This window comes from Piliocolobus tephrosceles, chromosome 1 (genome assembly GCF_002776525.5).
Source record: "Piliocolobus tephrosceles isolate RC106 chromosome 1, ASM277652v3, whole genome shotgun sequence".
NCBI lineage: Eukaryota > Metazoa > Chordata > Mammalia > Primates > Cercopithecidae > Piliocolobus > Piliocolobus tephrosceles.
In genome coordinates this window covers 65,743,484-65,815,572 of record NC_045434.1, presented here as the reverse complement: position 1 = coordinate 65,815,572, position 72,089 = coordinate 65,743,484, and the positions used below count along the sequence as shown (strand labels likewise).

The window sequence follows — 72,089 nt, the reverse complement described above, 5'->3', positions numbered from 1 at the left end:
GTTTTGTAGCTTTAAGATTTAATGACTGCCATGCTGGGTTTTGGATTTGCATGGAGCCTGTATCCCATTCCTTTTGGCTGATTTCTCCCTTTTGGAATGGGAGTGTTTACCTGATGCCAGTACCTCCATTGTATCTTGGAAGTAACTAACTTGTTTTTGATTTATAGGCTCATAGGTGGATGGGACTTACCTTGTCTCAGATGAAACTTTGAACTTGGACATTTGAGTTAATGCTAGAATGAGTTAAGGTGTTGAGGGGTTGTTGGAAAGGCATGATTTTATTGTGCAGTGGGAGGAGGACATGAGATTTGTAGGGTACCAGGGTGAAATGATATGGTTTGCCTCTGTATCTCCAGCAAACGTGTATAATTGTAATTACCAGGGTTGGAGGTGGGGCCTAGTGGGAAGTGATTGGATCATGGAGGTGGATTTTCCTTAATGGTTTATTACCATCCCCTTGGTGATATTCTTGTGATAGTGAGTGAGTTATCACAAGATCTTGTCTTTTGGCGGGGCACGGTGGCTCACGCTTGTAATCCCAGCACTTTGGGAGGCCAAGGCAAGCGGATCACGAGGTCAGGAGATGGAGACCATCCTGGTTAACATGGTGAAACCCCGTCTCTACTAAACAAAATACAAAAAATTAGCTGGACGTGGTGGCGGGCGCCTGTAGTCCCAGCTACTCCGGAGACTGAGGCAGGAGAATGGTGTGAACCCAGGAGGCGGAGCTTGCCATGAGCTGCAATCGCGCCACCGCACTCCAGCCTGGGCGACAGAGGGAGACTCTGTCTCAAAAAACAAACAAAAAAAAGATCTTGTCCTTTAAAGGTGTGTGGCACCTCCTCCTTCTCTCTCTCTCTTTCTCCTGTTCTCTCTCCCTGCTCTGTCCATGTGAAGTTCTCGCTCCTTCTTTGCCTTCCACCATGATTATGTTTCTTGAAGCCTTCCCAGTAGCGGAGCAGATGCCAGTACCATGCTTGCTGTACAGCTTGCAGAAGCATGAGCCAATTAAACCTCTTTTATTATGAATTACCCAATCTCAGGTATTCCTTCATAGCAGCAGGATAATGAACTAATACATGAGTCAACAATGATCTCATGGACAGCTGGTTAGCTCAGTTGGTTAGAGCTGATAACAATGGTGCTGATAACAATGACCTCATTTCTCAGCGCCCACAAACTGCTGGGATATAAGCTGTATCAATCCTCAACTGTCCCAGCCTCAGTCTGGTGCTTTTCAAGAAATCTGTCCTTGAAGCCTCAGTCCCACTTGGTCCTGGGCCATGCATTGAGAGCCATGCCCATGGGAGTAGCCTTCAGAAACAACTGGTATTTTAAGTCCATTTTTTCATTGTTTTGGGATGGATTTAGTTTTCTAGTCTAGTAGTAATTGCAACATTTCCTTTATGTATCTAACTCATTCTTATTTCAGTGACCTTTGGCTTTGGTCTCTGTCCCACCCGTCAGTGCCTATAGTGGCTTCTGAACAGACTGGGCCCCTGCTCATCTCTCTCCCTGAGGCATGGGTATACTTTTCTGGCCTCCACCCTCCTTTGCAGAGACCTGCACTCAGCCCCTTTCCTTGACTTATCTGCTTACTCCTCTTGTACCTGACCCCTTCCTGACTTCACCTGCCTCATTCCCTCTTCACCCAAGCCATGGCGTATGTTCCCTTGGAAGCACCATTCTGTTTCATCACTATCCCTTTGAGTATTTCATTACCCTGGAATGTACTTTCCAACTTGTCTACCTGATTACTTCTAATTGTCCTTGAAATTATCATCAAGGAAGTCTTCCTGTAGGAAGTCTTCTCATATTGGGGTGGATGTTCCTCCCCTCTGCCTCCACTGTAGTTTTATATTAGATCACACTTGTGTTTTTAGCATGTCTATCTTCCCTAGCAAGCTGTGAGCTTCTTCAGGTTGAGACAGTGTCTTTTCATACCATTGGTCTATAGCACAGTGCCTCAAGATATTAAGCGCTCAAAGAAGGACTGCTACTGAATGGCCCTTATGCTAAGAACCAGCATCTCTTTAAAGCCTTGAATTAGACCTGCTTTAACAGACAATGGGCCCCAGTTGGACTTTACCAGCACTAACTGAGGTTGTTTTAGAGATCCAAGATCCTCTCAAAGACCACCTCTGCCACTGTAGTCAATTGTTCTCTGATTTTGAGCAAAATCCCAACAGGCTCCCAACTCTATCCTCCTTCTTGGTGGAGGCTCTTAGGATATGCTGAAGTGGGTTCGTGATACATTTGACAAATTGAGACATTTAGGAAATGAAACTCCTTGATCTAGCTGAATGCACTCAGCTAACAATAAACTAATTCATTGTAATCTTCTAAACCCAGAAATGGGTCTTATTTTTATTGTTATTATTAGCAATAACAGTGCTTCATAGTTTCAAAAAGTACTTTCTCATTTATTATGTCAGTTAAGCATCACATTAACCCTGGTAGGGGGTTATTAGTATTATTCTATTCTCTCTCTCTTTTATTCCAGAAAAGTACCATGGTGAAAGATCATAGTACCACAATTAGAAGGGCTTAGGTTGGGATCTCACCTCTGTAAATTACCTGCTGTTTGTCTTTGGGCAAGTCAGTTAACTTCCTTGAGATGCAGAATTCTTAAGTAGCAGGATATTTAAACAACACCAAATTGAAACACTATTTGACTCCATCATTTAAACTTTAGGGATATTTCAAATCTTGCCATAAAATTGAAATGGAAAAGAAATAATGCTAATGAAAATGGGAAAAATTACAAATGATTAAATTGTGCAATATGGAACATTGATTAAGGAATTAAATTGGCTTAATGGAGTTCACTGTAAAAAATACTTTCTCCACAAAAATTTATTGATGTTAGCATAATTCTGATTAAAATATTTGTATTTGAAATATACTTGGGGGTCAACATGGGGTTGAAATGGTGAGCACAAATAGCCTGGTCCCTGTTGATCATAACAGGAACTATAATAACTCTTATTGAGCACTATTTCAAAAGCTTTGCATGCAGTATCATTTAATCACCAAAAAGGCCAGGGGGTAAGGCTCTCATATGGCCCCATTTTACAGAGATGGAGCCAGATCTGGCACTTACTGAATATTACATTCACCACGATCACTACCCTCATGCTTATCTCAATGCCTCCATGCTATGACATTTAATGGTTTCTCAACTCTGTCAGAATAAAATCCAAACTCTTGACCAGGGTCTATAAGGCTTCTTCTCTTCTGTCCTCTTGCTGCTTTATTATTTTTTTCTCACACTTCCTTATGTTCATGCACACTCATATCTCGTGGCTCCTGTACACAAGCATATATCTGCCTTATGCCCTTTTTAGATCTACCTATGGAATGTTCTTTTCCTAGATAAGTGCATAGTTACTTCTATCTTCAGTTCATTACTCAAGTGCCCCCTCCCAGGGAGGGATTTCTTGGCAACCATTTCTTAAATAACTGCCCCCACCTTGTCATTCTATATTTACTTATGCTGCTTTTTCCCTCTTCTTCAGACATAGGTAAAATTATGTTTTTATATTTATTTATTGTCTGTCTTCTCTACTGGACTATAATCACTACAAGGAAGGGAATGATCTTCATTTTATTCATTGTTTGATCTCTAATGTCTAGGACAGTGCCACATAGTAGGTGCTCAGTAAGTACTTAAAGGAATAAAGAGATAAATAAATGTGAGGTCTTTGTACACAAACACATTTCTAAGTGCTTAAGTTCTCTGCTTCCCATTTCAGTGACTTGCCCAAGAGCCCCAGTCAGGAGGTCCCTGAGGGGCAGGTACCAAAAAGCAAGTGTTCCTGTCCGCTCAGCTTTGTCTTTCATGGCACTTCCCATGCTCTCTGCCATCCATGAAGAGGCTCTTGACCCAAATCCTGTCCTCATGCCAGTCAGTATACTTCCCTTTAGCTCAAATCCTGCCATCCTGAAAGTGACACAGTATAATGCCTACAGACAAAACACCCGGTCACTCCTGTGAAAGTCCTTTCCAGTGCCATTGTGTTTTATTAGCAGATTTGTACGTTTAGATTATGGGCAATTTCTGAGGGTTTGAAGAATGTGTAAACAGCCTACACCTCTAGGGGGAAGACTGGGAAAGCAGCAGGTGAAGGCTGGCTCCCAGTGGGCCTGTGAGTAACCTTGGTCCACATGCTGGCTGTTTGCTGCTTTACAGATTGCCCATCTCACTCCTATTGACAGACGTGCAGCCTCATGAATGTAGTATGTTCAGTCTCCCAGGCAGAAATTGATCTCAGCTGAATAATCAGGAAATTGGATTTATATTACTGGCAAAAGAAGCCACCTTTTCTCTTCAGATTAAACAAAAAAAAAAAAAAAAGGAGACAACAAACAAGGTATGTCAATGTGCCAGGAGAGGCATGAGGGCACAAGAGAAGGGAAAAAAACAAAATCAAATATCGATTGAAAGCAAAGAAAAATGCTGAAAATGGTCAAAAAGCCTTTATTCTTCTGAGCAGCGCAAAACATAAGAATTTTTAGAAAATGAATAGCCTGGAGTTGAAGGGGAAACGGTATGGTGGAATTGAAATGTAGTCTAGTGATCTTTATTTTAGATTTTGTGACATTTATTTTACAAGTGAAATTCTAAAGGAGAGTATGGAGGAGATGATCTAAACAAAGATCTCCTAAATCAACACAAGACATGGAATCCATGCTTTGCATGGGATTTTGACTTTTAAGTTCATAGCCTCAGACAGTATCTTTAACAGGTCCCTTTAGACTTGGCTCAGAAGCTGTATTTTAAACATGGATTGGTTTCAGATTGATCATCTTCACATCTTTTGGAACAATTTTCAGTTTCTCAGGCATCCATCAATACTTTGTATCACAAACCAGCCACTGGGTGGGGTAAAGTGCAGAAAAACTAAAATGAAAGGAAAAGAGGAATAGTCTAAGGCAGTCCAGGAAGCAAGAATGGATATGAGGGAGTGACACCAGAGTTAACCAAAAGGGTATCAGGAAAGGAGGAACTAAAAATGCATTGGGCGGGAGTGTATTTAGAGACATGCATGAAAATCAAGGAAGGCAATCCTGCATGAGATAACGAGGTGACAGGAAGGAAAGACTTAAGGAGGAGTATTAGGTGGTCCATCTGAGTGGAATATGTACGGTCCTGCACATCTAGATTTCTTTTGGTATTTTGAAACTTTTGAAAATAAACAATGGGATACATGTAATCAGTTGTTTTTTTTCAGAGCTTCTTTTAAGAGGTTTTAAGGATATCATGCATATCTTCTATACATGATACAGTTCATTTTTAAAAACCTGATTCAATATGAAACCTTAGCTATCTCATGTAAATATATCATTTAATCATTTATTTTGTATATCTCCCCTTTAAATTAGAATATAAACATCAATGGGGGTGACTATTGTACATTTCTTATATGTGGCTTCACATATACAGAATTTCGTTCTTTTTTCTTTCTTGCTTTTTTTTTCCCCCCCTCTGAGACAGGGTGTGGCTATGTTACCCAGGCTGGAATGCAGTAGTGTGATCACGGCTCACTGCAACTTTGACCTCTCTGGCTCAGGTGATCCGCCCACCTCAGGCTCCTAGGTAGCTGGGACGATAGGCACACACCACTATGTCCAGCTAATTTTTTTTATTTTTAGGAGAGATAGGATTTTGTCATGTTGCCCAGGCTGGTCTTGAACTCCTGGGCTCAAGAAATCTGCCTGCCTTGGCCTCCCAAAGTGCTGGAATTACAGATATGAGCCACCACGTCTGAGATATTTAATTTATGTTTTTTTTTGTTGTTGTTGTTGAGACGGAGTCTCGCTCTGCCGCCCAGGCTGGAGTGCAGTGGCCGGATCTCAGCTTACTGCAAGCTCCGCCTCCCGGGTTCACGCCATTCTCCTGCCTCAGCCTCCCGAGTTGCTGGGACTACAGGCGCCCGCCACGTCGCCCGGCTAGTTTTTTTTTTTTTTTTTTTTTTTTTGTATTTTTAGTAGAGACGGGGTTTCACCATGTTAGCCAGGATGGTCTCGATCCTCTGACCTCGTGATCCGCCCGTCTCGGCCTCCCAAAGTGCTGGGATTACAGGCTTGAGCCACCGCGCCCGGCTAATTTATCTTTTAAAAAAATATTTAAATAAATTATTTAACTTATTTTTAAAGTTATTTTGAACCTAGATTTACCTGTCTTTTATTTTTAAACTATTCCATGTACCTAATACATTTAGTATTTAATATGTGCAGTCCGTGTCATATTTGTTGGGACATAAGATCTAGAACATTTCCTAACATGGTTAATGGTTCAGAGAAAATAATCCCCATGTGCCTCCATGAGGTTCTTATACATGTTAACACGCAGACCTTAAAGGAAAGAAAATCACAAAACACAGTACTTGTATTAGTCTGTCCTCGCACTGCTGATAAAGACATACCTGAGACTGGGTAGTTTACAAAAAAAAAAAGAGGTTTAATAGACTCATGGTTACACATCACTAGGGAGGCCTCATAATCATGGCAGAAGGCAAAAGGTGCGTCTTATATAGCAGCAGGCAAACAGAGAATGAGAACCCAGTGAAAGGGGTTTCCCCTTATGAAACTACCAGATCTCGTGAGACGTATTCACTACCACGAGAACGGTGTGGGGGAAACTGTCTCCATGATTCAATTATCTCCCACTGGGTTTCTCCCACAACACTTGGGAATTATGGGAGCTACAATTCAAGATAAGATTTGGGTAGGGACACAGCTAAACCATACCAGTATCCAACTTGGGTTCTGTGTGGCTGTGTGAATGTGTGTGGCAGGAAAGGTAACAGTCTTTTGAGGTTTGCATTGGACATGTCAACATTGTTTCTGCCCCTGATGTAAAACAAGTCATTAGGCTTTATTTAGGTCATGAAACAAATACTCTTCCTGCTATCCCAGAGCATAGCTGCTTTGACGTCAGGTAGTCTCTGACCCAAGGGTACCCAATACTCAGGATTGTCCAAGATCTATGGCATTTCTTTTCCAAGAGAGTGTTGGTGGGCCAATCAGATTTATTCCTTCCAGATTTTTGAATTGGGAAATACTAGAGGATCCAACAGATTCGATAATTAAAGGGATCAGGTGGAGCCTATACTATTAGGAAACAGAAACAATAAATACGGAGAAACTATGAGGTGAGAAAAAGTATAAAGAGTTGCATGAAAGAATAAGCAAGTGTCAGCCAGGCGCAGTGGCTCACACCTGTAATCCCAGCACTTTGGGAGGCTGAGGAGGGTGGATCACTTGAGGTCAGGAGTTCAAGACCAGCCTGGAAAACATGGTGAAACCTTGTCTCTACTAAAAATTCAGAAAATTAGCCAGGCATGCTGGCAGGTGCCTGGAATACCAGCTACTGGGGAGGCTGAGGCAGAAGAATCGCTTGAACCTGGGAGGCAGAGGTTTTAGTGAGCTGAGATTGTGCCACTGCACTTCAACCTGGGAGACAGAGCGAGGCTCCACCTCAAAAAAAAAAAAGTGTCAATAGGAGGAGATGGAGTAAATGCTCTTCATAAGAGTGCTCATGTGGCCCTTGAGGAAAAAAAACAATGAATTTCTGGAACTACATTGCTTCTGACAGAGTGAAGGAACCAGTTTCAGTTCCAGTCCATACATATAAAAATAACTAGCACAATCCCTTTTTATTATATTAGTATTAATAAATAATTTAAAAATCTTCTTTATTATCAATAATTTCAGTGAATTTCAGTTCCTTGCAACAACCTCCCACCTTCCCTTTCAAAAAAGCAAATGCTAAGTAAAACAGAGGTGATATGGGCAGAAGTTATTCGTTGTTACCTCCTGCAAAGCAGTAAATTTACGTCTCAAATTGTAGGCATGCTTTGTGATAGAGAAACAGTGATTTTCAGGGCAGTGGATCCCTGGTTATGACTCATAGAATTATGATTAGCTCAAAATTGTATTGGTTAGCATTCATGCAGGAAAGCAGAAACCAGTATAGATATTTCAAACAGAGGAAATTTAATTTAGAGATGTGGTTACAAAATTATGGGAAGGAATGAAGAAACAAAAAGGGTAAAAAAGAAATACATGTAATTGTAGGGAGCTATTATTATACCTTCAGCTGGAGGAATTTAATGAAAGATGGTGTTACATAGAGCCCAGGTTTGCTGGTCACTGAGGCTGCTGGAGCATGCTCTGCTACTGCAGCTGTTAGAAATTCTGGCACCATGTTTTAGAGCTTGCAAAGCATGACCATCACCCCAACTTGTATAAAGTTAAGAATCTATCTGTATGTTGAATTGTAAGCCAGCTGGGAAAGAAGTCTGGGAAACATAGTTTACAGGCATACTTCCCACTATTGTGTTGTAAAGGAACGCAAAGAAGGGGGAAAAAATGGAGCTGGGAGGCAAGAGACAAACAATTGACTCAAGAGATATACCAAAAAAAATTGTTTTTAATTACAAGATATTGAGGCCCAGTGCGGTGGCTCATGCCATAATCCCAGCTCTTTGGGAGGCCAAGGCAAGAGGATCGCTTGAGGTCAGGAGTTCAAGACCAGCCTGGGCAACATGGCGAAACTCCGTCTCTACTAAAAATACAAAAATTAGCCAGGCATGTTGGCTCATGCCTGTAATCCCAACTGCTTGGGAGGCTGAGGTGGGAAAATTGCTTGAAACCGGGAGGTGGAGGTTGCAGTGAGCCGAGATCATGCCACTGTGCTCCAGTCTGGGCGACAGAGTGAGACTGTCTCCAAAAAAAAAAAGACATTGAACTTTGAATATTTAGCTTTGTTACAAGAGTCTACTACATAATGTTGGTTGTCTACTTTTTACTTAAAACTCCAGTCTTGTATCAGTTACCCAATCATCCTCTGCTATGCATTGTATGTATGGGTCCCTCCAAAATGCATATGTTGAGACTTAATACCCATTGTGGTTGTATTAAGAGGTGAAGCCTTTTGTAAAGTGATTAAGTCATGAGGGCTCCATCCTTGTGAATGGTATTAATGCCCTTATGAAAGAGACTTCCGAGAGTTGTCTGGCCCTTTCATCTCTTTGCCATATGCAGACACATTGTTCTTCCCCTCTGGAGGATACTGCAACAAGGTACCATTTTGGAAGCAGAGAGAGAGCTCTCACCAGAGACTGAATCTGTTGAAACTTTGATCTTGGACTTCCCAGCCTCCAGAACTGTAATAAATAAATGTATATTATTTACTATATCATATGGTGTAATATATTACCATATTACTTAATCTAAAGTATTTTTTATAACAGCCCAAATGGACTCAGATACCCACCCTCATAGGAATCAGGGCAAAACCCCATCTCCAGCTCTGGGGGTGTTGGGGTGGACTCTGATGGGTCTTAGCTTGGTTCTTGGATCAGTTTCACCACTGATGTTTGTGAATAGGTATGTGACCCAATTCTGATTAGTGATACTACTTGAAAAATTTGCTGAAGAAAGTTTTTCCTAGTTCTTTGAGATAGCAAAGAGAAGCCAGTCTTTCCCTCCTGTCAGACATTTGAAGAAAGTGAATAGCCATCTTGCCACTGGCAGCTCTTCTATAAGCATGAAAGGAATCAGAATTAAAGTTAATAGTAGAGATGGCCAAGCAGAGATGTGGAAAGAACCAGATCCTTTATGACATTATTGCACCACCAAATTAACCAATACTGAAATCCCACCCCATTCCTACATTTTTTATTATGCAAGCTTATACATTTAAACAATTTTTAAACTGATTTGAGTTGGATTTTTTTTTATTTGTAGCTGAGATCACTATGATAAACATTCAAGGTTTTAATAATGCTACATTTTCCCCTTTCCAATAAACCTCTCTAGTGGGAGATAAAGGGGTCAAGTTGTGTCTAGGAGATTAGAAAGTATATGTAATACCAAGAACCTCTATGTGACCACAATTTATTATGTCCACTGTAGTGGTTTTTTTTTTTTAAAAAGGTAAGTGTTATTCTAACAAATTAGGAAAGGATACAAAACCATTCTCAGCTGAGAAAATGTTTAGCTGAGGAGCACCGAATAGATTTACGTAATAAATTATTTTGAGCCTTATTTGAAATATAGAAGAAAGATTCTACATTGTTTTAGAGGATGTAGCTAGGAGGAAACTGGCAAAACTCACACTGAAAAGTTTCAGTGCTTTAAAAAATAAAATTATAGTTTCAGAGCTGTCTAAAAATGGATGGGGCTTCTTGGAGACTAGGAAATGAATTCTTTATCGTTGGGGATATTTAAGCAGAGATCGAATGACCACTCTGGGAGTGTTAGAGAGGAGAGTCATGTTGTGGAAGAAAGATGACATCTGAGCATTTTCTAACTCTAAGAGTGTGATTATATTTCGGTTATAATGTGGTTATATTGACTTCGGTTGTATTTACCATAGAGCCTATGGAAGGGCACACCTAGTCAGTCTCTTGGAAGGTGAATTGCCAACGAGCAGCTCAGATGTTTTATCATGTCAAGTTTAGAGCTGCCAATATGTTGTTGTATTAATCCATTCTTACTCTGCTAACAAAGACATACTCAAGACTGGGTAATTTGTAAAAGAAAGAGGTTTAATTGACTCACAGTTCAGCCTGGCTGGGGAGCCTCAGGAAACTTACAATTACAGCAGAAGGGGAAGCAAACACTTCTTTACATGGCAGCAGCAAGGAGAAATGCCAAGCAAAAGGGAGAAAACCCCTTTATAAAATGATCAGATCTCGTAGAACTCACTATCATGAGAATAGCATGGAGGTAACCACCCCTATAATTCAATTACCTCCTACCAGGTTCCTCCCACAACACATGGTGATTATGGGAACTACAGTTTAAGGTGAGATTTGGGTGGGGACATGGCCAAACCATATCAGTCATGTACTTCAGAAATGATTAATTCCCTTGGGGGAAAGTTGAACCTATCAACTAAGATGAGATTTTTAGATTTTCCGTGTGCTATCCTTATACTCACCATCCTTGACTTACATCCCAGGAGTGACTGAAAGTAGGCACAAACTACACCACAAATATCAGAGAATATAGGCAAAGCCCAGACAAATTAGTGTCCATGCAGTTCACCCCATGAAGCATGCCTAGAAGTCAGTGCAAGAGAAACAATTAAAATATCACACGATGAGCTGTAGACCCCAGTAGTTAGAGCTTCTTTGTTTTATGACCTTTCTCCTAGTGTGATAGCAAATACAATAGGCTGGCCTCATAAATCATACCTCCAGAAAACATCCACAGGGCAGACTTTGACACTGTTTGCATATTCAAATGTCATCCTGTTCATAAGAGGAAAGACTAAACACTTTTTTTCCTCTCAAAAATGTCAGCATGGCTGGATTAGAAAAGATAATTCGGAAGTACTTCTAGACAATAATTACCTCTGGCACCTATCTGCAGTTACTTAATGAATGGGAAGAGAATTTTTTTTTAATTTTTAAAAATTATGATTATTGCAGTAATTAATCAGCTGCTCAGTGACAGCTTATCTTGAGGGGGAAAAAGTGCCTCAAAGGCCATCTTGCTTCTGTAGGGCACCTTGTTGATTTCACATTACATATGCAAAACATATCCTATTATTATTAGCAACAAAAATGCTTGTGGAAGTAGAATTAGCCTCAATTTCCTAATAGTCAGGAAACTCTCACATTTCACAAGTGAGAGAAAGAAAAAAAAAAAAAAAAAAGCCAAACCACCCCTAATCCCAAATGGTAGTTGGAAAAGAAAAAGTTTTAGACTTGCTCAGCTGTGATTGTTAAAACAATCTCTTACTCTTAATTACATGCAAAAGTTCCTGGTTCTAATTATGGACCCTGGGGAAATAGCCATCTTCCCAAACCAATAATGCCTCATGTTAACTCTAGTTCTTTTGTGTTTAATATCTTACTGCTGGATTTCAGCTTCCCTAGATGATCTGGAAATTTGGCTTTTTCTACTTTATTTTTCACAGTGCTTCTCAGAACAGGGGCTAGGAGACTTCACTTTTCCCAGTGATTCTTTTTATCACATTTCTTGCTACTTGAGTACAAAATCCTCTAACCTGAGAGACCCACATCAGAGGCAACTTCTTTCCTCCACGGTGTTCCTACCTGTTTTTCTGCAGCTCAAGGCTCTCAGTTACTGCATCAAAGGTACTTGGAGTGATGTAAGTGGAAGCATACTCATGAGGACTCACTGGCAAATATGGAGGTGAGGGTGTTTCTAGAGGTCAACTGGCCCAGGTGCCTTCCCAGCATTGGGCCCTGTACCTCTGAATATTCTGATGACTGAACAGAGCAAAATGCAGCACGAGCTGTCTGGGAGCTTAGAAACAGAGATGATTACCACTCAAGGGGCATTAGAGAATATCTGGTCCAAACCCCTCGTTTTTCAGACAAGACTGAGTTCTAGAAAAGGAAAGGAATTTGTTCATATCACAGAGGTAGTTAAAGACCAACCCAGCATCGTGCTTGGTCTACTATCCATACACACCAGGGCTGGTGCTTCGGAGTTGTCTAGATTCTATCTATTCTGTCTAGGCTAATCCAAAAGGTGGACTAGCATGAGTTACTTCAGCACTGTGGCCCTGGGTCCTCCTCTGTCCCTTCTGTTAAAGAAATTTTTGACTTCATAAATATCAGTTCCTTCACCAGTGAAACAGGGGTTTTACTACTCACTGTTTAATAATATTGTTAAGGGGAAAAAAAAGAAAAGGGGAACATGGACAAATTTGAGAAGGTCTCTTAAAGACTAAAACATTTAAAACATTCTCTAGGGTTTGCAAATATATGAGACAAAACCACCTGTAACATTTTAGAGGCTATGCTTGGATAAATCTCATTTTACATATTTCAGCAAACTATACTTTGAAAACATTAAAATAATGAGGAAATCTTGCAAAATGTGTCTCTGTGTGTGTACTTTCTACAGAGCTCAGGAGTTGTAACATTTTTGTATTTTACATGTAGCCAGTGTTTACTATTTTGCACATAATAGGTATTCAGTTCAATACAGTTTGGTGAAATGAGTGAATGATGCTCTTCCCACCTACTTTCCTTTTTCACTGCCCATCTAAATCCTACCCATTTCTCAAGGCTTAGCTCAAGATTCACTGCATGACCAGCCCTCACTGATTTGTCTCTTTTTTGAAATAATGACTATTGTGCTAGAGCCAGCGCTCTGGATTCTAGAGGCAAGCTCTTGATTATAGACAATTTTCTGTTGTAATCTATTTCTCTCATGTGTGTTTACTTTAGCTTTTTAAGAAGATTGTGAATTCCATAAGGGCAGGGGCTGTATGTTATAATTCTCTGATAGGACCCACAGTACCTGGCATGGAGCTTATTTTTAAGCAGGAAACTAATCATGCTAAAATTCAATGATTGTTGCTGACACTATGGTCTTCCGTAAAACATGTGCTTATATACATATATGGAATCTATTGACTATAATCTGTGTTAAGCATTGGTTTTGCTAACTCTTAGGTAGGTAGTAGGTGGCAGTTAACTGTTAAAGGATTTCTGTTCTTCCAGGAGACAGAATGTTTCTGAGTCACAAATAACATATTAAACAGAGCCAAGAAATCTGTTTAAGCAGAAATCTAAGGTTAGTTAGCAAACGAGAAATGGTTGGGTGAAAGTTTGTAGCCTAATAAACCTGCTCAGAGACTACCCAGGATAATTCTAATTTGTTTTTGTTTGAGTAGGAGAGGGATTTCAAGGACTAAATACAGGTTATTACTTCCTTGGATGATTAAACATGTTTAGTGTGAGAATTTAGCTTAGAATGGGAAAAGGAGCATAATTTAAGTTAATAAATATGTAATGAGTGAATAAAATTTCAGAGGTAACAAAAGGAAGGTACATTATTCCATTTTCATGCTGCTGATAAAGACATACCTGAGACTATGCAATTTACAAAAGAAAGAGGTTTAATGGACTTGCAGTTTCACATGTCTGGGGAAGCCTCACAATCATGGTGGAAGACAAGGAGGAGCAAGTCACATCTTACCATGGATGGCTGCAGGCAAAAAGTGAGAGGTTGTCCAGGGAAACTCTTGTTTTTAAGCCCATCACATCTCGTGAGATTCATTCACTATCACAAGAACAGCACAGGAAAGGCCCACCTCCATAATTCAATCACCTCCCACTAGGTCCCTCCCAAAGCACATGGGAATTGTGGGAGTTATAATTCAAGATGAGACTTGGGTAGGGACACAGCCAAACCATATCATTCTGCCCCTGGCCCCTCCCAAATCTCATGTCCTCACATTTCAAAACCTGTTAAAGAAATTTTTGACTTCATAAATATCAGTTCCTTCACCAGTGAAACAGGGGTTATACTACTCACTGACTTCCCAATAGTCCCCCAAAGTCTTAACTCGTTTCAGGATTAACTCAAAAGTCCACAGTCCAAATTCTCATCTGAGACAAGGCAAGCCTTTTCTGCCTATAAGCCTGTAAAATCAAAAGCAAATTAGTTACTTCCTAGATACAATGGGGATACAGGCATTGGGTAAATACAGCCACTCCAAATGGGAGAAATTGGTCAAACAAAGGGGCTACAGGCCCCATGCAAGTCCAAAATCTTAAAGTTCCAAAATGATCTCCTTTACCTCCATATCTCACATGCAGAGTACACTGATGCAACAGGTGGGCTCCCACAGTCTTGGGCAGCTCCACCCCTGTGGTTTTGCAGGTTATAGCCCTCTCCTGTCTGCTTTCACTGGCTGGTGTTAAGTGTCTGTGACTTTTCCAGGTATACAGTGGAAACTGTTGGTGAATCTCCCATTCTGGGGTCTGGAGAATGGTGGCCCTCTTCTCACAGCTCCACTAGATGGTGCCCCAGTAAGGACTCTGTATGGGGGTTCCGATCCCACATTTCCCTTCTGCACTGCCCTAGAAGAGGCTCTCCATGAGGGTCCCATCCCAACAGCAAACTTCTGCCTGGGCATTCAGGTATTTCCATACATCCTTTGAAATCTTGGAGGAGGTTCTGAAACCTCAATTCTTGACTTTTGGGCACTCACAGGCTCAACACCATGTGGAAGCTGCAAAGATTTAGGCCTTCCACCCTCTGAAGCAACAGCCCTAGCTGTACCTTGGCCCCTTTCAGACATGGCTGGAGCTATTGGGATGCAGGGCACCAAGTCCCTAGACTACACACAACAGACAGACCCTGGATCTAACCCACAAAATCATTATTTCCTCCTAAACCTCCTGGCTTGTGATAGGAGGGGCTGCTGCAAAGGTCTCTGACATGGCCTGGAGACATTTTCCAAATTGTCTTGGTGATTAACATTCAGCTTCTCATTACTTATACAAATTTTTGTAGCCATTTGGATTTCTTCCCAGAAAATGGAATTTTCTTTTCTATAGCATTGTCAGGCTGCAAATTTTCTGAACTTTTATGCTCTGTTTCCATTTCAAAACTGAATGCCTTTAACAGCACCCAGGTTACCTCTTGAATGCTTTGCTGCTTAGAAGTTTCTTCCACCAGATACCCTAAAGCATCTCTCTCAAGTTCAGAGTTCCACATATCTCTAGGGTGGGGGCAAAATGCTGCCAGTCTCTTTGCTAAAACACAGCAAAAGTCACCTTTGTTCCATTCCCAACAAGTTCCTTATCTCCATCTGAGACCACCTCAGCCTGGATTGCATTGTCCATATCATTATGAACATTTTGGTCAAAGCCATTCAACAAGACTCTAGGGAGTTCCAAATTTTCCCACATTTTCCTATCTTCTTCTGAGCCCCCCGAACTGCTCCAATTTCTGCTGGTTACCCAGTTCCGAAGGTGCTTCCACACTTTTGGGTATCTTTTCAGCAGCACCCCACTCTACTGGTACCAATTGATTGGATTAGTCCATGTTCACACTGCTGATAAAGACATACCCAAGATTGAACAATTTACACAATAAAGAGGTTTAATGGACTTAACAATACCACATGGCTGGGGAGGCCTCACAATCATGGTGGAAGGCAAGGAGGAGCAGGTCACATCTCACATGGAAGGCAGCAGGCAAAAAGAGAGAACTTGTGCAGGGAAACTCCCATTTTTAAAACCATCAGATCTCATGAGACTCACTTCACTATCGCAAGAACAGTGCAGGAAAGGCCTGTCCCCATAATTCAATCACCTTTCACCATATTCCTCCCATGGCATGTGGGAATTGTGGGAGTTACAATTCAAGATGAGATTTCAGTGGGGACAGAGCCATAACATATCAGAAGGAATAGTAAATCTGACTACCTAAAATTAAAAAAAAGTTTTATCATGAAAAATACCACAATTAAACTGACAGCTTGGACAAAAATATTCACAACATACATATACCACAGGCAAAGAGTTAATATCTCCAATAAAATGAAGAAATTTTAAAATTGAGGACCAAGGTACCCAAAACATGATAGTTTATAAATATAAAATTGAAATGTAAAAAGGACATAAACAATTCATAAAAATGTCCTCAAATAATCAAAAAATGTTCAAGATTGCTTACAATGAGTGATATACTAATTAAAATAGCTCAGAGATGCTATTTCTCACCTATCAAATTAAAAAACATTTAAAAATATGGCAACACAATGTGCTAGTGAGGCTGTAAGGAAACAAGCACTCTGGAGTAAAATTTGTCAATACCTAATAAAACTATATATGTAAGTAATTTTTGACCCATACCCCTTAGCTAGGAATGTGTTCTGAATATTTAAATCTAATAATATAAAAATTCATATGTACAAGCTTATTCATTGTAGCTTGTTTGTAATTGTAAAATATTGAAAATGACCCAAGTACCCTCTGAAATTGTATTCACTCTTTTATACCCATTGTATAAACTATGCTACATCCACACAATGGAGTCCTACACAGCCATTAAGAAAAACAATGAGAAATATATCTAGGAACTGATATAAAGTGGTTTCCAGAATATGCTATTAATGAAAAAGCAAAGTGCAAAATAGTATCTATGGCATATTACCCTTCATGTAAGAAAGAGTATAAGAAAATGCACATGTATCTGCTCATTTGTACAAAAAATGAATAAAAGATAAACCACAAATTAAGGAAACTGGTTACTTTCTGGAGTGGGAAGTCTGCGGGAAAGGAGTGAAATGAAGGTGAGTCGGAGTGCTTTGCAGGAATGGCGAAGGAGTTTCCTTCTCTGGGTGGAGCTTCTGGCTCTTGAAATCACAATAAGGTTTCACACATCCTTTGAATCCCACCAAAATAAACAAACCAATCAGATTTGGATGGGAGACCCAACACAAAATAGAAAAAGTAACAAATGAACTTAACTCTATAGCAGATGAATAACATAACCAGACTGAAGGGGACAGAGAAGGAAAGAACCAATGAAGTAACTTTGGAAAACATCATCTTGACTGGATACTTTAATAAGGCTATAGGCAAAAAGAATTGACCACAAGAGCTGAATCTAGTCATTTAATTTGTTTTCCACAGGAATGTGTTAATATACTTTTTCTGTATACCAGTATCAATCAAATATGTAAATATATTGTACAAATAAGGGCTAGTTTTTTTGCATCAGAGTGAAACTACAAACAAAGAATAGGGGAGGACTAAAATGAATTCTGCAGAGTCAGATTGGACTGAGAGGTATCAGTATAAACCTATGGTTTATGTACACACATACAATACATATATATGTGTGTGTGTGTGTGTATGTGTGTGTGTATTCCAACCCACATACACCATATACATGTGCTCATGCAAATATATATAAATATAAATATATATGTGTGTATATATATATACACACACACAAAGATAACAGAAATACAGATGTATGTGTATACATGGGTTAGCATATATAGATGTTTTTCCTTGCTATGTCCGCTGAAGTGTCTAAAAGTAATGACACACCAATTGCAATGAGCGTACTTAGTGTCCAGATTTTGGTTTCTAAACACCATTATCTGAGAAACGGTTGATATGAAATCTGAGACAGGAAAAAACAAGATGTGCTTGTAGCGTCTTATGTTGTCACAAAGTAAGGAAGTAAGGAAGTGCTTAAAAAAAAAAAAGGATCTAAAAATATCTCCTAATAGTTAAGATTGGAAATATTAATATTTGAGCCTAAAAATTATGACAGTCTGGATTCTAACCTACACAATAAATATCCATGAGTCATATGGATATAAATAGTTGAATAAATAAATAAATGGGGGAAAACGACAACTCTTTTTTTTTTTTTTTTTTTTGAGATGGAGTCTTGCTCTGTTGCCCAGGCTGGAGTGCAGAGGCGCAATCTCCGCTCACTGCAAATTCCACCTCCCGGGTTCATGCTATTCTTCTGCCTCAGCCTCTTGGGTAACTGAGACTACAGGTGCCTGCCACCACACCTGGCTAATCTTTTGTACTTTTAGTAGAGACAGGGTTTCAATGTGTTAGCCAGGACAGTCTCGATCTCTTGACCTCATAATCCATCTACCTCGGCCTCCCAGCTCTTTCTTACAGAAATAATCCAATGATAAAAGTAGAGGGAAAGAGGAAAATAGAAAAAAAGCACCATCAGGCAAACACCAAAGTAATGATTTTTGAAAGCAAGATCCACTGATGGATGTTGAAAATTGTAGGAGAAAATCTGAGAAGAAAGGATATTTGCATAGCCTCAAAGTATGTCCACACATATTTATTAATTACAAAGGGAAAAATGTAACATTACAGAGGACAAACCTACAGGCACCACAGTAACCAAGTGATCAAGGTTAATATCATCAGTTACAAGATATATTGATATAATGGGGCCCTTGAGAAATACACATCTTTCCATGTTATTCTTGCCAAAAAAGCATAATCTTATTCAAATCATGACAAACTATCAGATAAATCCACACTGAGATAGAGTCTATAAAATACCTGAGCAGTATTGTTCAAAAGTGTCAAGTTCATGAAAAACAAGGAAAGACTGAGGCAGTGTCATAGATTAGAGGAGACTAAGGAAGCACAACTAAATAAAATTGAATCTTGCAACAGAAAAAGGATAATGGAAAAACTGGTAAAACTTTTACAAAGCCTAAAGTTTAGTTAACAATTAACAGTTTTATTTCAAGGTTAACTTTATGGAGTTGATAATTATCCCATAATTATGTAAGTGGTTAACATGAGAAGCTTCATGAGGAATACACAGAGACGATCTGTATTATTTGGTAAATACTTTGTAAGTATGAATTTAGTTCAAAATAAAAATTTAAAATAATATGTAATTAGTGCCTACTTTTAGACACTCAACCTATTCCACCTTGTCCTCCAGCCTCGTGTTTCACCAAATTAGTTCCTTATCACCTCCTGTTCATAGTCCTGTTTGCTTGGCTTCCATGTTACAACACTCTCCTGGTTTTTTCTTCTCTATCTCCTTGGAAAATTCATTCTCTAACCAGATATGAAGTGTTAGAATTCCTTAACTATTTATCCTTTTTATCTTACTCTCTTACATTGTACTTAAGTAATCTTATTGATGCTCAGATCTTCTATTACCATGTAAATCTGCAAGACTTGCAATCTTCTGTCTCAAGACCCAGTTTCTTATCTGAGCTCCATATGTATGTATACTTGAGATTTGCATTTCTTAATGGACCCTCAACCTTAGCAAGTCAAAAACTAAGCTCATGATCTGGCACCCCATCCCACAGTGGTTTAAACTGTATCCACAGTTTAATCAACCTGCCTTTCAAAAGGTGGGGCCTAATTCCACCCTGAGTGTGGGTTGGACTTAGTAACTCACTTCTAGTGAATAGAATAAAAGCAGAAATGACAGTGTATGAATTTGGGGACTAGGTCATGAGAAGCATTTCATTTCTTGCAGCTTCTCTCTTGGATCACTCACTCTGGGGAAGCCAGATGCCATTTTCCCTTAAGAAGCCCATGTGATAAGGAAGGAAGGCCTCCAGCCAACAGCTACATGAGAAAGTTTGGAAATAGATTGTCTAGTCCCACTCAAGCCTTCAGGTGAATGCAACTCTGACTAACATCTTGATTACAACCTAATGGGACACCCTGAGCCAGAGCCACACAGCCCCTGATACTCAGAAATCGAGATACAGTTGTTATTTTACACCGTTAAGTGTAGGACAAACTGTTATACAGTAAAAGATAGTTGATATTCTTTTCTCCCCCATAAACAACCAGATCATATTTCAGTTTTGCTGTTTTTAGTGAATTACTCACTATCCCATTTATTACACAGCCAGGAAAAGAGGCATCACTCTTTTTTTTCTTTTCTCGACTTTCATTTTATTAATAGATTCAGGGGGTATATGTGCAGGTTTGTTACAAAGGTATATTGTGTGGTGCTGAGGTTTAGAGTACTAATGAATCCATCACCCAGGTAATACACATAGTACCCAACAGGTAGTTTTTTCAGACTTTCCCTGTCTTTCTCTCTCTGCCCTCTTGTATTCCCCAGTGTCTATTGCTCCCATTTTTATGACCGTATGTACCCAATATTTAGTTCCCACTTCTAAGTGAGAACAGAGGCATCACTCTTGACAACTAACTCTCTTACTGATTTCCCAACTGAAATCCATTATTAAGACCTACTGATTTAGGTTCCCAATTATCTCTCAAATCTGTTCACTTATCTCTCATCATCGTTCCCTCCATACTGGTCCACTCTACTGTTATTTCTTGCCTATATAGCCTTGTATTAGGCTCTCGACTCTGGTACCTCTCTGATACACTCTTCACATTGTTGTCAGGATAATCTTTTCAAAAACACTTACTAATCACCGATTCTAAGCTAGATATACTGCCATGGGTCCCTGGACAGCCAGAACACTCCCAAGGGCAGAAACAACAAAGAAAACGCCCTAATAGAAAAGTGTTGAGGACAGGGGCAGTGGCTCAGGCCTGTAATCCCAGCACTTTGGGAGACCAAGCAGGCGGATCACGAGGTCAGGAGATCAAGACCATCCTGGCTAACATAGTGAAACCCCATCTCTACTAAAAAATACAAAAAAATTAGCCGGGCATGGTGGCAGGCGCCTGTAGTCCCAGTTACTCGGGAGGCTGAGGCAGGAGAATGGTGTGAACCCGGGAGGCAGAGCTTGCAGTAAGCCAAGATCACACTACTGCACTCCAGACTGGGTGGCAGAGCGAGACTCCATCTCAAAAAAAAAAAAAAAAAAAAGAAAGAAAAATGTCTTCACCAGGCTATTCATTGCCTCTGCCCTAAACATTCTTAAAGGCCACCATTTGGGGATGGATAAGTGGTCCTTGATTAACTTGCTGATTTGGAGGATTTTTATAACTTTTCATACTTTCACATTACTTTTTAATGTAATATGTGCTCATGTTTAAAAAATTTGGAAAATGCATATATTTTAAAAAGAGCAAGAAAAAGCATTTCTAATTCCATCATCCAGAAATTTTGGCTTATTTCTTTCAAACGTTTGCCTCATGCTTTTAAAACCTTATTAAGATCATTCTGTATATTAATGCGATTTTCTATTCCGCTTTTTGTGCTTAAGGTTATAAGATTTTTTTCCATATCATTAAAAACTCTATGTAAATATCATTTTAATAGCTGCTTAACATTCTATGATATTAGAAATTTCATTTTGAAATTTGTCTTTTGCCCAGTGTCTAAACGAATAATTTTACTTTTGAGGGAGGTAGGTGGTGGCAGTGGGAGGCCTGTCTCCATGGCTTGATGATACTCAAAGGTTGCTGTTTAAATATGTTACAAAATTACATCTCTCTCTTTAGCTATGGCCTCAGTCCAAAAGGTCCAATCCGCTTGCTGATTCCAGCACTTTCTAACAATATTTACTCCTTGAGGCTTGTAAAGCTAAGGCACATTTGGTTTTCTAGTGGATAAGCCAGTAAAGCCTCTGGGATGTCATTTGGGTCAGATACCCTGAGAAAGGGGAAGAGAGGAAGGCAAGAAACCCCAGAGGAGCTGTGCTAAGTATGCAGACATGCATTTGGCCCTTAAAATACCCACACCTAGCTGCATATGTTTTCCTTACAATGTACAGTGATTAGTAATCCAGAATTTATGGTTCTAATTAATTCTTCCCTTTATCATGGAGAGAGACTCACCCAAGCGTGCCATTCTGACAAAGCTCCAATACCAGGTTCCAGTGAAGCCCTGAATTTCCTTGCTGGGAACTCATTTGGCAAAACCCATTAAGCTGGCAAAAGATTCAGAGCATTAGAAAGGGGGACACCCCTCCCCCTCCACCCACCATCACTCCATTCTACTTTATTCCAGGAAGAAACAGACTAACAGAAAACAAAGCTGACTATGCCAGTTAACTGAGGCCACACCTCCTTCAGGAGAAACAGCTTGGGCCTGATAGTAAATAAAACGTAATTGCAGCCAGGGCAAGATCACCAAAGCAGATATTCTAGACTTCGAGGCTTTGAGACGGGTTCCCAACAGGAAGAGGCAAGAGTGTGAAAATCAAATCACTTGCATGTAACACACCTCTCTGGCTCTCTTAGAACATGCTGACCTGATTCAAGTGGATCCAAGTGTTTTAGAACTTTAAGGAAGGCTCTTGTTTATAATCTGGCTGGATCCCTGTGTAACCAAAGACTGAACATTTTCTGTCATTAGACAATGGGCCAAGGAGCCTGCTAGTCCGTACTCTACCTTTTTTGGTGAAGTATACTAGTTCATGTTTATTGAAGACTTATTGTATACCAGGGGTTTATTAGTTTATTTAATGCTCACAGCAACTCACAGAGGTAGGTACTATTGTTAACTAGAGCAGACATTCCTGACAGCAGGGCCTTGGTTTGGGTCCCTGCTGTATCCCCACACCCTAAAACTGGTCTGGTGTAGAGTGGTACTCAATCAATATTTTTGTTCAATGGATGAATACTCATTTGACAGATGAGAAAACTGAGGCAGAGAACAAGTAAGTGGCAAAGTGAAATCCAGAGCTCATGCATTTTTTTTTTTTTTTTTTGAGGCGGGGTCTTGTTCTGTCCCCCAGACTGGAGTACCGTGGTGAGATCTCTGCTCACTGCAAGCTTCGCCTCCCGGGTTCATGCCATTCTCCTTCCTCAGCCTCCTGAGTAGCTGGGATTATAGGCACCCACCACCATGCCCGGCTAATTTTTTGTAGTTTTAGTAGAGACAGGGTTTCACTGTGTTAACTAGGATGGTCTCGATCTCCTGACTTCATGATCCACCCGCCTCAGCCTCTCAAAGTGCTGGGATTACAGGTGTGAGACACCACGCCCGGCCGAGCTCATGCTTTTAAGCATCACTCAATGGTGTGTGCCTAACTTCTGCAGGAGTTTGATTTCATTTCCTTGTTTGCTGAGGGATAAATGCAACAAATGTCCTCAAGATTTGTTTTTGTTTTTTTTTTTTTTGAGATGGAGTTTCACTCTTGTTGCTTAGGCTGGAGTGCAATGGCACGATCTCAGTTCACTGCAACCTCTGCCCCCTGGGTCCAAGCGATTCTCTTGCCTCAGCCTCCCAAGTAGCTGGAATGATAGGTGCCTGCCACCACACCCAGCTAATTTTTGTATTTTTAGTAGAGATGGGGTTTCACCATGTTGGCCAGGCTGGTCTCGAACTCCAGACCTCAGGTGATCCACCCACCTCGGCCTCCCAAAGTGCTGGGATTACAGGCATAAGCCACCGCCCACGGCCCTCAAGATGTATTTTTGAGTTCAAGGTGTAATGTAGACACCAGATGTTAATTATCACTGGCACAGAGCGGGGTATTAGACAGGTGTAGCAGGTGATTGATAAAGGCATTGCCACTATTATATTGAAATGATCATGGCCTGCCTGTGGAGGAGACATTTATTTATTTTTCTACCCTGAGAAACCCTGAATGTTCTAAGTCCCCTTTCTTATGGCAGGCTTTGTCGGCCTTCAGACACTTTGACTCACGGGCCAGAGAAAATGACCCAACTCTACAACCACAAGAACATATGCCCTTTATTACCACCTCACCTTTGTTCCTTTGCCATCTCAGCTTTGATTTAATTTGATTTCTTTCTGATCTGCAGATTGATGAAATCGCTTCTCTTTTCTAAGCCTGCTTGAGCCCCAGACTATAGCCTGGTGGGCCACGTGAGAGCAGCGCCTGCAACCACAGCTGAGAGAGGTGTTATTTACATATTTATTAGAAATTCTGTCCTGCTGGCAAGAGACGCTCACTTCTGACTTTAATTCCGATAAGTAAACAACCCCATTGGCAAGAAAGAGGGGGGAAAACAAACCAGAGTAGTTTGCACAAGATAATATAGTAAAGCAGAAAAATATCCGTAATGCAAAACCATTTGCAGTGCAAAGCAAAAGAGAGAGAGAGAAAAAAATTCCATCTCCAAAGCCTAGCTTAGGTTAAATACTCTAAAAGAAATAATTACAAAGTAATTCAATTATATTTGGTATCAGTTGCCTCACAGGCCAGTGGAATGACAATTAATCCCAGGGTGTCTTTTTTAAAAAATTTTAATACTTTGTGGTTTGTTCAGAGTTACCCTCCAGCAGTTAACTGCACTCAGCAATCCTCTGGCTGATTGTGTCTCTCTTCTCATCCTCATCCATTCTGGCCTGATAACGCCCCACACCAGGGAGCCGTTCTGCCAAGTTCAACCTTCTCTGACCCGTCTCTCAAACTGTCCAGCATCCTAACATTTTGCTTAGGTGCCCTCCTGCTTCCCCTTAATTCTACTGCATTGTGAGAATTGCAACAGGGGGAGAGTTTAGCATCCTACAGCTTTTCCCTAACATCCAAAATTGAGCCAACATCATCATCCCTGTGACAACACAATGAATTAAATCCTTTTCAGCATCGCATGTCTAGCTATCCTCAGAAAAAAAATTACATTTTAGGAACATTAAAATGGACTGACTTTAATCCACAATAGCAAAAGAGGCAAGAGATAGAGCTTAAATCCTGCCTGATGTTCTGACCTGAACTTATTCTGCAGATAAAATCACACTGAATTCTTTGCATTTCTATAGCTTCTTTCAGTCGGGGATTGCAAGGTACTTTACACACAGTAATAAGCTTCACAACCTTTCTTTGATGCTGCTTTCTAGCTCCTGGAAGGGTTCATGCATCAGAAAACCAGAAAATGATAGATGGAAAGGGAATGGACCAGGCAACCTCCCCAGTTGACCATGGTGGAGAAAAGAGAACACAAACAGTTGGCTGCAGCACTGAACACCGATGATCAAGAAAATAATTGTACTTCTAAACTGCAAACATACTTATAAAAATTCAAAATAAGAAATTGTGATACGAGCATTGTGCTTTGTTTTTCAGTGATTCAGTTGATCAAAGGGCATGTGAACCCAATAGCTTATAGTGAAAATTATTTCTGTTATTCGACACATGTCTGTTCCATCACAGTGACCCTTATGTTCATGAAACAGGCACGTTCTCAACAATGGGATGTTACCAAAACCTTATCACTGGATATAGAAATAATAAAGAGGTATATTATAAACCAGATAAGTTTGTTCATAGAATAAAAAAATGCCATTGAATGCTAACTAAATATAGTAGCTGCAGGTAATTCAGTGCCTATTATGGGACAGATGTTGTGCTAAGCTCTTTCTGTGCATTAACTAATACTCCCAGTAGCATGATACAGCTGTTGATTTCATTTTCCAGACAGGCACAGAGAGTTTGAACAACTTTCCCAAGTTTGCACAACCAGTATCAGAGCTAAGATTCTAATCTAGCTGGTTTGACCCCATAATCCGTACTGAGTGTTCTCTAACATAATAGAGAACATGAAATATATGTCTTGGAGTACTTAGGGTAGGAGAGGAAACACATGGCAGTGGCTGGGAAATCTTAACCTTAGACACAGAAGTGGCCCCAGTTCTTGGAAGAAATGTTTGCTGGACCTTCAACCTCCTTTACTTCCAACAGAGGAGAACCAGTGTCATGTATGTAGTGCGTGAAAGTGGAGGAGACATTTATTTATTTTTCTGCCCTGAGCAACCCTGAATGTTCTAAGTCCCCTTTCTTATGGCAGGCTTTATCAGCTCTCAGTCCAGCATAAGCTGGACTGCTTGAGTCTGAACTCCTGGTCTACCACTTTCTCCTTGTGTCACCTTAGTTCCCATGTGTCTCAAAGACTTGCGCTGAGGATTGAGTTGATGCATGTAGCCTGCTTAGAACAGTGCTTAGTGCTTGGTCTATGAATATTAATATGATTTATAATGATTTTACAAAGGCCTCTCAGGGAGGTTCATCTAGTCAACATGTCTTCTTTTGTGTTTCCAGAATCAGAAGCAAGAGCCTTGAAGTGGTGGTGGGGCATGACAGGCACAGTTTTTAAGGTTTCATTCCTTTCTGATTACCCTGGTTTAATCGGTTTTACCTTCAGACCGTACCCTCTTGTCCTTATACACTCTCCTGCCAGCTCACTTACATGTTAATTCCTATAGTGGAGAACCCAAGCCTGTCATCATACAACTGGAGAATATATTCAAGAGATAAACTCCTGTGACTGAAAGTTATCCAATCATTCATGAGTTCTGGTGGGCAAAAACAGGCCACCTTCTTCTCTCATGCAGTGTGCTCTCTAGTAGCAGGCAGACAAATACATGATCACACAAATAAGGGGGAAATTACAACTGTGGCAAATTTAACAACATGAAATTATAGTAGGTGAAGGAAATGTCATTCCTGGCGAAAAGAGCAGCCTGTGTAAAACGGTGCAGAAAACATGGTAAGAAATAGAAGATGGCCAGGTAGGTGAAGTGCAGACAGAAAGAGAAGAAGGGATGGAGACAGTTTGGAAAAGATGAGATGCTATAGCTGTAGGCAGCAGCTAGGCCAAAATATTTCAATCCTTTTTCATCCCCTGAGAACAATGGGAACCACTGGAAGAGTTTAAGCAAAAATGATGTATCAGATTTTTTCATTTAGACATCATTTTGCCTCTTTTAGTCCAGTTTTCATCACACACATAGTCACCCATTTAAATGCACAACTGTAGTATCTCCAAATGTCTAAACTTCTTTTTCAAGTTCCTTTGTGTATGCATTCATTCTTTCACAAGCTATTATTATGAATAGTTATTATTGGCTCTTGAACACCTGCACTGTGTAAGAACACTTTGCTAGACTCACAGCACGTGAATACAATTAATAAGCACATGGTCCATCAGGGAACACAGGATACAAAGGTAAATTACGATAGTGTGATCAGTGTGGGAGAGAGGGAAGTCCAAATCTTGCTTTGGAAGAGGGCAAGCCTCAGGTGAAGTAATATTTGGGTTAGTCTTTTTTTTTTTTTTTTTCTGAGATGGCGTCTCACTCTGTTGCCCAGGCTGGGGTGCAGTGGCGCAATCTCAGCTCACTGCAACCTCTGTCTCTTGGGTTCAACCAATTCCCCCACCTCAGGCTCCTGAGTAGCTGGAATTACAGGCACCCGCCATTATGCCTGGCTAATTTTTTTATTTTTGTAGAGACAGGATTTCACCATTTTAGCCAGACTGGTCTTGAACTCCTGACCTCAGGTGATCCACTCGCCTTGGCCTCCCAAAGTGCTGGGATTACAGGCATGAGCCACTGCATCTGGCCAGGTTAGTCTTAAAATAATTAATATGAGTTTACTAGGGGGAAAAAGTAGAATATATTTATTGTGGAAAAACTTTGAAAATGCAGAAGGAAGTATAAAAGGAACATCTAATCACACACAATCCTTCAACTTAGACCCTATGAAGATTATGAAAATATTGATAAAATATTTTAAAAGAGTATCCTTTAAATATAGAAAATCCTCAACTTACAAATATATTGTGTCTCAATACTTCAATAGCTTTTAAGGAAAATGTTTAAAATTCAGAGTCTGCTCTTCCACAAGAATGACATTATAACTGGATTGAAGATTCTCAGGCCAACCTGTAATAGTTTATTTAAATATATATATAACATTTAAACATATGCACATATAAAAGGCCATAAGACTCATAGATTATTGTATTAGTTTCTATTGCTATGTAACAGATTACTCCAAAACTTAGTGTCTTAAAGCAAGCATTTCTTATTTCACAGGTTTTGCGAGTTAGGAATCTGGGCCACAGCCTAGTTCAGGATCTCTTGAAAGTTCATACTACCCTAAATCAGCTTCAGTTCCATTCTTAACATCTTCCTAAAGTTCTTGAGCCTTTTCCTGTTCTGTGCTACCTCACTCCCATTTTTAACCTAGCCTCCAAATAGCATTCCCATTTCTCAAGTGCAAAGGAATCACTGGTACAAGATGGGGAAGAGGATCCATCTGAACAAAGTTACATCAAGAGAGGGATCCCTGGTTGAGTGGCACTATATAGGTCTGATAAATAGATGTCTACTTTATGGAATTGCAGTCAGTCAAACTAATGGGAATAAGAGTTTTCAAATTATTGAGATAAATGTTTAGTGGATTTAGTACCACATGTGAGGTTTTTCATAGGATCATTTTTCATAAATTGATATTATTGGCACTTTTCTTCTGAACCCGGAAATTATCTAAGACATCAGGTCTTCACCCCACTCCCACTCCTCAAATTTTCAGGTGAGCAATATCAGGAACTTCAGCTATTGTATCAAGAACAAACAGTGATGGCTTCCTAATCCCTATTTCTCACCCTTTGGAACGTCAGATATGAAGAAAAAATACTCTAGCACTTTCTTCCACTAACCACAGATAACCACAGATCAAGGAACATAAAAAAAGTCATTTTGAAACTTTTATTGGGCAGTTCCCAGGAGACAGAGATTTGGGTGACTTGAAAAAGGTACACTCTTAGGGTCTTTTTCTTTGTTCCTCAAGACTTGGGGGTGAACTTTAAAATCAGAAAATAAATAACTTATACATAAATGGGGGTTGTTGGGTGGCAGCTGTGGGTCAAGATTGTTCAAGGGGCAGGTGGCACTATTTTGGTTAACATAACTTAAAACATACTTCTCTGTTTAGGCAAGGATCTCTGTAAATTATGTTGTATTTAGGGGAATAATATCCAGATAAACAGAAGAAACATTTCCTATGAACAGTTGATGCTTGTAGAGTTCACCTAGATTGAGGAATTGTATTGTTATGAATGACCTTCACCAAGAGATAATGAAATGGATCCTTGTATAAGATTAATTCCTGTGGGGTTGACCTTAGAAAAATGGTGGGGATTTGCACTGTGAATATTTGAAGGAGGAGGCATTTTTGAAAGGAGGGCAGATTCGAGGATAAGGGAAGCAAAGCTGCGAATGGGGGCGGAACCTGCCTAGACCTTCTATCAAATGCTTTTGTGTTTTCATTTGGACTATGGAAGCAGATATTTTTCTTCTTCTCACTCTCTTATCTTGCAATTCACTTTACTTACCTCTTAAGTCATTTCTGAAGTTGGATCCAATATCATTAAATACATTATGGAGAATAACATCCAGGGGACTTCCTTTCTTCTCCATCTCCTTCAGTGAGGTCATGTGTTATGTGATTCTTTTGTCATAAATTAAATTCTGTCACAGTCTGGAATCCACCTGCCCTCCCCATTGTCTTGATGGATTTTCTGAAAAACAAAGAAACAAACATGGTAAAATTTATTCTTTTTGGTGAACAGCTCTATGGGTTTTGACAAATGCATAGATCCATGTGTCTGTCACCACAATTGCATGTAGGATAGCTCCATCAGCCCTGAAATCCACTGGTGCTGCCTCTTCATAGGCAACTGTTCCTCCTGCTATGGAATGCCTGGAAACCACTCTTCTATTTTTCTTCCTTAGTGTTTGTTTTCCTGTTCTCAGAGTATCATATAAATTGAATCATATAACATGTATCATTTTGAATCTAGCTTCTTTCACTTAACAAAATGAATGTAAGATTCATCCACATAGGACGGGCTTATGCCTGTAATCCCAGCATTTTGGGAGGCCAAGGTGGGTAGATCACTTGAGGTCAGGAATTTGAGACCAGCTTGGCTAACATGGTGAAACCCTGTCTCTACTAAAAATACAAAAATTAGCTGGGTGTGGTGGTGTGCACCTGTAATCCCAGCTACTCAGGAGGCTGAGGCACAAGAATTGCTTGAACCCAGAAGGCAGATGTTGCAGTGAGCCAAGATCACGCCACTGCACTCTAGCCTGGGTGATAAAATGAGACTCTGTCTCAAAAAAAAAAAAAAAAAAAAAAATTAAATTAAAAGATTATCCATGTTGCTTGTGAATCAATAGTCTCTTCCTACTCATTGCTGTATAGTATTATTCCCTTATACAATTCTACCATAGCTTGTCCCTCGATTCTCTGGCTGAAGGACATCTGGAACGTTTCCAACTTTTGAAGAATATAAATAAATCTCCTATAAATGTTCATATAAAGTACATGTTTTTGTAGGAACATAAGTTTTTATGTCTTTTAGTTTGATAGCTAGAAGTGGGATTAATGGATCATAGCATAGGTATATGTTTACCTTTATAAGAATTGTTGAAGTGTTTCCCAAAGAGACTGTAATATTTTGCGTTTCCACCAGCTATGTATGAGTTCTAGTTGGTTTATACCTTTGTCAATGCTTGGCATTGCTATTTTTTTAAAAAATTAATCATTCTAATAGGTATGTAGTAATACATCATGGTAACTTTAATTTGTGTTTTCCTATCATTTATGTTGTTGGGCATCCTTTTGTAGGCTTGTTTTCCATACACGTGTTTTCTTTGGTTAAATGGTTTAGATCTTTTAACTACTTTTGTTTTGTTTTGTTTTGTTTTGTTTTGTTTTTATTGAGACAAGATCTTGCTCTGTCACTCAGGTTGGAGTGCAGTGGTGCAGTCATAGCTCACTGCAGCCTTGCCCCCCCACCCGGGCTCAGTGATCCTTCCACTTCACCCTTCTGAGTAATTGAGACCACAAGTGTGTGCCACCATGCCTGACTAATTTTCTGATTTTTTGTAGAGACAAGGTCTTCACTATGTTGCCCGGTCTGCTTGAATTCCTGGGCTCAAGTGACACTCTTGTCTTGTCCTCTCACCTTGTCCTCCCAAAGTGCTGGGATTACAAGCACGAGCCACTGGGTCTGGCCACTTTTTTTTCTTTTTTGAAGACATCAAAGATGACTTTATAAAGATTTCTCACAATTCTATTCTAAATAAACAGAATAAAAAATACTGTCAGTTAAATTGCGAGACAAAACCAGATTTTCTTTACACTGTCTCAAAATTTAAAGATGAGTTTCCCCAGAAGGTGTGCAATGCATCATAAAACGGTTTCATTTTTTTAGGGTGGGAGAAGAAGGACTGGGAAAGATGCATATTAAATTGTACCATGATAGATGTGCAAGACTGTTTTCCAATCTAAATAATTTATATACATTTTAGTGACTTAGAAAAACAAACAGGGACTTCTCCAGTTGTACCATGTGGGTCTTTTGAAAGTAACAAATAAGGCCTGGTGCGGTGGCTCAGAACTGTAATCCCAGCACTTTGGGAGGCTGAGGCGGGCAGATCACTAGGTCGGGAGATTGAGATCATCCTCACTAACACGGTGAAACCCCATCTCTACTAAAAATACAAAAAATTATCCGGGCATGGTGGTGGGCATCTGTAGTCCCAGCTACTCGGGAGGCTGAGGCAAGAGAATGGTGTGAACCTGGGAGGCAGAGCTTACAGCCAATTTCTGTTAAGTTTTCTGATGAACAACACATTCCACCTTAATAAAATGCAACGTGGATTGAGTTGAAGGCTGCTACCTTAATACGCAAAGAAAAGTATGTAAGTGCAAAATATGAGCTAAACTGACTTCAGGGAAAAAAAAGTCTTTCAAATTGGAAAAGGGACATTTCCTTCCTGTATTGGAGTCCTCCCAATTTAAAGCAGACCCCATCTATTCTAATTTCTGCAGCTAAAAACTTACTCTGCTTATTTAGTTTTCTCCTCTGAGTTTAACTGCTGCTGGATTACTTTGGCATCACTTTGTGCCATGGAATTGATGATAGGATGAAGTCACACACCATCACAACAACAAACTTCTTCAACATCCAGGACAACAGATTTCTCCCATCTGGACTTAAAAAGCAAGGATTAGATAGGAAGAGGAATATAATACAATGGTTAGAGAGCTCTTGAAATCCTGTGAACTCTTTTTAGTGGATAAAAACTCTTCCTTCTAAAATCCCCTTAAAGGAGCAAAATCTCTCCCACTAACATATCTGGGTTAAACAAGGACCTGTAAGTCAGGAGCTACTTCTAGCAGAAGTGCTAGTGTTCAGAGTGAGGCCAGTTCAGTGGATAATGCAGACTGGTGTGGTACAAAGAATAAAATCTAACCACTTTTTGATTGGGTTGATTTCCCATTGCCGGACTTTGAGAGTTTTTATATATCCTGGACAGAAGTGCTTTGCCAGAAACGTGATTTGCAAATATTTTCTCTAGTCTGAGGCTGTGTCTTTTGAAGAGCAAACATTTTTCATTTTAATTAAGTACAATTTATTAAGCTTTTGCACTTATAGATCATGCTTTTGGTGATGTAACTAGAACTCTTTAAGTTGGCACAAATTTTCTATTTTTTTCTAAAAGTGTTATAGCTTTATATTTTATATCTATAATCTATTTAGGGCTAATCTTTGTAGAAACTGTGAGATATAGGCTGAGATTATTATCTTTTCTTTTACCTATAGAATTCCAATTGTTGCAGCACTGTTTGTTGAAGATACTGTAGTTTCTCCACTGAATTGCATTTGCACCTTTATAAAAAATCAGTTGACTATATTTTATTGGTGTGAATCTATTTCTTATTTTTTGCTATCTGATCCATTGATTTATGCATTTGTCCTTTCATCAATACCACAACTGTCTTGATTACTGTAACTTTAAGTCTTGAAATAAAGAAAGGAAGTCCCCCGGATGTTATTCTCTTTCAAAACTGTTCTGGCTATTCTAGTTTCTTTGTCTTTTCACATATATTTTAGAATCACCTCATCAATATTTACAAAAGAGGCTTCTGGGATTTTGTTTCATCTCTAGACTGAATCGGGAAGAATTGATATCTTACCAATATTGAGTCTTACAATCTATTAATATGATATGTCTCTACATTTATTTAGGACTCTAATTTCTTTCATCAGTATTTTACAGTTGTTAGCATACAGATCCTACATGTAATTTTGAAGATTTATATACTTCAGAATTTTTTGGCATTATAGTAAGTGGCTTTTTTTAATTAACTTTGAATTCCAATTGTTAACTTTGTATTCTGTGACCTTGCTAAGCGCTTTTATTCGTTCTAGAAGTGTTGTTGTAGACTTCTTTTGGAATTTTCTACATAGATACTTATGTTGTTCATAAATAAATATTTTTTTCTCTTCTTTTTTCTTAATTTTCTTGTTTTATTGCATGGCTAGGGCTTCCATAATGATATTGAGAGAGACAGAGAACATCCTTATCTTATTCTTGACTATAGGATGAAACAAATCAGTCTTTCATCATTTAATGTTCATTGCGCACTTTCTCAGATTAAGGAAGCTCTTTTATTTCTAGTTTGCTAAGAGTTTTACCATAAATGGAGTTTAATTTTGTCAAATAATTTTTCTGCATTTATTGATGATCATTTTTTTTCTTTTTTCAAGCTCATTCATTTCTGGTTTTATTTATATTTAATTTTGTCTGCTTGCTTTGGACATAGTTTGCTCTTTTATTTCTAGTTTTGTAAGGTAAAAACGTATCTTGTGGGTCTGAGATCTTTTTATTTTTATAGTAACCATTTTATACTGTACACTTCCGTGTAATCACTGTTTTAGTCATCTCACATTTGTTGAAGTTTTGCAGATTCATTTTCATTCACTTCAAAATATTTTAACTTTTTTAAGACTTCCTCTTTGATCTATGGATTATTTAGAATTGTGCTGTTTAATTTCCAAATATTTGGAGATTTTCTAATTGGCTTTCTGTTATTTTTCTCTAGGCTAATTCTGTTATGGTCTGAGAACATACTTTGTATGATTTCTGCTCTTTTTAATTTGTTGAGCTTTATTTTGAGCCTGGATAAAGTCTATCCTGGTGAGTACTATAATGCAGTTATAAAAGAAAGTATATTTTGCTGTTGCATGGTGTGCTCCAGAAATGTCAATTAGGTATAACTGGTTAATAATGTTGTTAAGGACTTCCATATTCTTGCTGGTTTTCTCTCTACATGTTCTATCAGTTACTGAGAGAAAAGCAATAAAGTCTCCAACTACAATTCTGGCTCTGCCTTTATTTCCTTTCAGTTCTAGTTGGTTTTGTCTAATGTATTTTGAAACTCTGATGTTATGTGCATAAACGTTTAGCATTGTTATGTCTTCCTGTAAAATTGATTATTTTATCATTATGTCATGTCTCTCTTTATCCTTGATAATGTTCCTTTTTCTGAAGTCTATTTTGTTTCTTATCAAAATAGCTATTTCAGTCTTTTTGGGTTAGTGTTTACATGGTTTATTTTTTCTTTCTTTTAATTTTTACTTTATAAATGTCTTTTATTTAAAATTGATTTATTGAGGACAGCATATTGTTGGAGTTTGCTTTTTGATCCTATCTGACAATCTCCCTTTTTTAACTGGTGCATTCAGGCATTCATATTTAATGTGATTGTTGATATGGTTGGATTAACATCTACCATCATATGAGCTGTTTTGTATTTCTTCCATATGTTCCTTATTTCTTTTTAACTCTTTTTCTCTTTTCTCTTGGGTTAATTGAGCATTTTTATGATTCCATTTTATTTCCTAATTGACATTATTTATACTACTTAAAAAATGTTTTTAGTGTTTGCCCTAGGGTTTACAATATACAACTGTAATTAGATAAGCTCTTGTCTGTAGAAAGTATCCCAGGCCTAAAACAAACAAGCAAAAAGGATGCAAAATCACTGAGCTTCATTATAGATTGATATAATTAATATTTACTTCATGTCCATCATAGTCCAGGTATAATTCTAAACACTTACATGTATTAACTGATTTATTGCTCTTAGCAACACTAAAAAGTGGATCCAATTGTTAACCCCATTTTATGGATAAAGAAATTGAAATTGAAGCCTGGAAGGTATTTACCATGATAAAATCATGTTCCCATGATCACAAGAAGACTGGTCAGACTCCAGAGCTAATACTTAAAAGCACTGTGTTATGCTGCTATGTGCTAGCCTAGAAAACTGCCATTTAGAATTTTAATACCTAGACTTTCAACTTACAAAACATCATTTGAGGGCATTTTTCCGAAATATGCTACAGGAAGTTGACCTCTAGAGGGAGTGGGGGGTAGGGGAAGAAATTGATGCTTAGCTTACATTTCTACATACTGAATTTTGTAAATCAAGTATTTTTAAGTCAGTGGTATCATAAAATGATACTTTCTAATCACCTAATTTTAAAACTGAGAGCATACTTGTATATCGTCCAATGTTCTGATTTTGCTGATAAGGGGAATGATGCCCCCAAGAAATTACATTTCTTCCCTAATAATTAGTAACAGAGCCAGAAGTTGAACCCATTATGGAGCTCCCTCCCCAAAGCTCTGCTATCCACCTCCTCTGTGCTCTTATATGGTTTTATGCATACTTCTTGTCACTGAACATATCATCACACCGGGGGCTATTTGTTCTTTTACATATTTGCATCCCCTATTAATGTTTTTATTTTATTTGTTTATTTATTTTCTGATACTTTATTTATTTATTTAAGTGAAAGCAAGTTTATTCAGAAAGTAAAGGAATAAAAGAATGGCTACTCCACATATGGAGCAGCCCCAAGGGCTAGTTGCCTATTTTTACGGTTATTTCTTTTTTTAGAAATTATACTTGAAGTTCTAGGGTACATGTGCACAATGCGCAGGTTTGTTACATGTGTATACATGTGCCATGTTGGTGTGCTGCACTCTTTAACTTGTCATTGACATTAGGTAAATCTCCTAAAGCTATCCCTCTCCAGTCCTCCCACCCCATGACAGGTCCTGGTATGTGACATTCCCTACCCTGTGTCCAAGTGTTCTCATTGTTCAATTTCCACCTATGAGTGAGAACATGTGGTGTTTGGTTGTCTGTCCTTGTGATAGTTTGCTCAGAATGATGGTTTCCAGCTTCATCCATGTCCTACATGGATGAAGGACATGAACTCATCATTTTGTATGGCTGCATAATATTCCACGGGGTATATGTGCCACATTTTCTTAATCCAGTCTATCATTGATGGACACTGGGTTGGTTCCAAGTCTTTGCTATTGCAAATAGTGCCACAGTAAACATACATGTACATGTGTCTTTATAACAGCATGATGTATATTCCTTTGCGTATATGTCCAGTAATGGGATGGCTGGGTCAAATGGTATTTCTAGTTCTAGATCCTTGAGGAATCGCCACACTGTCTTCCACAATGGTTGACCTAATTTACAGTCCCACCAACAGTGTAAAAGTGTTCCTATTTCTCCACATCCTCTCCAGCACCTGTTGTTTCCTGACTTTTAATGATCGCCATTCTAACTCGTGTGAGATGGTAACTCATCGTGGTTTTGATTTGCGTTTCTCTGATGGCAGTGATGATGTGTCTCAAAAGAAGTCTATAAAGGCAGGCAGTCCTCCTTGAGCTGTGGTGGGCTCCACCCAGTTCGAGCTTCCTGGCAGCTTTTTTTACCTACTCAAGCCTCAGCAATGGTGGATGCCCCTCCCCAGCCTCACTGCCACCTTGCAGTTAGATCTCAGACTGCTATGCTAGCCATGAGCGAGGGTTCGTGGGTGTGGGACCCTCTAAGCCAGGAACGGGATATAATCTCCTGGTGTGCCGTTTGCTAAGACCCTTGTAAAAGTACAGTATTAGTGTGGGAATGTCCCGATTTTCCAGGTACCATCTGTCACGGCTTCCCTTGGCTAGGAAAGGAAATTCCCCAATCTCTTGTGCTTCCTGGGTGAGATGATGCCCCACCCTGCTTCGGTTCACACTCCATGGGCTGCACCCACTGTCTGAGAAGCCCCAGTGAGAGGAACCTGGTATCTCAGTTAGAAATGCAGAAATCACCCATCTTCTGCATCACTCACGCTGGGAGCTGTAGACTGTAACTCTTTCTATTTGGCAATTTTGGAACCTCCCTCCTAATGTTTTTTTAAAAGACAGGATCTTGCCATATTGCCCAGGCTGCATTCAACCCCTGGGCTTAAGTGATCCCCCAGCTTCAAGCCTCTCAAGTCGCTATTACCTGCATGAGTGGTAGCTTCCATTCTTATTTGACTTGGTATCCTTAGCAACTGTCATAGAGCATGACACATTATAACCATGTTTTTTTTTAAAGTTTGTTGAGTGAAAAGTCCCCAATTTTTGTTCCAGTCCAGAACTCTGTTCTTCAGATCATTTAATGCTTATGAAATACAAGCGACCAGACTCTGGAAGGAAGTTACACAATCTCAGGGTTAATATTTAAACTTCTCATCCATGGAAATCAGAGCTATTTCAGAAACAACAGAAGCATATCAGGACTTAATTGCATTCACTTCTGAATTGTCTATAGCTCTTTCTTCTATAGGATGCAAATCAGGATGACTCTTACATCTTGATTATATTCAAAGACTCTTGGAAGACCATCATGGCATGCCAGGCTCTTTCTTGTGTTGCTCCTGTCTACTCCTTCATCCAAATCTTCAGCCTTATGACGATAAACTCCTTGTGGTTAGCAGAATTATCTCTATTGGTTTTTGATCTTTGTCTTTGTGCATTCAGCCTCTTCTACCAGAAATACTTTGACAACTTTTGCCTGGTGAATTTTTTCTCCTTCTGTGACTCAGTGGTTGGTTTTTATGTGAACTCTTTGCCGGAAATGATGGTGTATTACTTACTAATTGTGGTGAGTGGCACTGAAATGGTGCCTAACCTAACAAAATAATTGTTGGATATTCAGAAATTAGCACAACGTGGTGGTTACAGATCCAGGCTATGGGGCTCAAATTCCAGCTTCCCTACATACTATCTGTGGCTTTTGGTAAGGTAATTTATTTCCCTAAGCCTCGTTTTTCCTATTTGTAAAAGGGTGAAATTAACAGAAATGACCTCACAATGTTGTTAGTGTGAACATAGATAAAGCATAGGAAGCATCTAGCAAGTGCCTGCCACACACACAATAACTGTAGCCATTATTTTCCCATTGCTATTATATCATGATTGCCATCATGATTTATTCATTTATTCATTTATTTATTTTTCTTTTTGTATTTTTCTTTCAGATTCAGGGGTACTTGTGTAGATTTGTTACATGGGTGTATTGGATGATGCTGAGGTTTCAGGTACAATTGAACCTATCACCCAGGTAGTGAGCAAGATACCCAATAGGTAGTTTTCCAACCCTTTTCCCCCTCCCTCTGTTTCCCCTCTTGTAGTCCCTAGTGTCTGTTGTTCTCATCTTTATGTCCATGTGTACCCAAAGTTTAGCTCCCTCATATAAATGAGAACATGTGGTATTTGGTTTTCTGTTTCTGTGTTAGTTTGCTTAAGATAAAGACTTTCGGTCAGGCATGGTGGCTCACAACTGTAATCCTGGCACGGTGGCTCACACCTGTAATCCTGGCACTTTGGGAGACGAAGGCGGGTGGATCATAAGGTCAAGAAATTGAGAACATCCTGGCCAACATGGTGAAACCCTGTCTCTACTAAAAACACAAAAATTATCTGGGCACGGTGGTGTGCATGGGTAATCCCAGGGAGGCTAAGGCAGGAGAATTGCTTGAACCCGGGTGGCAGAGGTTGCAGTGAGCTGAGATTGTGCCATTGCACTCCAGCATCCATGTTGCTGCAAAAGACATTATTTCATTCTTTTATATGGCTGCATAGTATTCCATGGTGTATATGTACCTTATTTGCTTTATCGAATCCACCTTTGACATCACAATATCATTATTAATCACAATATCAAATTACAGTCTGCAAAGAGAGTTACAATGACACTTCATTTCATAATTTTAAATGTATAGGCTTTTTTCAAACAACATAGCACAAGGGAATAATTAACTTGGTAAATTTAAAGTTCATTTTGCCACCTGGGCTGGGACCACTCAAAAAGAAAAACTTCTCTTTTTGAGCCAAAGACCAGAAAGAAAATAAGATGGGTTTTTACACCTTCTTGGGCATGACAAAGGAACAGTTTAGCTGCAAATCTATGTTTTATAAAAGAAAAAAAAAACTTTGTAGAGTAAGTGGAGAAGTGTTTGTAGCTCATGACCCAAGAGGACCCAATTACTGGGTGTCTGTGAAGGAGACAGAAGTGTCAGAGGGCTGATGGCAAACAAGCTCTCAAAGGCTGCTTCCAAAACCTGCTCACACAGAGCAGAATTCTAACAAGAAGCAGATGATGTACAGGTCCCTGACACCTGGGACCTGTCAGGGAGCTCCAGAGAGTCAGAGGGCCAGCTCTGGGAGGCTGACGGAGGCAGTCAAGTGCTTCTGGAGGAAGGTATGGTGAGATGAAAACTTGGGAGACTGACTCTTCTTGTTTTTCTATTGCTTTGCTGCACCTCCCAGAGAGGCTTAGAATATTGCTCAAGACACATTGATTTCCTGCATGTTCTTACTTTGTGATGGAAGGCTTCTGGGAGGGAGAGACAAGCACTGTGAACAATGAGAAATAGAAAATGAAAGTAAAATAGCACCCAAGTTGACTTCATGCCAGATCAAGCAGAGATCACTGAAGAGTGTATGGGTGCATCAGAGGATAGGAGAAAGGGGAGAGTGGGTGAAAAGTGAGGTGGAGTCTTGGCTAAAATGAATTTTAAATTTATTGGTAAATTTCAGTTACACAGGCTTTCCCTGAGGCAGGTTACTGGGATCAAAACTCTACTGTCATTCCTAACAGAGTGGAAATTCTTACACATTTTAGAAGTGAATTAGTCCCGAGGAATGTTTAACTAAAAGAGATAATTATAACAGCACCCAATGGAAAACACACCCTCTTATCATCTTTTCAGCCACAGAATAAACATTTTCCAGACACACTGAAGTGAATTTTCCTAACTCCAGGGCTTAGCACCAGCTACCAGGAGATGCTCACTAAATAATTCTTGAATGAATGAATGTCATGAATGATCCTTTATGTGCCAGAGAGCTTTCAATAATTGAAAAAAAGCAAAGATTAGTAAGAGGAAACTTCTGATCAATATGGTGGCCCCAGCAGAAGTAATCAACCTTTCATTCTGCTCCAAGTATATAGAAATGCTGACTTAGATAGAATACAAACCTTTTCTTAAACTATATAGCTGAAATTGAAAGCAGGAAGAAGGAAATATCACAAAGTCCCAGAAATGAACAAGAAACTCAAAGCCAGAGTGGTAGAATGATGAATGTTTGTGGGCATATATGAATCACATTTGTACCTAAGGGTGGGGACGTGTATCAGTCCTAAGTAGAATCAAGCTATGACACAATATCATGGATGATAGCAAGATAATTGACTTTAATTACTCTATATTCCTCTAATTCAGTTGTATAAGAGAGATATTGATTAGTTACAGATTTAGTTAACTTTGTGTGTTAGCATTATAAAGGCAAATACCAAAAAAGGGAGGAAAGGATGCAAGGTTTAATTCCTAAACCAGTAGGAAGGGGAAAAAAAGGAAATAAAGGAAATGTGGGCCAGGCATGGTGGCTCATGCCTGTAATCCCAGTGCTTTGGGAGGCGGAGGAAGCAGATCACCTGAGGTCAGGAGGTCAACACCAGCCTGACCAATATGGTGAAACCCCATCTTTACTAAAAATACAAAAATTAGCCGGGCATAATGGCGCATGCCTATCATCCCAACTACTCAGGAGGCTGAGGCAGGAGAATTGCTTGAAATCAGGAAGCGGAGGTTGCAGTGAGCCAAGATTGCACCACTGCACTCCAGCCTGGGCAACAGGGCAAGACTCCATCTCAAAAAAAAAAAAAAAAAAAAGTACTTGTGCATGCACACGCATGAAAGAGAGGGTGTGGGAAGAGGTACGGGAATGAACTCATCCTTTAATCAAGAATCCACTCCCATAATGACAAACCCACTCCTGTAATAACAGCCTTAATCCATCTTGAGGGGAGAGTCTTCAGGACCTATTCACCTCTTAAAGGTCCTGCCTGTCAACAATGGGATTGGGAATTAAGTTTCCAACAAATGAACTTTGGGGAACACATTCAAACTACAGCAACAGCTAACAGGAGTGCTTTTCTATCTGTAAAATCAAACAACAAATTCAAGGATGATAATGACAAGGCTGAGAGCCATCATTCCAATAAAAATTACAATCCCCTATCCAATATCCAGTTTTTAAACCCAGAACCCATTGACTTGAGAAGAGACCCTTTTAGAGGAACCCTGCGAAATCATGGCAAATGTATGTGGTAGTGGCTACTTCAGACTTTTCTCAAAGGGAACTACTGCCTTCTATTGGGTAATTGTATCCTAGGGAAAGTGGAATATCCAAATACTTTAAAGACTGTTGGAAACAGATTCCAAGTTGATATTGATGTCAAAGTGTCATTATGATTTTTCTGTCAGAGGGGGGACCTGGGATAGCCAAGTCCAGCCCACAGTGTGTTTACCATGTCCATGAACTCATCCAGTGGTCATTTCTGCAGACCCCAATTAATAATTTTAACAGATATGCTTGGTAGTTGGCACACTCTCCACATTGAATTTTCACCCTACAGGATTAGGGGAAAAGTTAAGAAGAAGTCTGTGAAAACAGCTCATCCCCCCATACTTGTTTCAAGATAGTTACTTCAAAAAAATATTGTCCAATATGAAAGGTTGAACTTAGTGCCACTTTTACAGTTTTTTAAAGGATACAGGAATGATGGTCCCCATCAGTCTCTGTTTAATTCACCAATCTGATTTCTTCAAAAACAAGACATATTATTACTGTGGACTACTGCAAACACAGCCAGGCATTGGACCCAGTGGCAGATGTGGTATCTTTGCTAGAGCAGATTAACATGTCATCAGATATATGGTATGCAGCCATATTTCCACTGCTCTGGAAAATATGTTTTTTCATCAGTAGGAAGAGGAAATGAAAATAATTTCATTTAAAGTGGACAACTGAATCAATTACATGTTTGTTTCAAGGCTGTGTTAACTCCTCTGGCTTTGTTTAAATACAGTATGAAGAGATACAGACCATTTAGACATCCATACAGAATATCACATTTGTTCACTCTATTGACAACATGCTAATGGAACCAGATGAGCCAAATATAGATGCTAGTTGGAGGATTTGCTAAGAAGCATATTCCCTGGAGAGTTGGAGTTAAACCCTATGAATATTCAGGGCCTGACGCTTTAGTAAAATTATGGATATATGGTGTTTATGGCGTGATAAGAGTCACCCATCCTCCCCAATAAAGAAAAAATTATCAAAATTTGCATTCTCAGCATGAAGAAGGAAGTAAAATGCCTAGCAGGTTTCTTTGGGCTACAAAGGCAGCATATTCCACATTATGGGAACCATATCTGGCAATACTAATGTGACCTAAACACCAGATGATGTGAAAGGCTGCCAGATTTTAATAGGGCCCAGCTATGGCTCCTGTCTAGCACTTTGGGCAACTCATGCCAAAGAGTCAGCAGGTAAGGAAATGAATCACCATCTTGGCAGGAGTAAGTCAGGATGCTGTTACACAATGAGAACATTAGGAATATATTTAGCAGCCAGATAATACACTTAAGTATCTTTTAGTGTTTCTGTATCAAGTTTTGACAATAATTGCACAAATACAGTAACTCTGGTCTGAGAAGGTAATGATAATGAGGAAGGGAATTAGACCGCACAGGGTTGAAGATCTAGTTCACATCACCAGGGAAGTCTCCAAGACCACCAGAGGTGCTAGCTGAGGGTAAGGGAAATTTATAATAAGTGGTAGAGAAGGGAGATAGTGAAGACCATGTATGGACTTGAGATAAGCAAAAGTGATGGGGACTGTAGTTTATCATCATATATTTTTTTTCTTTTCTAAGTTTTTCCTCTGGAATGTTAGAAGAGTCACTCCCAGGACCTATATGAGGAAGTGAATCCAGGCAGCTTGAGGTGTAGTCCGTGGTGAGTACTATAATATGCCTCCAGATTCCTCTTTACTAATTAAGGACATACTCCCCCAGCTTCTAGAAGTACTGATGAAAGACAGTCTTCAGCTGTAAACTTCTCCTGAGAGATTGCCTTTACTAAAAAAACTGTCTCATCCCAAATCACACTTATTTCAGGGAAGTCCACATCTGGTGACTGATCATCCAGAGGTTATAAAGTCCTGGCACCCTTACCTTAACTGGGCAAACTCTAAAGAACGATCCCAGCTCCAGAGCTCTTCATGTGGTCATCTTAGGTCTCTGTTGAGACTACATCACAGCTCAACTTCTCCCTCTGCCCAGTCGTGGTTGGTTTTTTTTTCCTTTTCTTCTACAGGTTTTGATCCCAGGAGTGCCACCTAATAAACGTCTTACCTATTAATCACTATCTCATGGTTGCCTCTCAGAGAACTTAAACTGTATCAAACATTATATACTGATACTATAACTGAAACCATAACTATCATGAATTTATATATATACGTTTTCTTACTCTTCTCATGCTGCTAATAAAGACATATCCTAGACTGGGTAATTTATAAAGGAAAGAGGTTTAATTGACTCACACAGTTCTACATGGCTGGGGAAGCCTCACAATCATGGCAGAAGGTGATGGAGAAGCAAAGTCATGTCTTACGTGGCAGCAGTCAAGAGAACTTGTGCAGGGGACCTCTGGTTTATAAAACCATCAGATCATGAGATGTATTCACTACCATGAGAACAGTATGGGGGAAACTCCCCCCATGGTTCAATTATCTCTCCCTGGCCCTGCCCTTGACATGTAGAGACTATTACAATTCAAGATGAGATTTGGGCAGGGACACAGCCAAACCATTTACAAATTTATAAAATAAATGCTGATAGAATCACATGAAGGAATTTAGAAGTATACAATACTTGTGTAAAGATTTTAACACCTATTTTAGAAACTGATAGATCAGGAAGTCAATATTAGTAAAGATGCTAAAGATTTGAATAAAATAGCTATTTTCTCTCAGGTAATATAATGTAACGTACCATAATACAACATAACTGTATTCTTATGTAAGGAATGAGGTGTACATATTTTTTTTTAATATACATGTATCATTTTAAAAAGCTGGTCATGTATTAGTTTATAAAAGGTCTCAAAAATATCCAAATAATTGATACCATATAGAACATTTCATCTTACCAAAGTATAAGACACAGTAAAATAGAATTAATACAGTTGGGCCTTCACAAACCTGTATTAGAAAAATAATAATCTATAACAAAAATTAATTAGTAATCAAAAATTCTCCCTAAAAAGGCACCAATCCCACATAATTTTATAGAGAAGTTTTTACCACAAATCAGAAGCTCATAATTCCTTTCTGATACAGTCTCTTTCAGCAAATGAACAAAGAGAGTAAACTACCTATTATTTGATATCAAAATTAGGCACAGGAAATATAAGAAATGAGATATATTGTCCAATCTCACTATAGCATAGATGAACAAATTATAACAAACCCAGAATTGTATTGATAGTACATCAGGATAAAACAGATTATCCCAAGTATGCAAAGATATGTCAACATTTAAAAGATCTATAAATCTTCATTCAACACATTAACAAAAAAAGACAAAAACATGTGAGCATCTCAATGAATGTAGAAAAATATTTTATAAGGTTGATATACATTAACAAATTAAGGAAAAGACCAGTACATAAGAAAAAAACTTCCTTAACCTTATAAAGAGCATCTATCCCAAACCCACAGAAAATGCCATACTTTATGGTCAGATTTTAGAAGCATTCACATTAAACTCAAGACAAGAAATTATTCACTAAAACCGCTTCTATGTAGCAATTACTGGAAGTTTTAACCCATTCAAAAATGCAATAAAAAGAAATAAGTGATATAATTATTTGAAAAAAAGAAGCACAATTGTTATTTGCAGATGGTATCATTGTTTGCATATGAAATGCAAAAAGAATTCACAGACTAACGATTTAGAATTTTAAAAGTTCAGGAAGAATGCCAGAAATAAGATCAACATACAAAAATAATTAGTGAGATTTTATTTAACAATAATTGGAAAATAGAAAACATTATTTTTTAAAGATCTCATTCACAATTGCATTCAAATTTACACAGTGCCTAGGGCAAAAATAATCTAACAAATAGTATTTAATACTTTTATAAAGAAAATTACACAACTATACAAGGTCAAAAAGGAGCTTGGTTATGAACATGCAAGTTCAACATCATGAATATATGCTATAAATTATTTCTCACATTGATCTATAAATTCAATGTAATTCCAACAAAAATTGCAATGAAATTATTTTCCATGGATTTGATGGACTTATTTTATTTATTTATTTATTTATTTATTTACAGCGTGTCTCTCTCTCTCTCTCTATCACCCAAGCTAGAGTGCAGGGGCATGATCTCAGCTCACTGCATCCTCTGCCTCCCAGGCTCAAGTAATTCTCATGCCTCAGCCACCCAAGTAGATGGGATTGCAGGCGGGCGCCACCATGCTCAGCTAATTTTTCTATTTTTAGTAGAGATGGGGTTTCACCATGTTGGCCGGGCTGGCCTCAAGCTCCTGGTCTCAAGTGATCCTCCCGCCTCAGCCTCCCAAAGTGCTGGGATTACAGGTGTGAGCCACCGTGCCCAGCCATGATGGACTTATTTTAAAATTCCTGTTTATGAGTAAATGTTCAAGAATAGGCAGGGCAGTAAAGAACAAGAACTAAGAGGAGTTATTCTCCTGAATTTCAAGAATGGTTTAAAGCTGTAGTAATTAGAGCAGTGTGGTATTTTACAGGGTTAAAAATATGTTAACTCGATAGACTCAAGGGCTCAGGAATAGACGCTGGGGTATATAGGAACTTGATTTATGAGAGAAGTGGTTTCACAAATCAAAATTTATTTAACTACGTATCTGTATGAGACCGGATGTGGTGGCTCACACCTGTAATCCCAGCACTTTGGGAGGCTAATGTGGGCAGATCACTTGAGGTCAGGAGTTCAAGATCAGCCTGGCTAACATGGTAAAACCTCATCTCTACTAAAAGTAGAAAAATTATCTGGGTATGGTGGCTCTATCCTGTAGTCCCAGCTGCTTGGAAGGCTGAGGCAGGAGAATAACCTGAACCTGGGAGGCAGAGGTTGCAGTGAGCCAAGACTGCACCACTACACTCCAGCCTGAGTGACTGAGAGGGACTCTATCTCAAAAAAACAAAAACAAAACAAACAAAAAAATCCAAAAAAGTTATCTGTATGAAAAGAAAATTAGAGATTTACCTCTATATAAAAACAAATTAAAGGTAGATAAAGGTTTAAATAAAAAAAAAGGTTGTAAAAGTTAAAATAGGAGTACAACTTTATGATCCTATGAAGAAAAATATGTTTGCATAGAAGAAAAGGACAAATTATAAAGAAAATTGATAAATTTACACTAAAATTTCAAATACATTCATGACAAAAGTTTACAAAGTTAAAAGACAAAGAAGATTTTTGTAACATACTTAATAGACAAAGAATCAGTCTGGAATACATAGAGAACACTTTTTCTCCTTGAATATGATAATAATAGCTACCATTTATTAAGCAGTTACTATATTCCAGGATCTCTTCTAACAGGTTAATATGTTTTAACTCTCTTAACCACCACAAAAATCCTATGAGATACTAGTTTTTTTTTCCATTTTAGAGCTGAAGAAAGTGAGCCAAGGAGAGGTTAAGTCACATCCCCAAGTACACATGCCTGTTAAGTGACACATTTATAATGGGAATTCATGATGATTGGCTCCAGAGTGTTAGCTCCAAAAAAAGAAAAAAAAGAGAGAGAAGAAAAAGACAGATCATTCAATTGAACAGAAGGCAAAAGATTTGAGCAGGTTATTCATGGAAGAGAAAGCCAGAACTGCCAATAAAGATGAAAATATGTCCATCCTCACTAATCAGGGAAAGGCAATTTAAAACCTCAGTGAGGTTTCTCAACCATCAGATGGGCAACATTTTTAAAAGTCTAAGAAATACCAAATGTTGACCAGATTTGACAAAAAAGGGGGATTCATATATCCTGCTGAAGGGAGTATAAATTGGTACACACACTTTTGGAAGCGAGTTGGCTGTATCTAGTAAAATTGGCACAGCATAAACCTAATGACTCAGCGATTTCACTTTCCAGGTATAGTCACATGCAAAGGAAACATGTATAAGGATATTCAATGCGATTTTGAACTGTAAATAGAGAACTGGAAAGAGTTTAGGGAACAAGAAAAATAAATTGCAGTGTAATAGTAGGATATAATGCTCTTTAGCAATTAAAATTAATGAGTTAAATTTGTATGCATCAAATTGGATGGATCTCTAAGATTGTACCATTGAATGAAAGAAGTACTATGTAGTCCCTATACATATGTGGAATATTACACCATTTATGTAAGTTTTTAGAACATAAAACAACTATGTGTTGTTTATGGTAGTTAAAGTAGAAATACGTGAAGTCTAGGGCATAAACTTACTTAATAATGGTTGCTTCTGGAGAGGAAGGGAGGTGAATATGACTTCAGAGACATACTAGGATTTAGTCACATATTTAATATTTATTATATAAAGATAATGCACATATGACAATATATTCTGGTGGTAGGTGCATGGGCTGATTATTGTCTGCATATTTTAATATATTTTTAATAATAAAAATAGAATAAAGGAACAAGAAAGACAATTAAGACATAGTCCATACTTACAAAGATCTCATCTCTATTCATTCTGACACAAAGCTCTATAAGTAAACAGTATCCTTTAAACAGTAAAGACACACACAAGAGTAACGCTTCCCGCCTACCTAGCTTGTATTCTGTTCTCCTGGGTATCTGCTTTTGCCTGCAGCTGGGACAAAAATCAGAGTTGAGGCAGGACACAAAGATCATCTATGGCCCTCACGGAAGAGATGAGGAAACTGAGCTACAATGGGAGAAATGGCCTAGGATCAAGGATTATAGAAAGCCAATAAGTCATAGGACTTAGACCAGAATCTAGACCTCAAGATTTATAAAATAGAAAGTACAAATTGGAGGCCAGCAGGTCAAATTAGGTCCACAGACTTCTATGTAGTTTCTTTTATTTTATTTTTTAAAGAAATGTGAACATTATTATATACTGTGTATAGTTAGCCACAACCTCTTGAAATCCCTATTTTCTCATGTGAACACTTTACTCATTGATGTTACCCTTGAGTATATTTAAATATATTTGTGTTTGTGACCTTCATCATGGAATCTTTGACATGGAAGAAACCTTAGGGAAAAAAGGTGACATGTTCTCAGTGTAGTAATTGCCTCGACGACATCCCTGACAGTTGGAACATGCCTCTGCTTGTACACTTCAGCTATAGGATGTTTACCAACTCTCAACATCGCCCAGAAAATCTTTGAACAGCTCTGTTAGAAAGTTCTGCCTTTTATGGAGTCAAAGTGTGTCTGACTTCCTTCTCACTCATTATTCTTAGTCCAGTCCTCTAAAGGTGCCTGAAATAAATCTAATTGCTCTTCTGAAAATATTTGAAGACAGCTAACATTGTTGAACTAAATCATTTCTTCTTCAGGATAAACACTTTTGCTTCTTCTCACTCTTCTAGAGTTACTGGTTTTCAAACTCTTAGTGATGCGTTCCAACTCCTTGCTACCTGAAGATGAGGGAGAAAGATTGGTTATAGATGTATTAGTCCATTTTCACACTGCTATAAAGAACTTCCCTAAGACTGGGTTGTTTATAAAGGAAAGAAGTTTGACTCACAATTTGGCATGGCTGAGAAGGCCTCAGGATACTCAGTCATGGCAGAAGGGGAAGCAGGCACCTGCTTCACAAGGCAGCAGGAAAGAACAAAGGAGGAACTTCCAAACACTTATAAAATTATCAGGTCTTGTGTGAATTCACTCACTATCATGAGAACAGCATGGGGGAACCTGCCCCCATGATCCAGTCACCTCCCTCCCTCAGCACCTGGGGATTACAGGTCCCTCCCTCGACATACAAGAATTACCATTTGAGATGAGATTTGGTTGGGAACACAGAGCCAAACCATATCAATGGGTATCAGAGTTAACACTCTTCATCCACTGCTTTACCATTCATCTGCTTACATTCAGAAGAATGTATGGCTTCCTCCCTACTTCTCCAGCCCTTTTCCCACTTACTTCACTTCATTTTCTTTTCTCCTTTCTTCTCTTTGCCTTCAGCCTGTGCCATATTGACACGTTGTTTTCACTCCAGCAATCATGAGCAATATTTGAAGTTCTCTGAACAAAGCATGCTATATAAAATAGTATCACTATGTCACTTCATATCCTGCTTTCTCCACATGAAATATCTCACTAATGATTTCCCCCTGGAAACTTCCATTTATTCTTCAAAACTCAGCTTCAATGTCACTGTCTACTGAGGCTTTCCTATGCCTTCAGCCATCTCCTTCTCCTCTTTTACACTCCAATCAAAGTTAATCCCTTCCTCCTGCATGCTGACTTCCGCGTTATGCAAACTTCTATTCTTGCACATCTCCCACTGGATTACAATTATTTGTTTGCATTTCTAGTTCCGTCTTTTTTATTATAATCTATTGGAGGAAAGGGCTTTTGTTAATCCTTTTTGTAATTCCAACATTAAGCCCAGTACTGGCACACAATAGGTGCTTAATAAAATGCTTCCTAAGTTAACTGCAACTCTGAGATCACTGGATATTTTGTACAGATAACAATTTGCCTTAAGGCCAGCTTGAGTGTTCTCCATTCTCCAATTAGAATTGAGGTGCCCAAGAACAGGAATCATGTTTTGTTTTCCTTGCTTTCCTAATACCACATACAATTTCCAGATGATTGTTAAAGGAACAAAGATGATTCCCAGGCATACGTTGTGTTGCAAGCATAAGAAATACAGATTTTTTTAAACTCTCCATTGTAAAGAAGGTTAAAAATGTATATACACATAAACATTACATTTGTATTCATATGCATATATGTACACAAATATTTGTATACAGCTATCACCATATATATGTATAAATAAAAGAGTGTTGCCTTTGCACATTCCAGCATATATACATCTTCTGAATTGCAAAGTGCACTCCAGTTTATTTGAAGTCCTGCACAATATGTCCAATCTCCTAGGCAAAGTTTCTTGTTAATTTCCTTTACCTTCATGAATGTATGATTTATTTAATGAAACGCCTGCCATGCAGCAAATAAAACCTTTGTTCTACCTAGGGGAATAGTTCTCCAACATCACAGAATTCATAGCCCCAGTTACAGAAGATTACATAGGAGCAGTGGTCCAACTGAGAATCCCAAGTACAATGTCTCCTAGCCCATTCTCACTAGATACATTCCAGTGTCTAATTATCCCAGGGTAGAGGGGATGAGAAAAAAAATTTAAACAGAACAAAACAAAACCGTAGTCCTAACAGTGCTTGTGGTGGTTGTGTTTTTTTCCATTTTTGTTTCTCTTCGTCCTCAATTCTATCACTTCACAGGAATGTGTACAGAAACTAATGTAATTAACTAGATCTCTTTCTTTCTTCTCTTCCTTTATCCCTCTCACACCTTAAAAGAAAACATATTTTTATTGTTCAATCAGTGAATACCAAACAGTTAACCATCTGTTTCAAAATTGTTTTTATAGAAAAAGACCTTGAGTCATTTTAGTCTGAACCTCTGGGAATGTATACAAAAGAGATGAGAAATGTATTACACCTGATTTTCACTCGGCTCCTTTGCAATCCCAACCCAAATTGAGGAAACTATAAGATAAACTACAAAGTGAGGAATCTGTAAATTATTAAATATCAACAAAGAACATTCTTTTGAAGCTTGCAAATATGTATCACCCTAAAGCGAGGCCTATTTCTGACCAGCAGTAGGCAGATTTGTTTGATAAGTTCTAATAATGTTTTAGCTTTTATTCCCAGTTCCCCTAAGACTTAACATTGTAGAAGATGTTCTTTGTTGTGAGGTTTACTCTTAGCACATGTAACATCTGGGTTCATGATTGCACATGCTTTTTTGTTTGTTTAACAATATGCATTCATTCATACAATCAACATTTATTGAACCCTTATTTTAAGAATACAAACATAAGTGATATAGTTTCTATCTTGGTAGTATCCTAGTTAACTATTGCTTTATAATGAACCTCCTTAAAGTGCCACGCTTTATAAATTTTGCTCACAGATTCTGTGGATCAGGAATTCAGAGAGGGTGTGGTGAGGATAGGGTGGCTCTCCTTCACAATGTCTGTGGCCTCAGCTGACAAAACTCAAGGCTGAGGGTGACCAGATGGCTGAGAGCTAACACCATGTGAAGGTATAGTTGGCAGTCATATTTCTGGCAGTAGATTAACTCGGTGGCTGGGACATCAGCTGGGGCTGTTTGTCAGTGTTCATGTGGCCTCATATGTGCTTGGGCTTCCTTGCTGCATGGTGGCCTTGCAGAAGTTGAACTTCCTATGTGATTCCAAAGGAGGATGTCCTAGCTGTAAGAAAGTTGTAGAATCTTTTCTGACTTTTTCTTAGAAGTCAGACAGAATCATCCACTGCATTGTATTGGTTACATGCAAGTCACCAGCTAGAGTCCAAGGAAGAGGACATAGATCCTATCTGTTAATGGAAGGTGTGTCAGGTCACACTGTAGAATAACATGTATAATAGGAGATACTTTCACTGCCGTCATTGGAAAATGCAACCAGCCACAAGTAGCTTATAGTTTATAGTTTAGTAGGAAAGTTAGACATATAAATGGATCAATTCAAGAAAGGGTTATAGTGCTATTAAAAAGAAAGGACTTGTTGAGTACAGCAAAATACCTGGTCAATCATATCAGGAGAAAATGAGGTCAGAAAAAGGTTAAAAGAGGAAGTGGCTCAAAGTTGGTAAGTGATAGTGGTACACCTCTTGGTGGAAGTTGTTATGGAAGGAGTAACTTACACAAAACCCTTCTATCAGTAACACATATACAGTACTTAAAACATGTTTTATGTTAAAGAAAAAAAAAATAACACCCAAAACCCAGAAAGCCACTGTATTCTCCAATGCCTTTCAAAATCCCTTTGCTAGTTGGGGAATGAGCATGAGATAAAGTGAGAACACCTGAAAAATGATGACTTCCCTGGGGCTGGAATGAGCAAAGGGCAGGATTAGAAATTACATTGTAATTTTTGCCAACCCACATCACCACAACAACCCTTGACCTGCATAGGAGCTCCTGAAGCTGTGATGGGCCAGCAGGAGAGTGCTGCTCAGACAGGACTTACCTGTCCTCTCTCAGGCACATCTCTAGTATCACAGAGCAGATGTGTCCAAGGATCACCCAACCCAAGTTGCTATAAGCTTGATGTGTTGTCTGTTCTCCCCAGGTCTTGGGACTTGATAAAATGATGGATTTGTTGAGGCTTCAGGGATTGTTTCCCCAGGGATTCAAGCATTTTCAGACTTTATTTAAGGCTAAGGTCAATCTTTGCAGCTTTGAAGTAGCACAAAGGCATTCAGAAAGTGTCCAATGTTCCTAGAGAGGAGAGAGGCAGAGAATGTGTGCATGAACGTCCCCCAAAGCAAACTGGAAAACCTTTTCCATGTTTTATTTATTTTGTGTTATTAAAGGAGCATTGTCATCCATGCTGAGCCAGAGCTTCTAATTCAGTGGAAATGAAATTCCAGCCCAGTGTGTGCTTAACTTCCCCGGCACAGTAAATCCATTTCTCTTTTTGTCTCTGCCTCATCTCTCCCTTTGTAGTGAAGAGATGTACAGTGCAGCGATGAAGTCTGTCAGTGGGAAACCACTCTGGCAATTTTGGAGTGATGTCTGAAGAAATGAATTGAGCCGGCTTGCCTGGGGTGGAGATACAAAACAGACCATGCTTTTACAGTCACTGCTGGGTTTGCGATTTGTTGTGTGCTGCCTATCTATGCAGATTCTTTTCTGTTCCAACACATAAAGAAAAACATGCCCAGTCAGATGCTCCCAGCTTATCACTCCATATCAACCCAGAAGCAACACAGGTTTTCAATTTCTCCATTTGCAAGTGCAATTGAAAATTGGCAGAGGTTGCTATGTAGGGATAAAATGAACAGTGGTGCAGTTTGGCCTCTACAGATAGAGATAGCATCCATGAGGTTGTGGGGCGAGAGTGGGATAAAGGATCTGGGAATCATCTCACCCATATTTGATTGCTGGAAGCTCTAGCAAGCCATATAATGCTATTCCTTTCTGTGCTTAGACTAGCTCTCTTTTGCTTCTGAGCATTTGCCTATGTTATCCGCCTCTACTTAGAACTCTCTCCAGTCGCCCCATTATAGCCCATCTTCTTCCATGCTCCTGTTTCATCTTTCTTTCTTATTTTTTTAGGGATAGTGTCTCATCCTGTCACCCAGTCTGAGTGCAGTGGCATGATCATGGCTCACTGAAGCCTCAAACTCCTGGACTCAAGCCTTCCACCTCAGCCTCCCTAGTAGCTGGGACTACAGGCATGTGCCACCACACCTGGCTAGTTTTATTTATTATGTTGTATGTATGTATGTATATGTGTTTTTAGAGATGAGTCTTGCTATGTTGCTCAGGCTGGTCTCAAACTCCTGGGCTCAAGGGTTCCTCCCACCTCAGCCTCCTGAGTAGGTGAAATTACAGGTGTAAGCCACCACAGCCTGCTTTCCTCTTCATCTTTCCAACTTTAGCTTGCCCAATTTCCATTTTGATGTCACCTCTAACTGAATGCCTTCCTTTCCCCATTAATATTTGATTTGGCCCCTCCCTCACTGTGCTTCTTTAGTCCCTGAACTTATTTTCAACACAAACTTCTGATATGGTATTATAATTTCCTTTTTTTCTTATTTGATTCCCTCACTAGATTATAAGGTATCTGAGAGCAGGAAACCCATGTTTCTTTGCTATTCTGTTTCTATGCACCTAATACAATACCTACCACATTGCAGATGCTCAAAAATTATGAATTAATAAGGTAAGAAAATGTAAGGTAGATCCTTTGTCCCACTCCTGCTCCCCCACCTAACAGATACTATCTCTATCCGTAATGGCCAGTGTGTACCACTGTTCATTTTATCCCCACGGAATCCTCTGTCAACTTTCAATTGCACTTACAAATAGAGACATTGAAACGTTATATGTAAATTGAATTAATAGGTAAATATGTGATTAGAGTTCAAATGGATTCGTCAAATAATGAAAAGGGAGTTAGGTTTTATACCAACTAGATGTGAAAACAGAAAATATAATGCATATTAGTCAGCTCAGGCTGCTGTAATAAAATGCCATAGACCAGGTGACTTAAACAACAGATACTTATCACAGTTCTGGAGTCTTGGAAGTCCAAGATCATGGTGGCAGCAGATTCTGTTTCTGGCAAGGGCTCTCTTGCTGGCTTGCAGATGGCTGTCTGCTCATTGTATCTTCACATGTTGGAGACAGAGAAACAAGTTGGTGTCTTTTTTTTTTTTTTTTTTTAGAAGTAAGGGCACTAATCCCATTATAGGGACCCAATCCTCATGACCTCATCTAAACCTAATTACCTCCCAAAGGCCTCATTTCTAAATACTATCATATTGGGGGTTAGGGCTTCAAAATGGGAATTTTGCACAGTGACAGTAACAGTGAGATCTTGGTGAAAGTTTTACATATACTCAGAAAACAGCAATATTATAAAAGTAAGATATCTTCAGAAAGAAATACATCAATTGGAATAAAAAACTCTATAGTATACCAAATTGAATCTATAATCGTACTTCTGGCAATATAACCTAAGAAAATAGTCTTAAAGTAGGAAAAAGCTGTATACATGAAGAGTCTTCATTTTAGCATTGTTTACAATACAGAGAAATTGGAAACAATTTGAACAGAGCAGGAATGGTTAAATAAATGACAATATCATGCACTATGATACTATATTATAAAGCCATTAAAATGATAGATTTGAGGCTTATTTTGTAATATAGAAAATATTTATTGTGTAATTTTAGGTTAAACAATCAAATTGTACCTATACTGTGGTTTAAATTATATAAAATTATGTTTTTGAATGGACAAGTTCTGAATAGGAATAAATGGAAATAGCTGTATTTACTGGCGTGGTTGAATTTAGTGCAATTTTAGCATTCTTTTAGCTTTTTTAGTGCTATAATGCATGACTTTAAAATGATACTTTAAAAGAAAGATCCTGAAGAAGCTACTGAGAACTGAGTCATAAGGCTGATGGATTCTTCTTTCAAAACCTCTTCCTGGGATTTGTGTCAGACAATCTTGGCTAAAGGGTACAGAAATCTCCTTTCACTCCTCTCAATATGGAAACCTCAAGATTAAATGAGAAAGATCTAGTATATGGGTGTTTGAATGATTTTTTCTTCAATTTTCACCTTCTGGTGAGGCCAGCTACATGTTGGGAGCGTATCTTCCCATTGTCAAACAATTGTTTGTCCAAATAAAGGAATCTGTAAATTTACCAAGGCGATTATTACATGACCAACCATGGACTGGCCACAGAGTCCCATTTTATTGCTTCCTATTTGTTCACAAAGGTATTTTTGAACACAGACCTGAACTTTTTCTAAATCCTCACTCAAGAAAAAAATATATCAGAGACTTTTGTTGTTGTTGTTGTTGTTGTTGAGACAAAGTCTCGCTCTGTCGCCCAGGCTGGAGTGCAGTGGCCGGATCTCAGCTCACTGCAAGCTCCGTCTCCCGGGTTTACACCATTCTCCTGCCTCAGCCTCCCAAGTAGCTGGGACTACAGGCGCCCGCCACCTCGCCCTGCTAATTTTTTTTTTTTTTTTTTTTGTATTTTTTTAGTAGAGATGGGGTTTCACTGTGTTAGCCAGGATGGTCTTGATCTCCTGACCTCGTGATCCACCCATCTCGGCCTCCCAAAGTGCTGGGATTACAGGCTTGAGCCACCGCGCCTGGCCAAGACATTTTTATCTACATTCATTTGAATGTAGGATGATCTGTCTGACTAGGAGCATGTGAGGCAACTTGGGATGGTGGAAAGATAGAGTCTTTGTGGTAGACAACCTCAGTTTATTTAGGACCATGGCCAAGTTAGGTAATCTTTCTAGGTCTCGATCTCATCTGAGAAATTTGGAGGCAAATCACTACCTTATGTGATTCTTATAAAGAATCAGTGAGATAATCTGTGTAACACACTCAGTTTACTAACTGCCATACAGAATCCTCTTCTTCAGTTTAACAAACCTTGAACACCTACCATATACCAGGCTAACTGGGACATGTAGCCAGTTGATCCAGCTTACCCCTTCACACAGACTGCTCTGTGCTCATGAAAAAGTCAGGATCACTTTTATGGCTAAATTGCAGTCACATGGTTTGTGAATACAATACTGAGAGACTGGGACCCCTTAGAGGACTATGGCCTACAGTGGGTGGCTGTATGACCTATCAGAGATTAGAGATTCAGATACTGTCTTCCTTAATCCAGTGAGAAATTCACAGGAGAGAGTACTGCATCCTGTAAGTGAGGCAACAACAGCATTTATAGAGGCAAAATGTGCAGTCAACAAAATATAGACAATTAAATCCATGTCTCATTGACCTAGTTTTGTCTGCATTCTGGGACTATGCTCTTTGTAGCAGTGACTTTAGTTCTAGTCAGAAGTACTTCATCCACATTAAACTGACCAAAAGAATAGTTTTTTCTCTAACTCTCTTCTCACTGTTTGCTGAATAAAGGTTTTTTTTGATTGGCAAGCGATCTTATGAAAGAATGTAATGGGAGATCAAGGAAGTCTAATTTTAGTCTCTCTCCCCGGAGACGCTGTGTGATTTGGGGACATATAGTTGAAGTTTTCTGTTTTCCAATTTTCATGTTTTAAACGGTTTTAATAATTCCACAAGATTCCTTCCACAAATAATTCCCCAAGGAAGAAAGGAGAACACTGCAGGAAGCCTGGTGAGCTCGGAGGAAGAAGAATGCTATGGAATCTGTAGTCCCGCAGATCTGCACACCAGGGTGGTCTGCACATGTTTGCTGGTCTCTGACCTGGACTACATCCATGCACTCTAAACATATTTACCTCATTAAACAACGTTTGGTTTTTGGCCATCACTTCAAATTCAGCACAATCATTTTCCAGGCCTCTACCCTCGCCAAAAAAAATCACAATCAGTTCCTTCTCCAGCATCCTGTCTACTGAGGACACTTAAACCCACAAAGTCATTGTCTACTCACTTTGCTTCCTGATCGCTACCTTCCTACAGCATCTGACATCATTTTCTGAAATGTATGTGGCCTCTTTTCCTCTTCCACCGTTTTTACCCTCCTGGAGGTCATATCAGTTCTCCCCAGGAATTCTGTCAGAGACCCTACACTATGTATTTTCCTCTCTTCGACCCACAGCAGCATACACTTCCTTAATGCTTATTTTGTCCTGGTTGTCTTCTGATAGTAAAAACTCTGCTCACTTTTCACGTGTGTGTGTGTGTGTGTGTGTGTGTGTGTGTGTGTGTGTGTGTGTGATGGAGTTTTGCTCTTGTCACCCAGGCTGGAATGCAGTGGCACAGTCTTGGCTAACTGCAATCTCTGCCTCCTGGGTTCAAGCGATTCTCATGCCTCAGCCTCCTGCGTAGCTGGATTTCAGGTGCCCACCACCACGCCCAGTTAATTTTTGTATTTTTAGTAGAGACCGGGTTTCACCATGTTGGCCAGGCTGGTCTTGAACTCCTGACTTCAGGTGATCCGCCCTCCTCAGACTCCCAAAGTGCTGAGATTACAGATGTGAGCCACCGCGCCTGGTTACTTTCTATTTCCTCTTGCATCAAGTCTCATTTTCTCTCCCTGACTCCTAAGGACCTCTGCAGCGTCTTCACCCCAGGCTTTTAACAATTCAGCCACACCCTGCTCCCCAGCTACTGCAGTACCACTTCTCTTTCCAGAACAATTTTCCACCTCTCTCCCTCATAACTTTTTGGTCTGGTCCAATGCGGTGTTCCAGAACTGCCTCTCAGGCCTGTGCTGCTGGTTCTGGGGACTCAGGTGGCGTTTTTTTCGTCTTTTAAGAACAACACCCTCTCTCCGGGAAGTAAAAAGTTAGACAGTGTTTTCAGAGGCGTGCTCTCTGATCCATCACTTCTCTGTCTGTGATTAGTTCTTTGTTATGATTTCTGAAAGTGCTGCGTGCAAACCTCCCTCTTTGGTTGTGCAGATAGAGTCATAAAATCAACTCTCATGACAACTTGGAAAAATTAATCTTCTTTATTTCATCTATAACTCCTGCAATTTCCCTCTCTAGCCTCCAACTTGCAGAATAGGAAGAAAAAAATTAATTATTTTCAGTCTAAGGTGGTCTAGAAAAGCAACAGCGCCAAGGCTACAGCTCCTTGACCACGTTTCCCACCCTGTTAGTATGGCTAGGATGCTGATTGTTGCAGGGGCAATTTAAAGAAAAGAGGGACTAGAGGCAGAGGGTCCTGCTGCTCCCTGTACATGCCCCATCCTCATGATCTGATGTGTCTGTGCATTCCAAGCCTAAGTTCAGAGAGTGGAAACACAAAGACGCCCATGGTCACCCGCTTGCCTCCTCCTTCCCTCTTCTCTTTGCTATCCCTTTGCCATTCAGTGGCCTAATGTGGGAAACTTTCCCCCTTTTTGGACACTTATACCTTTTATGGATGCCCAGCATCGTTGAACAGCATTGCTTCTTTGTTTCCCTGCTCACCCCCCTCTACATTTCCCACCTTCTGTCCTCAAAAGTAGAAGCCAGAAATTGGTTTTCCAGTCCCCCTTATGGCCCGTGACCTAGATCCAGTTATTAGAGGCACCATCAGTGTGAAACCTGGATTTAGAAGACAGGTGTGGAGAAGGAGGTGCTGTCTGTCATGGTTTCCTGGTGAATATGGGCGACACAGCAGAGAGCTACTGAGTCACAGAGGTGCTGGTGTACTTGCTGGCTTTTCTGCTCTATGGCAGCAGGATCACTCTTAGTGTGCATTCTGGTGGCATGATTTAAAAGTTGGTGGAGATGCTGCTTCTGAGCCTGATTGTCTGGCTTGTCGGACAATTTCATAAACTATCTAATATTCTTTAATACTTCTGCTTCAAGTGGCCAGAGCATTTTCACTCTAAATACTAATATAATACCCTTTCATCCTCACACACGCACTGACTTTCTTGCCTGGACCACTGTTACATGAAACATATGGGCCTATTTTGATCCTTGATATATGCTAACTGGAAGTTAACAAGTATCTGTTTTTCAAGTTTAGTCTTGCCAGGAGTTAGGTTCCCATTATTCTATGTAAATGTAAATCATTACTCCAGAGTAGTTAGGATCCTGATAGAAGGTTGCAAGGGAAAAGTATTTGAGAATAATATTAAAATGCATCAATTTAATATTTAAAAGAACATGACCCCATTAAATATGCTTTCTGGGAAAATTATGCTTATCTTTTTCCCCAGGGAGACCCCATTTCTCTGGGTATTTTCTGAAAAATTCAACGGTATGGATAATTCACATCCCACAGTCCAAGGATCATTTGCATGTTTGAGGAATGCCAGACTGGGCGAAAGCCCTTCTTCCTTTGGGACATTTCATTACAAGTGCATCCCTGCTATATGTTCTCCCTCGTTGCTGCACTTTTGCTTCTGCTGGTCCTCTCCCTAGGAAATCCTAGCCACACCCAGGATGATGCTTCCCAAACCACAAGCCCTTCACAGTGCAGTTTCTCTTGATGACACTGATTCCCAGTGAATTCCCTCCCCTGTACCTGGTTTAACATTTAGAGTAAGTGTCACACACTTTAGCACTTAATCATTGCGATATGTATCACACTTTGGCAGAAATAAACCTTAAGAGAGAGTATTCTAAGAAATGTAGTTTCTCCATTTTCCCCCAACTAGAATTCAGAATCTTGATTATTATAGACAAAAAGAGTCAGTTCAGCCTAGTGTCACATATTACAATAAAAATAGCATAAGGGAGCTTGTTTCTTCTTAGAACTCTAGATTTGTGTATTTCCTTTGGGGTCTAATAGGCATCCTGACACAATAAGTCCAAAACTGAAATACTTTTTCCCCAAAACCTGCTCCTTATGCGATCTTCCCATCTCCATAAATGGCAACATAGTCCTTCTTAGTAGCTCTGGCTAAAAGCCTTGGACTTGGCCAGGCGTGGTGGCTCATGTCTGTAATCCATGCATTCTGGGAGGTTGGAGCAGGAGGATTGCTTGAGCCCAGGAATTTGAGGTTGCAGTGAGCTATAATTGCACCACTGCATTCCAGCTTGGGTGACAGAACGAGACCCTGTCTCAAAATAAATAAATAAAAGCCTTGGACTTATCCTCTGTTCCTCTCTTTCTGGGCCAAACATATTTAATCCACTTGTAAATTTCATAGGTTCAACCTTTAACTGTATCTAAAGTACAATCACTTCCTGCCAGCTCCAGACTACCATCATCTCTTCCCGATTATTGCAATTGCCTCCTATGAGAACAGTCCTGGTATATCTGGCACTGCCAGTTCTGCTCCTGCCCCCTGCCTTAAGCCTCAGCACATTCTCAACACAATCCTCAAAATAAAACTTTCAGACTTTATGCCATGTCATGAAACTCCTCTCTTCAAAAGCGTCAATTGGTTTCCCATGTCACTCAGAGTGAAAGCAAAAGTCCCTATAATAGCTGAGAAGATCTTGTATGATGAAGCTCATGGCTACCTTCCTAACGTCATCTCTCACTCTCCCCAGCTCAGTGTTCCAACCATGTCAGCATCTCTGCTGCTCCTCAGCTAAAGAAAGCCTGATGATACTTCAGTGTTTATCCTTGCTTGTTCTTTTATTTGGAATGCTTCCTATCCATATTTCCAAGTAACCGCTTCTTTCCTTCCTTTGGTTTTTGCTCTAATGTTACCATTTCAGCGAGACCTTCTCAAACTAAGTTATTTAACCAGAACCCTATTTACCTTTCACCAGTCTTCTGTCTTCTAATTTTCTCCATAGCACTTCTTACTGTCTGCCATACTATAGAAATGCTAGCTTATTTATTTTGTGTCTGTCTCCTCCTGTTAGAATGTAAGCTCCATGACAGCAGAGATGAAAACAGAGCTTGGGGAACAATAGGAACTGAATTAATCGTTCTTAAATAAATGAATTCATGAATAAATGAAAGGATAGGGCCAAGTATTATTTGAGAACAGATTAACCTGCATGTTTCTATATGAAAGAAATCATGGAATTTTCTACATAGTTAACTTTGACATAAATTTTTAAGGAATCTATAAAAACTAAAGTGTGTAATTTTAATAACAACTTCTAGTCTCTCTGCAATAAGCATATTAACTTAATAATTTTTTTTTTTTTTTTTTTGAAATGGAATGCTGTGTCACCCAAGCTGGAGTGCAATGGTGTGATCTTGCCTCACTGCAACCTCCACCTCCTGGGTTCAAGCAATTCTCCTGCCTCAGCCTCCTGAGTAGCTGGGATTATAAGCACCCGCCATCACGCCCAGCTAATTTTTGTATTTTTGTAGAAACGAGATTTCACCATGTTGGCCAGGCTGGTCTTGAACTCCTGACCTCAGGTGATCCACCCACCTCGACCTCCCAAAGTGCTGGGATTACAGGCATGAGCCACTGCGCCCGGCCTAACTTAAGAATCATTCACTATTGTGGCCAAGAGAAAAGTCTTGGATTTGGATAAATTGGATGCTTCTTTTTCCCTGTCTGGGGTATGCATGTCTATTTTTAAAAAATCTTTCTCTCTGTATGTGTCCCAGTGAGAATAGTCCTGGTACATCTGGGATTGTGATGACTGATGCCTTCCTTTGAGGACCTGATTACAAAGTTTTGTTATGTTGGTTTACACAGTTGGTTTATATAAATTTTTATGGAAGCTTTATATTTCCTCAGCAACTTTGCATAGCACTTGCTGCCTGTTTGATATATTCCCTTTGGTATGTGCCGTCTCTCTCACTCTCCATGTCTGTGTCTCTCCCTCTGCCATCTGCATACATTTTTATCTACACACTGTGGCTCCTGCCAGACCTTCAGTATTCTCTCCCTACTATATTCTCTGCATTTTCTCTGATACTTTACAAGGAAGGTAAAAGTTTTATTTTGCTTCCTTTAGTGAGAAGAGTCATTTGCTTGTTAATATCCAAGGTGAAAGAAGATTCTCCTATGTAGCCTCATAAAACATCTTTCTGTCTGTCAAAGTTGTAGGCTATTGCTGTGATCTAAGCTTGACCCCAGTCCTGTGGGCTAAAAGATATTAATACATAGTTTGATGTTAATCTTGTTACCCAACTAATTATAGGTTCCCTAAGGACTTGGGAGCAAATATCTGTTTTCTCATAGCAGTTAGTATAGTTGGGTACATCATCAGTTCCTAATAAGTACTTGTTTAACTTATTCTTTCTTTTGGTCAGGTCTTTTTTCATTTAACAAGTATGTGTGGACCCACCATATGCCAGGCATTCTTCTATTACCGGAGATATAGGACTTAAAAAACAGACTTGAATCTCTGCTGTCATAGAGTTTTTCACTCCGGGGGAGGGAGGCAGACAATGAGCAAATAAGTGAATATGCAATACATCAAATAGTGATCAGTGCTAGGAAGAAAACTGAATTGAGTCACAAAAATAGGGAGTGCTTGGAAAGGGAGAATTGAAAGGCCATATGTGGCAAACCCACAGCTAACATCATAGTGAATGGGGAAAAGCTGAAAGTCTTTCCTGTGAGAACTGGAACAAGACAAGAATATCCACTGTCACTACTCTTATTCAACATAGTACTGGAAGTCCCAGCCAGAGCAATTAGGCAAGAGAAAGAAAGAAAAGGCACCAAAATTGGAAAAGAGGAAGTAAAATTGTCCTTCCTTTCAGACAGCCTTACCTTATATACAGAAAAACTTTTAAAATCCACCAACAAACTCTCAAAACTGATAAGCCAATTCAATAAAGTTGAAAACACAAAATCAACATACAAAAATCAGTACTGTTTCTATACACCAATAACAAACTAGCTGAGATGGAAATCAAGAAAACAATCCCATTTACAATAGCTCCAAAAATAATTAAAATGCTTAGGAATAAATTTAACCAAGAAGGTTACACCAACAACTACAAAAAAATTGATTAAAGAGGCCAGGCACGGTGGCTCATGCCTGTAATCCCAGCACTTTGGGAGGCCCAGTCAGGCAGATCATAAGGTCAGGAGATGGAGACCATCCTGGCTAACACAGTGAAATCCCATCTCTACTAAAAAAATACAAAAAATTGCCTGGCGTGGTGGCTCACGCCTGTAATCCCAGCACTTTGGGAGGCCGAGGTGGGCGGATCATGAGGTCAAGAGTTTGAGACCAACCTGGCCAACATGGTGAAACCCCATCTCTACTAAGAATACAAAATTTAGCCGGGCATAGTGGCGCATGCCTGTAATCCCAGCCACTTGGGAGGCTCAGGCAGGAGAATTGCTTGCACCCAGGAGGGGGAGGTTGCAGTGAGCAGGGATCAGGCCACTGCACTCTAGCCTGGGCAATGGAGCAAGACTCTGTCTCAAAAACAAAACAAAAAAAACAAACAAACAAATTGAGCCGGGCGTGGTGGCGGGCGCCTGTAGTCCCAGCTACTCCAGAGGCTGAGGCAGGAGAATGGCTTGAACCTGGGAGGCAGAGCTTGAAGTGAGCCGAGATTGCGCCACTGTACTCCAGCCTGGGCGACAAAGAGAGAGATTCCGTCTCAAAAAGAAAAATTGATTAAAGAAATTAAAGAGAGAGCCAGGTGCAGTGGTTCATGCCTGTAATCCCAGCACTTTGGGAGGCCGAAGCAGGTGGATCACGAGGTCAGGAGATTGAGACTATCTGGCTAACACGGTGAAACCCCACTAAAAAAAAAAAAAAAAAGCCGGGTGTGGTGTCATGTGCCTGTATTCTCAGCTACCGGAAGGCTGAAGCAGAATCGCTTGAACCTAGGAGGCGGAGGTTGCAGTAAGCCGAGATCGTGCCACTGCACTCCAACCTGGGGGACACAGCGAGACTCCGTCTCAAAAAAAAAAAAAAAAAAAAAAGAAAGAAAGAAATTAAAGAGGACACAAGCAAATGAAAAGATGTCCCATGTTTACGGATTGAAAGGATTAATATCATTAAAATGAGCATACTACCCACAGACAATCTGTTTTTCAATGCAATCCCTATCACAATACCAATGACATTCTTTACAGACATAGCAAAAACAATCCTAAAATGTATATATATGCAACCACAAAAGACCATGAATAGCCAAAGCAATACTGAACAAAAACAAAGCTGGAGGCTTCACACTACCTGACTTTAAAATATACTACAAAGTGATAGTAGGCCAGGCATGGTGCTCATGCCTATAATCCTGGCATTTTGGAAGGCGAAGGCAGGAAGATCACTTGAGACCAGGAGTTTGAGACCAGCTTGGACAACATAGCAAGACCCATCTCTACAAAAAAAAATAAAAAAATTAGCTGGGTGTCATGATGTGTGCCTATAGTCCCAGCTACTGAGGAGTTTGAGGCTGGAGGATTACTTGAGGCCAGGAGTTTGAGGCTGTAGTGTACTATTCTTGTGCTATTCACTCTAGCCTGGATGACACAGTGAGACCCTGTCTCAAAAACCAAATGAATAAACAAACAAAAAACCTCCAAAACAATAGGAATCAAAATAGGGTGGTATTGAGACACATAGACCAATAGAACAGCATAGAGAACCCAGAAATAAATCAATGTATTTATAGCCAACTGATCTTTGACAAAGGAGCTAAAAACATATTTTGGTAAAAGGTCACCCTCTTCAGGAAACAATGCTGGAAAAGCTAGATATCTACATGCAGAAGACTAAAACTAGACCCCCAATCTCACCATATACAAAAATCAACTCAAAATGGATTAAAGACAAATGTATGATCTGAAATTATAAAATTACTAGATGAAAACAGGGGGACTGCTTCAGGAAATGGGTCTAGGCAAAGATTTTAGGGCTAAGACTATAAAAGCAAGGCAACAAAACCAAAAATAGACAAATCGGATCATATTGAACTTAAAAAGCTTCTGTACAGCAAAGAAAACAATCAATAAAGGGAAGAGAAAAGCTGGAGAATGGAAGAAAATATTTGCAAACTATTCATATGACAAGGAACTAATATCCAGAATATACATGGAATTCATACAACCCAATAGTGAAAAACCACATAATCTCATTAAAAAGTGGGCAAAGAATCTGAAGAGACATTTCTCAAAAGAAGACATAAAAATGGCTAACAGATACGTGAAAAAATGCTCAACATCACTAATCATCAGGGAAATGCAAATCAAAGCCATAATGAGATACCATCTCATCCTAGTTAAAATGGCCAATATAAAAAAGACAACAGTTAAATGCTGGCAAGGATGCAGAATAGAGGTAACTTGTACACCGTTGGCGGGAATGTAAATTAGTATAGTCACTATGGAAAACAGTATGGGGATTTCTCAAAAAACTAAAAATAGAACTAGCATAAAATTCAGCAATCCTACTTCTGGGTATTTATCCACAGGAAAGGAAATCAGTATATCAAAGGGATATCTGCACCACCATGTTTATTGCAGCACTTTTCACAATAGCCAAGACATGGAATCAGCCTAAGTGTTCATCAACAAATGAATGGAAATAAGATATATATACACAACAAATTTAGCCATGAAAAAGAGTAAAGAATAGACTCTTGTCGTTTGCAGCAACATGGATGGTACTGGGAGTCATTATGTTAAGTGAATGGATCCAGGCACAGAAAGACAAATATCACATGTTCTCACCCATGTGTTAGTGCTAAAAAAGTGGATCTCATACAGACAGAAAGCAGAATGGTAGTTACCAGAACCTGGAAACAGGGGTAGGGGGAAAAAGAGAGGTTGGTTAATGAGTAAAATCATTTGGTTAGATAGAAGCAATAAGATCTAGTGTTTGATAGCACAGTGTGGTAATTATAGTTAATGATAATATATAGCATAGTTTGAAATAGCTAGAAAAGATTTAAATTGTTCCAACACAAAGAAATTATAACTGTTTGAGGTGATGGATATCCTAAATACCCTGATTTAATTATTACACATTGTATGCAAGTATCAAAATATCACATGTATCCCACAAATATACAATTATTATGTATCAATAAACATAATGCTACTGATTTTTGCCTGTTGATTTTGCATCTTGAAGTTTTACTTAATTCATTTATCAAATCTAAGAGTTTTTTGGTGGTCATCAGGGTTTTCTGGATATAAGATGGTATCATCAGGAAACAGGGATAATTTGACTTTGTCTTTTCCAATTTCAGCATTTTTCTTTTTTTCTCTTGCCTGATTGCTCTAGCAAAAACTTCCAGTACTATGGTAAATAAGAGTGGTAAAAGTGGGCATCCATGTCTTGTTTCAGTTTTTAGAGGGAATGCTATGAATTTTTCCCCCCTGAATATTATGTTTGCGGGGGATTTGTCATGTTGGCCTTTATTATGTTGAGGTATGTTCCTTCTATGTTGAGGATTTTTATCATGAAGGGATCCTGAAGTTTATCAAAGGGGTTTTCAGCATCTATTGAGATGACCATATGTTTTTTGTCTTTAATTATGTTTATGTGATATACCACATTTATTGATTTGCATATGGTGAACCATCCTTGCATCCCTGTGATATATCCCAATTGATCTTAGGATTACATCTTTTTGATGTGCTGTTGGATTCAATTTGGTAGGATATTGTTGAGGAATTTTGCATCTGTGTTCATCAGGGATATTTGTCTGTAGTTTTCTTTTTATGTTGTGCCCTTGTCTGGTTTTTGTATCAAGGTATACTGGTCTCAGAGAATGAGTTAGGTAATATTCTCTCCTCCTTTATTTTTGAAATAGTTTCAGGAGAATAGGTATGTATGTTTGGTAGAATTTGGCTGTAAATCCATTTGGTCCTGGGCTCTTTTGTTGTTGGGAGATTTTTTAAAAATTACTGATTCAATCTTGTTACTCATTATTCATCTGTCCAGGACTTCCATTTCTTCCTGGTTCAATTTTGGGTGGTTATATGTCCAGAAATTTATTCATTTCTTCTAGGTGTTTCTAGACACATTTAAATGCTCAGGTGGGAATTTTGCTGGGTGATTTTGGTGAAGAGAAAAAAGATGAGAGAAAGTCAAGGGTGTCAAAATTGTGCACAAGGGAATGATTATAGTTATTCATCATGGCATGTATGCCCACATAAAGGAAATGATGTCATGAAGGGAGTGAGAGATATTGAAAAGCTTGTGTGAAGGATAGATTTTTAGATATAGTTTGGCAAGTTTGCACAAAAGAAATACTGGAGATGAGGCACTTGAGTCAGAAAGACAAGAGATACTGGCAAGATTAGAAGATGCTTAAAATTGATATTAAGGTGATGTTATTAGTAATGACAAGATCTAGTGAATGACCATGGGATTGGGAAGAATTACTGGAGATGAGGCACTTAGAATGAGTTGGAAAGACAAGATATGCTGGTAAGATAAAGACGATGCTTAAAATTGATATGAGTGCATTGTTATTGATAATGGCAATGTCTAGGGAATGACCATGGGATTGGTTGGCTGAGAAAACGGAAGAGATTAAGTCATGGAACTGAGAGTCCAGTATCGAAAGGAACATCTTCAGGCATATTAAAATCAGGAAGAATTGTGACAGGAGTTGTTTAGAGAGAGTATCAGTAAACCAGGGGCTAAAACAAACAAGGAATAAAGAGGCTTAATCCATCTTGGGATCACTAGATGAAAAGGAGGATGGGGTGATAATATAATTTGATGGTGTTGCCATCAAAGCCAGAGAGGAGAAAGAGGGAGTTAAGTAGGTATAAGGGCTAAAGGTCTGGAAGTGGCAATAGGAAACATGGACTTCAGATGGCCTGCCTATAGACAGTGTTATCAGTGGTATGGAGGCCTTGAGTTTTCTAGAATTTTCTAAGTTAAATCACTTGCAAGGGCTGCAGGAAAGGCAGTATCTTTTGGAAAGAGTCAGGTGTCAGTCAAAACAACACATTTCAAAGAAGAGATTATGTACATAGAGGTTTCTGATGACCTCAGAAGCATTTCAGAATATATTTTGTGCCTCAGAATTTTTGTTTACATTTTGATGATCATGATACTGTAGATATGCTTAAATGGCATTTTATAGAGAACTCTGAACAGCCAAGTTTCCTATGCTATTATTTTGACAGTTCTGTGTCCTTATCACATAAATAACATTATAAACATAAGACATCTCTCTGCACATAACAATGGGAATGGTCTTTGACTTTATTCTGGAAGTATGTTCAGACTTTTCCCCAGAGCATCAATGTACTGGGAACCATGTGTCTTTTCCCCTGAACTAGGGCCTCAAGTCAGGAAGAGGAACAACTTTCAATTTTCTGTGCTTGTTTGCTTTCTGCCCTGAATACACAGAAAAGATATTTGAGCAAACTTTTGGGTTAAGTTTTCAGGGCATCCTTCCATTTCTCACCACAAAGGATTTAAGAGCCAATTGCTCCTGAGACCCAGGAGTTTGTTCTTATTATTTAAATGTGGGTGTCTTCACAGCAAAACAACCTCAAAAATTCAACCCAAGCCCCTCAACCCACCACCATTTGCTTAATGAAGCAAAACACCATAATAGACTTAATGATGTGGATTTATCTCTTAACCGTTGTTTTGAGATCACAACAAATCATTAAAATCATTAACTCTCCTAGTTAAATTAGAGAACAGATTTTCTAGAATGCATAGCCTATGTGTTTTTTTCTATAACATCCTCACCCCCATTTCTTTATTAGTTATGCTTCTCAGATTTCTTCCATGCAGAATAAACTAGCTTAATATATTCCAAGTCACACTTTAAAATAGCTTTGTTACCTCCCTCCATGCTCATTCCTCCCCTGTTTCCCAGAGTCACTTCCCTAAGAAATGTAGGCAGCAGAGAGCTAAGCTAAGGGGTTTGAATCAATGCTGACTTTAAGAGCCTATAACAAACTATAAACAGCCAGCGGAGTTTTGGCTCTCCCAGGGCTCCTGTGTAAGCAGAAGCCCTCACCACTACATGTGGAAAAGGAGAAGGCTATGTCAGCAGATGCCACTCTCGGAATGAAGACAAAGTAGAGTTTAGATTCTGATTCACTCTGTTTCTTTTCTAAGGTTTGTCACTTACTGCCTCCCCAGCCCATTCAATCCTACAAAAGCAGAGGTAAGAAAGCATGTCTTCTGTTTCTGGCCCCAACAGTGTGGAGGGCAATAAGAAAGTGGGTCATGTTGATGCAGGTTATCCCCAAAATTGGAGCTTAGTCCAGGAGGGTTCTTGGCTTTCCTTAGGAAAGAATTCAAGAGTGGGCTGGCAGTGAAAGAAAGCAAGTTTATTTGAGCAGCAGTGTGTAGCAAAATGACTGCTCAATAGACAGAGCAGGGCTATCCCACAGGCAAAGTAGCATTTGTGGACGGTTGGCTAACTACATTTATACCTGCTTCAAATTATATGCTAATTAAGGGGTGGATTACTTACAAATTTTCTAGAAAAGGATCAGAGAGTTCCTAGAACCATATAAGATAACTTCCAGGGCATTGTTATGGCAGTTTTAAACCATCATGGCGCTGGTGGGAGTGTTTTATGCAAATGTATCATAATTCCAAGTCTTGAGTGTTTTTGATTGGTTTCTTTGCTATATCCTGTTTTGATTATCAGAGTCTTGACTGGTGTGCCGAAAACAAGTCCTGCTGATCTCTTACCTCTATGTGGGCATTGAAGAAGTGGATGGAGCCTCTCAGACCAATATATATAGGAGATATTCATATGCATTCTTCTAGAAGATTCTTAAGGAAATAGAACAATGTGGTACTCAAATAACCTGGAGATGACCATTTATTCATCTTTCCTCTAGGTAGGAAGAAAGGAGGCATATGTACTATGCAGTAAAGAGCTGGTTTAATACATCCAGTGCTTGATAAAGATGGATAATTAAAAGGGTTTAGGTGAACTGGTTAAACTGAACTAGTTGAGATGATTCAAGCTTATCTTACACTAACTGCTGAACTAAGTTACTGTTAATCAGTAACATATCTCAGTGTTGCTCAGGTACCAGGAGATGTCCAATTAATGTTGGTTCAATTAAAGACTACAGATAAAAATCTCCTTTGGGGGTCTAGAGTTTTCTAACTTAAACTTACTTTACAAGGAAGTTAATTTTTTTTTTAATTTGGTCACCAGTAGGCCACTGTGTAGTTGAAGCCTGTAGGGCTCTTACAAAGCTGGCTGGTGCAACTTTCTCATAATTTAGTAGTTTGAATTCAAATTCTAAAGGTATGTTGGAAATCTAAGTTTTGTGACTTAATCTCAGTCATGTATATTTAAAAGATTAGTTAATTGCTTTTGATAAGGAGGCCCTGCTTGGGCTGTCTGGCCATTCTTGATGTACTTGGGGAGCCCAACTCTGAATTCCTGGGTCCCTTTCAGGATAATTAGTTTTTTCAATCTATGCTTGATAAGGATTGTGAATTAAAAGGGGTGGTTAAAAAGAAAAAAAGAAAGTGGCCCACTGGAGTAGAAACCCTCAACCTGCTTCTATGGTTGGAAGTTCTACGTATTTCTTCTCCATTAGATTTCCAGAAGAAATCTGGAGTGGCCATGAAAGCTTTCTTACATTTTAATTAGATTCTGTAAGTCCAAGTGTGTGTGTAAAATTCTACTTATCTTCAAATAGAAGAACCTGCTCTAGGCTCTATCTTTGGTGCTAGAAAATTTATCTTTTATCAGTCTGATTCAAAGGCCAAACGAAGAACTATATAGAACATAAAATCAATGACCTTTTCTAGATAGGCGAAGTCAGGAGAATGAAAGGCTGTGAGCTGGGCAAAAGGAATACATATCTGCTCTAAGTTCCTCCTTATAAGAGAGAAAAATGTAAGGTGGACGGAAAGAAAAGAGATTTCCCATACTATGGCAGTTCTATGCTTAGCCTCAGAGACTGATGTCTGGGTTCAGTACACACTTACGAGTTCATTTCTCTGGGCAACCTGGGAGCTCTTGCTTCAGTCTCATCTCCACTGTGGGCAAGTATTATACAACGTGTCCCTGCAACCTCACTCCCAGACTTCAGACTGCCTTGTCTATGCTTTTTTCAGTACAGTGGCTTGTGGGAAAAGGCATGGAGGGACGGAGCAGCCATCGCCAAGGGTCTGACCTAAGAATGGCTGTTCTATGTCGCTGCTCCAAGCCTGCTTCCCCACTCACAATCCTACTCCAATTCCTGGTCATTTTCTTAGTGAATCTGGGCTGTCTCTGTAGCCTTCACCTCTGCTGACTCTGAAGGAACCATGAGTGGCAGCTGGTGAGCACTGTTTTATGGCCCAGTTGTTTACACAGGAGGCTCTCACACAACCCAAGTGTGTTGCTCTCTGGGAGCCAGAGCAGGGATCCTGCAACAGCTGCTGATGAACTGTGATAAAGCAAAACATCAGAGCAAGGGTAAGGGTTGTATATATGATGCATTGACAAAATATTCCTTGCTTCCTTTTCCTGCCAATTCTGTGAACTATTATAACCTACATTTTATGATTCAGGAAGATGAGGTAAAAATAGTCTAAATGACTTGTAGAAGGTCACAGAGCTAGTAAAAGGCAGGGTGGAATTTAACCCCAAACTCCCCTAATTCTAACTGTAGGACTTTGCTGCCACAAGATATGGCCTAGGTAAGCCTGTTAAAGTAAAGATCATACCATACAGGACGCCTGTCTAAAGACAAGCTGGACACGTCGCACCAAATCCTCCGGACACACACACACAGCACACACATGCACACACACATTCCCCCTGTTCTGATTTTATTTCTGTCTTGCCTTGCTGAAGAAATGACCTAACCACCCAGGCTCACCTTTACATATTCATTGCCATTCTGTGGCTCTTCTGCCTTTAGGAAGTGCAGGACACCAGGGACTCCTGTAATGACATGGACCTGACCGAGGGCTTGTGCAGCTGCCAGTTATTACTTTGGCTATTACAGTTTTCCCTGCTTTTGTTGTTTCTTTGTTTGTTTGGGGCAACAAAAGCAAGATAGGCAATCAGACATGGCCCCGATTCTCAAA

The 72,089-nt window shown here is 39.3% G+C and overlaps 1 long non-coding RNA gene across 1 annotated transcript; it reads right to left on the bottom strand.

Moving 5' to 3' along the window:
* Positions 1-52,575: 52,575 nt before the first annotated feature.
* On the bottom strand, positions 52,576-55,409 carry LOC111531109. Its single transcript, XR_002728139.1, has 2 exons — positions 55,088-55,409; positions 52,576-52,842 (listed from the first exon to the last, which is right to left on the bottom strand). It is a non-coding gene; the product is annotated as an uncharacterized LOC111531109 (long non-coding RNA).
* Between the last annotated feature and the right edge of the window lie 16,680 nt (positions 55,410-72,089).